The sequence below is a fragment of the Schistosoma haematobium genome, chromosome 5, assembly GCF_000699445.3.
Source record: "Schistosoma haematobium chromosome 5, whole genome shotgun sequence".
In the NCBI taxonomy this organism is placed as follows: Eukaryota; Metazoa; Platyhelminthes; class Trematoda; order Strigeidida; family Schistosomatidae; genus Schistosoma; species Schistosoma haematobium.
Window position 1 is genome coordinate 1,157,214 of NC_067200.1, and position 64,137 is coordinate 1,221,350.

The following is a 64,137-nucleotide window of genomic DNA, read 5'->3' on the forward strand; positions in this document are numbered from 1 at the left end:
AAAAATCAGGTGTTCAAATTTCAATTCGTCATAGTCAGTAAATATTTGTAAAGTATCAAAAACACTGAGGTTTCTCACAGTATAGAAGTGTTTCCTTCCTTGTGGATACGTACAGTGAATAGCTACCAACACTTTTCAGTTCATCATGTGTTAAACTATCGAAATAACATTCCGACAACTGGGAGAATCATTCCATAATCTGATGTCCACATCGACTTCAATATTCGTTGAGAAAAATATTGTTGTTTGTGGATGATTTTTCATCATCCAACTAGTGCGACGTGCTTATTGATGACACACAAAGTAGAATGTAGACAAATAGTTTGAAACTTTCCATCACCGCAGGTCGACTGAAATCACTTCAGGTAAAACGTCAACAATGAATTGAGAAGCGATGTCACTCTTCCTTTGTTGTTCGATTGAGCTGACATAATGTAAAATGAATTTTCTATCTGAGATTAATCGACGTTGTTGTGGTGATTTTCAAATACTCATTGTGAGTAAGTTTGCAATGGTTTTCACAACGTTTCGTATGTGGAAGCGGTAAACGAGAGATATTTCAATCTTAGAACTGATATCACCTAATGAAATTCGACCACCATCCAAAATTCAGTTCAGTCGGATGTAATGAACGCAATGATAGGACTGTGTGTATATTTCAAAATGTACACAGTCCTTGAAAACCAACCAAATTCATCTTTTACCATTCAACGTAGTTTCACTCACTTTCAAAATGTTGTCCTCAAATGTAAATGACTTTGAAAGTGTAGTGAATTTCGTATTGCGAAATGTGATGACAAATTCCCAGTGAATGAAACAGTTAGTGAACTCTGAAATCACCATTGTATCATTGAGTTATTGTTACATCTTTTGCTTGATAACTTGAAATGCAATCAACATCTTCATTTCACTGAATATTGCCCAAAACACAATTCGATTAAAGAACGTCAAGGCGCAACAACATCGAATGTAAAATGCATTTGGTGTGAAAACGCCATTGCGTTGCTAGCAATGATGATGTGTAATATGAAACCACATATTTACGTGAATTGTTGTAGAATACAGATGAAATGAGTTTGAATGATGAAGTGTGATCTGTTGAAGGCTGTGTTTTATGTTTGGATAATAAGTGAAAGGTCGTAGATATCCATTGTTCATGTTCAGAACAAGTGTTTCTGATTCCTTGTTGAGAAATATTTATCCTGTATGGATTGCTTCAATAAAGCCGTCAGTCATAAGTTCGTTGAATAATGTGTAGAATTTGATCAGATGTGACATCCAGGAGACAATTTTCTTCACCCAAACAAGAGTCGTCAGTTAGTTGTTGGATAATGTGTACTTATCACATTGACTGTTCAATCGGTATCAGATATTCTAAATCATTATTCACTGATCATATTGTGCAAATGTAAATTATGTAACTGATTGTTGAATTCACTTGTGTCGTCAATGGTGTATGATGAATGGTGAAATATTTGGCAATAATTTATTTTTGGTCAACGTTTCCACTGAACCAACATTTATCAATCACACTCAAACAACTCCAGCAATTACTGAAGCAGTCTTATGAAGTGGATTGAAGAAGACAACACAAAAACTGAAGTCAATAATATCTAGTAATTGTTGTACTTGTTCATTTTCTTTTTCAGAATATGACTGCAGATATGACTGGAGACAATGAGGAAAGAAATCTCTCCGATACGTCTATATCCTTACACTAATAGTTGTCACATTCTATATTGTATGCATTGGCTGTATCATGGGTGTATGAATGTGAGGAAGGAAGAAAATTATTCCATGATTGTCAGAAACGTCTTATCACTTGTTTTCATCGTCCTGACCATGTTGTTTTCATTTTGTATTTTATTAAACACACTTTCTATTTTGTGAATTATTTCAATACATTGGATAGTTTCTCACGAACCTACATACCAATTTCATGATTGTTTACGTAATAACTGATGTAATTTTGTTGATAGAATATATCAAATATGCATTTCTGAATTGAGATGATTGTTTTCATTCAATAAAATCTGATTCGTTTTACAAGAGTTGACAATATTGCACTTGTCAATTAACACTATTGTGTATACATGATTATATGACCATTGCAATCCGCAATGAGTTTGTTGTGAATGTCCAGTTTGTTGAATTCTCACTATTGAAAATGTTCATTTTTGAACTTGATAATGTTTGTAGTGGACCAAAAAATAGATCAACTCAAATGTGACAATATAGTTATCATGTTCAAATTTTAATGTTATGGTATATGAATTACAATTGATAAACACAAAATAAAGTAATGGGACGTTACTTAAATCAGCAAGTTTTCGAGTGTTCAAACTGCATTTGTCACCATCATCAACAACTGTGGACAATTATTAATTCCAGTAGGCTTATAGTAATTTTAACGATATAGCCAGACGTAAAATAAAATCGGAACTATGACTGTAATCTATAAATGTAGATAATACAATTTTTATAGTTTACATATCATAAAAACAAGCCATAGAGAATGAATGACGCACATATATGGCAGTAGTTTATTTATGGGTGATTAACAGAGTGTATCTCATACTTTAAGTCATTCATAACAGAAGAGAGAATGAGTTCATGGTCATACATTGAAACAACGTTTACAATCATTTTATGGTATATATACAAACTATCAAAATTAACAAAATAAATACAAATAACATCAACAAAATAAGTTTGTCATGCCTTATCTCGACATAGCTGTTCCCCTCCCCTATACTCAGAGTGTCCAGTGGTAACATTGGGTTGTAACAAAAAAATGAAACAGTATAGTATATGCATCCATGCCTGGATGCATACATGCAAAATAATAATAATAATAACGAAAAGAACGTGAAAATGGGTACGTAGTAACATGTTATTACGGAACAAAAGAATATTTCAACATGCATATAAACTATAGACTATGACATGCACACTAGTAATCATACAATGTGTTAGTGTATAGGATGACATAGACATAGTATAGCAAAACATGAAATGAATGAAACTACGGTCAGTGCCTTAGTTTGTTAATAATGATAAAGTGCAAAACTGTTGATAAATTCATCAAATAAAAATCGGATTTTTTTATTGTTTTTATGTAAAATTATTAAGTTATTTCAGAAGGGTTTTATGTCGATAAAATACTAATTTTAATAGTTGAAATCATGTGTCAATCAAGGCTAGACTGTCATGAAAAAGTTGGATGCACTGAACTCCTCAGCACTGTGCATCCATGATCCCGCCTCACGAGATTCAAACCGAGAAACTACTAGTCTTAAGAGCGTTCGCTTAACCATTAGACTACTGAGTTGGTATTCAATATTGTGAAATTACCCTGACCCACAAGGATATATCATATAATAAATAATTATCTGAAATTCACTCATTTGTTATGGTTACGAAACGAGTAAATGTAAGGAAATTTAATAAATTATATACACCTTGTGTAGAAAGGAGAAACTGGTAGTTTTTAATTGGAAATTGAATGAATTTATTAGTGTACTATATATCAACGATTATTTTGATTTATTATTCAGTAAAATGGACGTAACTCTGTTATTATTTTTTGAGTTCATATATTGTTTGTTTCGCCACAGGTTTCATTAAAGCTCAACCTGAACGTGTCGAACATGTAGGCCTCATGTTCGGTTCTTCATCCTCCTCTGATCTTTTGGTGATTAATGGGAGGGGTTGTTTATCTATAGTAAAGTTTAACAATCGTTTGATTATGAATGGCTTACATAGTCATCGAAAGATAGATAGGGAAATTATCATTGAGAAAGGATAACTAAGTATGATAAGGTAAAATGTTGAAATGGAGAATAATGTAATCAGAATGATCATGGAAACAAAAATCAACAAGTTGAAGGTAGAGGATTCTAGGGAGAAGTTCAAAGATGAAGGAGATGGCGGTAAAAGAAGAAGAGTATGAGAAAGAGAAAAAGACTATAAGACATTAAGACCATGGTAGAAGAAGTGGTTGTACCAGTCTCTTTTGTACACATAATTCTGCTTTATCTAGATGTATGGCTATTGCTTCGGCAATGCAAAGAAGATGCAGTCTAATTGTTTTTGGGAGACTTTTAATTACCTTGTAGATGATCTTGAACGCATTGTAAAGACAATAATAACAATAATAAGTTTTGGACATAAAATAAACATTAATCAGATTAAGTCACCGCATTATAAGATTGATTATTAGCTAGTTGGCCAGGGTAGAAGGAGTGACTGAACACACTTCTTTTGGATACAAAGCTCTGGCTTTTTGATCCGAATAGCAATTGCTTCAGATGTTTGTAGGATTCACAGTCTGACGGAATTAGGTACACTGCTGTTGACACGATAGATTATTGCAAAAGATTACTCCATGTTTGCTGTATGTCCTGTTTGGACTAAATGGTCTAAGATGGAGTTGTTAACAGTTTTGACAACACCTTTGCTTAGCCACACGGATAGGTACTCACGAGCCCGAATGTACAAATTCTTAGAACATCTGCCAATATAACTTGCTCCACAGGAGCAGTTGAATTGATAGTTACAGAAAGAAGTGGCTAGTCTAGATAATTTATCTTTCAACCTCGGAGTTCATTATTGATTGTGTGGAGAATACTAGTTGTAGTTTAGCTGCATTAAAAGTATAGTATAGTATATTATACTCTTCAGCTCCTTTTTGGGCCTCTGGAAACTCCGTTGAAATTCTCCGAAAGTTAACTCAACACTTGATGAATCCATTTTAATGTATGAATTAAATTGATTGGAGATTTTACATTTTATTGAATATATTCAAATCCAATTTTGTATTCAAATTCAATGTTGACAATTTGAATATAATAAATATATATTTTCATCAAATAGATTGTTGAATTAAAACATATTGATGATGTGATCAATTGATTCACCATATTGATTCAATAACATATTTGTATAAATTCATCCAACTGATTCACAAGAAAAGCTCTCACATGGAATCCTACAGGCCAAAAGTAAAGAAGAATATCAAAGAACACATTACACTGGGAAATGGAGATAGACATAAGAAAAATGAACAAGAATAGGATGGAACTAGAAAAGGTGGCCCAGGTTAGAGAATGCTGGTCGGTGGCCTATGCTCCATTTGGAGTAACAGGCGTAAGTAAGTAACTTGCATAAATTCAATAGCTTCAGTAGTATCCGATTGAACTTCATTTGTTAAACAGTCTATGGATTGAATTCGTAAACCATGTCAATTAGATCAAATAAACTCTAGACTATTCAATATATATTCAAATGAATCTGTTTTGACAACAACAACACCAACAACAACAAAAAACCGCCTAAAATATTGTTCACATTGTTTAACAATATTCATTAAACTATGAAATACTATTTAAAAATTTGATTCATTAATTATTTAAACGATGAGTGAAACAAATGAAAAATCAATTCAATAATGAAAAATTAAATAGAATATTTCACATAGTAATAAACAGTTTGAGCTTTTTTTTAATAAAAAAGGGGGGACAAATTTCAGATCAATTGCATATTTACCAAATGTGTGTGTGGATACAGCAGATCACTCCATAATGAGATTGGCTATGTAAGAAAAAAAAGGTGTTAAGTTGCAATCATAGTGTGAGCATGAATACCTGAATGTCATAAATTACAGCTGACTAGTCTTAAATACAATAAAACACTCTTCTTTAATTCAACTGATAACCACAATCTATCTTTTTATAAGACTTGTGACCAAATAGTTTTATTTAAACAAAGCTTAAAGGATGTTTATCTTTATGACTTATTTACGCCATTTACTCATTGTTGAATATAGATTACCAATTAGCGATCTTCAACTAATTCTGTCGTGAGGTCCCATTAACTATTTTCTTTCTTTTCATGCCTGTTTCCATTTCCTTGTTCTGACCCTATTTCTCTACACTTTAGGATTCCAATTGTTTGCCTTGTGATCCAGTTTGATGGTTCGTGCAGTGCATGTCACACCCACCTCTAACGTCTTTTCTTGATTTCCTCTTCAGCTAAGAACCAACTTGTTCTCTGCCGTAATAGTTTGTTGCTGTTGATAATTGGCCAACGGATATGGAGTATCTTGAGTAGGCAATTGTTAATAAATGAAAATTATCGAAATTGATATTGTTTACTTGAAATTTCCCATTGATGTTTAGCACTGTAATTGGTCAATCGCTTATTGGCATATGTGGATATTTTGTTGGATATCAAATTACAGAGTACCATCAATTGTTATTACAGACCGTGGTCCCAAGTTTCAATTCGTCCTATTCCAGAAATTTACCAAAACATCAGCTTATCATCCAGTAGCTAATAGTCTGGTCGAAAGATTTCACCACCCATTGAAACGCTCTTTGATGGCACAAGCTGATACATCGAAGTGGAGCGACGCCACTACCACTCGTACTCCTGAGAATCCGTTTAACTTTCAGAGAAGATATGTGTTGCACATCCGCCGGACCAATTTACAGTACAACTCAGATACTATCAGGTTAACTAATAGACCTAGATACGACAATATGGACTGATGCAAATAGTTTTGTGAGTCGTCTACTGCAAACGACGCAACATATCAAAGCAATACTCAAGCTTGAACTTCTTGGTAGATACTGGTGCTGCTCTTAGTATCATTCCTCAAAATAAAACTGAGATGAGTCGAGAAACATCCCCAGTTACACTTCAAGCTGCCAATAAAACTAAAATCGCGACATTTGGGCAGAAAACCTTAACACTGGATTTGGGTTTCTAGAAGCAATTACCTCGAGTTCTCACTGTAGCCGATTTACATCTTGCAACACTGGGGATGAACTTCATTAGTTGAGATCATGAGTCAGTTGAAGCTAGACTACCATGGGAAACCTGGACTAACTGAAGGCCATTCCGTTCTACTGTGGGACTCCTCAGTAGTGCACATACATGACCCCGCCTCCCGGGATTCAAACCTAGGAACTATCAGTCTCGCGCACGAGCGCTTAACCACTAGACCACTGAGCCAGCCAGCATTCAACGCTGTTAATGTCTAACTTCAACTAATCCACGAAATTTAGCGACACACCAACCATTGTTACCAATGAGTTACTATCTCACAGCTCATACTGTAATCTTATATTCAAATACCAAAGGTTGTCCACATATATGTAAACTTATTCACTAAAACATAATCTCAGTTCAGAATAAACACAATCTTAATTTAGAAATACTTTAACAATAAATTCAGACAATATACAAAACAAGTATTGAATAAACCAGACAAAAGGTTATCCTTACATTCTAGACAAGTAACTGCTTATCATAACAAAGATGTTACAATGATGTAGAATCAGTAGAAATGTATTATGTGCAAAGATTGAATCAATAAATGTGCTGATTACTCCCAACTATCATAATTAGTTAAATGTCTACACATAAATAGGGGTATACAAAAAGATAAACATATGGACAATGAAATAGAGTGAGAGATAGATAGATAGATTCTAATGGATTATGTATTTATTCACTGAATAATATCCTCATTGTAATTTGTTCTCTTTACATTAACTTTAGGCTGTTGCTAATTTTTCATTTTAATAATTCGTGCTCACTAATAATAGGCTTAAGAGGTGTTTTCATGGAGTTCTAATGAGAAGCAGTGACCAGCGGATTTCAACCGAGTCTGTTGTGAGATAGTAACTCAATGAAGACAATGGTGTACGGTGATGTAATTATGTGGATTGGTTAAAGTTAGACATTAACACTGTTGAATGCCAACTGACTAAGTAGTCTAGAGGTTAAGCGCTCACGCGCGAAACTGATAGGTCCTGGGTTCGAATCTCATGAAGAAGGGTCATGGATACCCACTGATGAGGAGTCTCACAATACGAAGACAAGGCTATCTAGTACTTCCAGATTTCTAATAATGTTTTAACATTGACCAGTTCATAATTTCAATAGCAAGATTTATGAAACTATATAATCATTTCATCTGTTATAAACGTAAAATGTGATATAAACACATGACCATGATGTTTGGATGATTCTACGCCATTGAAAAGAAACTATCATTCATTAGTTTTGAATTTGTCAGCTACTGGCATTTCATTATTGGCATTCCATTGATTTCGTTATGATTTATATTCTTAAGATACAACATTGTAGGTATTAGCAAAAATGAAATGATTTTGTCATTGTACCTACCCCGACCGTTGTTGCTACCTTGACGTGGTGGTCGGGCTTGCCTATCGTGATGAAGCAACCGAGCTATACTGGCTGGAACAACCGTTCCTCAAGGTCCTACCATGTCAGACAGGTCGGTTGAAGAGCGGTAAGACTAAAAGCAACAAACCTAAGGTCCGAAGGCGAAGTCGTACTGCTGACTGTACAGAGGTGTGACAGCAGTAAGGTGTTTCCTTCAGACAACCAGCATGACAGCGATCCTGCCTTCCCACAAGGAGGGGTGGGGTTAGAAAAGGTCGACCCTAAAAATGCACACCTCACCTTACTTCACGGATTTCCGTCTCCGGCGGTAAGGCCCTTTGAAGAACGGAGCTAACATGTCAAAAACCTTCCACGAAAAGGCCGTGCGCGACCGGCCTCAAGCAGTTGTCCCTTGGGCACTGCGGTCACGCTCTCAGGTCGCTGAGACCACCTCTAATCCAATTTCCTTTTCAGGCACCTCCAGAAGAACCCTTCCACGGTGTGGGCAACCGGGAAGTGATAACCGCCCTCATACCTCTAACAGCACTCAAGACCACTGTATTCATAATCAACCTTCCTCTTCAATTCCTATTATTCCTCCTACATCGACTTTCAACCCTAAACTTCCTCCTTCGCCTTCCTCCTCAAGTGTCACCATAGCTAACGATTCTAGTGCTCAAAACTCTGTCCCAGGTCTACTGAAACTTCGCTCCAAACTACACATTGGAGCTTTCAACGTACGCACTCCATGTCAAATTGGTCAGCAGGCTTCCTTGGCTAAAACCCTAGAGTCTCTTTCCATCGATATATGCTGTGTCTCCGAAACACGCATACAGGATTCCAGTGTGATCATTCACTTGACCTCACCTCGGCAAAACGGAGAGCCAACGAGATACACCCTACGTGTATCTGGTGACCCGATGGCCAGTTCTCGTGGACTGGCAGGTGTAGGCATAGCACTAAGCATGAGGGCCGAACAAGCACTGCTAGAGTGGATCCCCGTCAACAGTCGTCTATGTGCTGTTCGGCTAAACGGCTCCGTAAGAACTCGGAAGGATAGGGACACACGTCGTTGCCTTTTTGTCGTTTCTGCCTACGCTCCCACCGACTGCAGCTCAGATGATGTGAAAGATGAATTTTACAGAAAGTTATCTGAACTTCTTCAGAAAGCTAAACGCTCAGACATAGTACTCGTAGGGGGTGACTTTAATGCTCAGATAGGTAGCTTAAACCACACAGAAAGGCATTTAGGTGGATATTTTAGCATTCCGGCACAGCGAACAGATAATGGTGACCGTCTGCTGCAACTGTGCTCAGACAATCGTTTATTTTTAGCAAACACAAATTTTAAGCATAAGGAGAGACATCGTCTAACATGGCGACCCCCTACACCAAACCAACGATGGACCCAAATAGACCATATTGCCATCAGTCATCGTTGGAGAGGGTCGGTAGAAGATTGTCGCTCATTCTGGAGTACCTGCTTGGACTCCGACCACGCCCTAATACGGGCACGCATCTGCTTGCGCCTCACTGGACGCAAAAAAGCCACATTAAAAAGACCATGTAGAACTGAATTGAGTAACGAGAAAACCAAAAATAGGTTCCAAGAACAACTGAGTTCACACTTAGGTAGTTCTGAAGACGAGGCTGACCCAGATGTTGCTTGGAAAGACATACAAGCAGCTGTGGAAGCAGCAGTGACATCTATTAGGGACTTAAACCACAGAGTTTCAAGGAACCAGTGGATTTCTTCAAAGTCTATCACACTGATGGATTCTCGCAAATTCGTCCCATCAGGTTCCGAACATGATGAAGAGCGACAACAAATCAGATCTAGGTTAAGAAAAAGTTTAAGAAACGACCGTGAGCAGTGGTGGGCAACGAAAGCAAAAGAGATGGAAAAGGCGGCGGCTATAGGGAACACAAGACAGCTCTACAGATTAATAAAAGAAACTGGAACTAATAAGTCTAGTGTAAGTGAGATTATTTCGGAAAAAAACGGTACTCTCATCTACTCCCAGTCCAGACGTTTAGAACGATGGGCGGAACACTTTAGGGAACAGTTCAGCTGGCCTTCAGCTACTCTACAACTACCCTCCATTCCCAGACAGCGTGAATGGAACATTGAAGTAGGTCCCCCTACTCTTGCTGAAGTTCAAAAGGCTATAGATAATCTGAAACGAGGAAGGGCAGCTGGTCCAGATGGACTGGCTCCAGAGGTCTTTAAGGATGGTGGTCCAATTTTAGCGATTAGGTTGACTAATATTTTAGCTAAGATCTGGGAGTTAGACGTTATTCCATATGACTGGTCACAATCACTTATCGTCCCAATATATAAGAAAGGGTCAAAATCATCCTGTGACAACCACAGAGGGATTAGTTTAACTAATATAATATCTAAAATACTAGCCTCGATAATTATCAGACGCCTAACTAAAACTCGTGAACTGCAAACACGAGAAAATCAAGCTGGCTTCAGACCTGGTCGTGGCTGCATCGACCACATATTCACCATTCGTCAGGTTCTAGAACACAGGCATACTTATCGGCGTCCGACGATGGTGGTCTTTCTTGACTTAAAAGCAGCATTTGACTCGGTAGACCGCGAGGTTCTGTGGCAGTGTCTGTCATTGAAAGGCGTACCTCAGAAGTACATAAACCTTGTGAAGGCTCTTTACTCGAACACTACTAGTCGAGTGAGAGCTTATGGCGAACTGTCATCTACTTTTGCAACCTCAAGTGGTGTCCGTCAAGGATGTCCACTCTCCCCATTTTTGTTTAACTTCATCATAGACCTACTGATGGAAATAACTTTCTCGTCGACTGAGTTCTCGGGTAATGATCTCCTTCCAGGAGGTCCACTTATCGACTTAGAATACGCAGATGATATAGTCCTGTTTGGTGAAGACGCTGACAAAATGCAGAGTCTTCTGGTAGCACTGAGCAACAATGCCAGGATGTTTGGAATGCGCTTCTCTCCCTCGAAATGCAAGTTGTTGCTTCAGGACTGGTCTGCGTCAACACCTGAACTAAGGATAGGGAGTGAAGAAGTCGAACGCGTTGACAACTTCACTTATCTTGGAAGTCTGATCAGCCCTAATGGGTTGGTATCGGACGAAATCTCAGCACGGATTCGAAAAGCTCGTTCAGCTTTTGCCAACTTACGTCACCTGTGGCGAAGGCGAGATATCCGTCTATCAATAAAAGGACGAGTATACTGCGCGGCAGTCCGTTCTGTTTTACTTTACGGTAGCGAAACATGGCCATTAAGAGTAGAAGACACTCGTAGGCTATTAGTATTTGACCACAGATGCCTTAGAAATATTGCTGGCGTCTGCTGGGATAACCGGGTAAGTAATAGTGAGGTTAGACGCAGGGTATTAGGAAAGGATGGTAAATCAGTTGATGAGGTTATGAATCTTCATCGACTGAGATGGTTGGGCCACGTGTAACGTATGCCTGAACACCGATTACCACGACGTGCAATGCTATCCGGTATTGGAAATGGTTGGAAGAAAGTTAGGGGCGGCCAAACCAAAACGTGGCATCAGTGCTTGAAGACACTAACTTCTAGTCTGAGCCATGTTGGTAGATGCAGACTACTTGGTTGGGGTCCGCGTGACTTTCGTAACCAATGGTTGGAGACTCTTGGTGACATGGCTCAGAATCGATCACAATGGCGTCGGTGTATACACTCCCTGTCTTCCCTTAAACTAAGAGATTAAAAGCGCTTCATATCTTTCTTTCTACTAACCAATTCTTCTTGTACTATATCTCTATATGCAATCTTTCTCTTATATATTACCACCTTTTACCTAACCACTGTTATGAATCCGGTGTTCATCTTGTTGTGCTGATGCGGTATGGCAACCTGGACCGATGCACACATGTGCCTGGTCCTACGTTGTAGCTGACCTGACCTGACCATTGTACCTACATATGAACCAGTTGATAGGAAGAAAACTGTGTAATATGAATTAAAGTAGTATATAGAAGCCATTTCCAGTATGTAAAGGTGAATTTTTTTCATGATCAGAAATAGAATACTTTTTTACTGACGCCTGTTTGACACAATGGAGCATGGACCAACGACCAATAGTCTACAACTCACACTCGCCTAGGATTTCCCTTCCAATTCTACCCAACTGTTGTTCACTCTTCTCATGTCTCATCTCTGTCTGTTCTTTAATCTTCCTCTTCTCATTTGGCCTTGAGAATTCTATGAAAATGATTGCCTTGTGATGCCGTTGGATGCTTTTTTCGATGTGTGTCCTATCCACTTCTGACACTTCTTCGTCCTGATTTCTTCCTTCACTGGAATCTGATTTGTTCTCACTAACAGTAGGTTATTACTGATGGTGTCTTGTCAACGGATTCGAACGTTTCGCGTAGACAGCTGTTAATAAACACCTGTATCTTCTGGATGATGGCCTTTATAGTTCTCCAGGTTTCCGCCGCACACAGTAGAACGGTTTCGACATTTGTATTGAAAATCCTGACCTTGATGTTGGTTGACAGAGAGTTGTTTTGAGTTCTTGATACTATTCAATTATAGATATCTTGCTCTTGCTTTGTCGATATGCAACATAGAATAGTTCTATTCTTTTATTGAATTGAGATTTACAAATAAACTATGGTGTAGGAAAATGTTAAAAAGCGTAATGACCAATTTCTATACACCCTTGAATGGATTATCGATTTTTTGACAATTGTACATTTTTAAGTTTGATTTGTATGTTCAACGATTAATTGAGATATCAATTTTAAATCTTATACCCTACATATTCCTTTTAAATTTGGCCTGTCGCTGGATTAAATCTGATATTTTTTCTCTAATAAAACACACATATTAGTCGTTATGATATATCTGTTGTGTTGCTAACTATATTTTATGTAACACTCTATTGAGCTTAAGAAGATTGTTGACGTTTGACGTCACAATAAGATAATCAAAACAAAAGCAAAATAAAATTGAAGAGTAATTATGATGTAGCTAATTAGTTTATATAGTTAAACAGATAGACTGAAAGGCTCTAGGTTGGAATCTCGCGGGGGGCGGAATTGTGGATGTGCACTGTTAAAATGTCCCATACTAGGACAAAACGATCATCCAGTGCTTTCAGGTTTTCCATGGTTGTCTAGCTTTAATTGACTCATGAATTGAACTATTGAAATAGATATCCATTGGATTGTTTCAATAAAATTACAATATTGATATAGAAGTATGCTATGACATCTAGATAATTCGAGACTTCAAAAGTCAAGAATATTCAAGAAGTAATTCGATCGATATTCTCGTATTACATTGATATGAACTATGCTCAGTATGATATACAATATGTGATTTTGTTATCTCTGGGTATTCTTCAAGTATATAAAATTACATCTTACTTAATAATCATAATAGGTGTACAATCAATAGATAAATAAGTGTAGTTTCGAGGTATAATAAATCTTCACTTGTACAAATCTTGATGTTCTTACTTCATATCGTGAGGATTGCAATGATTCTTCTTTTTTTTCCGATATAAGTAATAAGAGATGCAAATAGAACACTACGCTCTTATTATCTTAACTGAAAAACTACTGACGAATTATAAACTGTTTCTCTAATGTTTACAGGAATACAAAGTCTCATAAGTACTTGCATTCCGCAGCAAAACTAATTTTGAGGTAGCTCGTTCTCCAAACTTTTTGAAGATTTTACATTATGTTCAAGGTTTAAGAGTGAAAATATTTGGAGACTAGGAAACATTAAAGCAGTCGGTATCTAAAAGCATTCAAATACAAAACGTATGAGTGTGAAAATCAGATCAGTTTGGTGACTTAATACAATCGAAGCTCTAATGAACTTCAGAGGAGAACCTCCAAGTGCCCTGGTACGGCAGAGGATGAAGTGATTTCACTCTGTCTTCAGAAATTATCCTACATGGCCACACATATATAGACACTGTCACGGAAGTCCTACTCATTGCCGTCGCGTGGCACGGTTATTCTTTGCCAAATTGAGAAAATGATGGTCCGACGCTTTAATTCGGTTGGTGGATATGGTGGATTCACATACGGCAAACTAATGGTACACATGAGCTCCAAGATCCTGAGAGAACGAATAGCGTGTGAACACATTGTTGGTCATCGGCTACCATGGAACACTTGACGTTGCCCTACTGTCTTGTGGATTAGACCTCTAGGTCAAATGCTCGGGATGTGGCTCTCAAAGAAAAACACTTGATTAGGTTTGGACATTCGGACAATATCCCAACCCTCACACAAATCGAGTGATGAGGTGTGGTGCATGTATATTTGGTACCCCTTTGTACCAAAGTCAGAACTTTTCTGCTAACATTACATCCTTTACAGTCAAAGTAGAAAAATATTCTACATGTAGTATTCTACGTGTACTTTTATTCAGTTTATAAATTTACAAGAAGATGAAATGTCTCTTGTTGTCTTTTAATTGAGTGTGTGGAAAAATCAGGATCTACATCGTCTACCATCATTATTCATGTGGTAAAAATGCAATAACAATGTCAACTAATCTATTAATGGTTATGTAGAAGATATTACAGGGAGAGAGAGAGCTCGTCGTCATATTATTGAGAGTTAGTTACAAATCGATATTAAAATATTCATTAATAAGTTTGATGATGAAAAATGAACCATTGACATAACACTTCCGATATTGGGCGATGATGACTTAGTGATTGAAGTGACCATATTTCCTTGTTTAAATGAAAACAGATAGGTATCCACACTGCGTATAGAATAATCAGTTTGGCAATTACAACGCCCTAGTAATTTATATCTTCACATTCATATAAAAGATTAAGCAAATGTATAAGAAGAGTTGATTGATCATCAGTCACTCAGTAATAACGTAGAACTTCGTACGTACATCAGTTCTAGTTGCCACACCACGTTAACACAGAGATGTATTTGTGGATTCGAATTCCGTAGTGGTAGAGGTAATCAGAGTATGAGCAGTAATCGGAAACATTAGGGTTTGAAGATGTTATTCAAAAAGTATAATAAAGTGAAATATATTTGAAAAGAGGAAAAAGAAAAGGACATGAAGAATTCAGAAGTTTAGAAGTTAAGAGAACACAAAGTGTTACTGGTCGTAAACTGTTCATCTTTGTAATCTGATTAGTTGAAATTGAAATCACATCTAGAGCTGTGATTGGATGTAAGAATTTTCATTTGTTACAATTGAAATTTAGTGATAATGAATAATTTTTTTTGTGTAATCTTAGTTTTGAAAAAAATTTAGACTTTTGAAGAAGAAGACACCAACTTAATTGCATTACCGTGCAATCCTACTGTTAGTGAATGTGTATTGGGATAAATTTTTGTTTTCCGATCAAGTATACCTTGAATTGAAGTCGTTAGTTATCTTAACACAAATAATTATATGTATCTCATTAAAAGAAAGTTTTTTTGGAAAAGAGCAACAGAAAACCCGTTTGAATATTTGATAATAGTGATTACTGAATTAGGTCGGTAGTCTAATGTTGAAAACCCAATTAATAAACAAACTATCATCAAAGTGTGTGTATAGGTTTTTTTGTAACACATGGTCTGTTAATCGGAGAAATAAATCAACATATCAATATATCATCATGATAAATTACTGATTGCAATATGTATAATTCAGGTGAACCAACCGTAGACCATCATTGAATGAACTGACTTTGACAGTATATGAATGTAGTAATAAATTTAACCGAAATAGACACTTAATATTTAGTAAACGATTATTTTGTAAATGGTCATTCATAATGAGAATTAGACAGACAACGTTAGATTTCAATGTGGTTAATTTGGAAATCCATTGAAACACGGTTTATTGTTTTCACTTGTAAATTATTTGTAGTTCTGTATTTTAAAATTAATTTTTTTGGTCGTAATAAAAACTAGTGTGTGTTTCATCAGTCATGTGTGAATACTGTTAACAGTAATATGAAACATGCAATGTCTAGACATTACGAATGTAACCATTTTTGACAAGAATTTGAAATATCCGTTTCAATGAAGTGTAAATGAACAAGCCTACGTCGTCTGACTGACTCAACAAATATCTATCGACATTAAACGTATAAATATGAATAAGGTCAACTGTATCAATGAACATTTACAATTCTATTATTATTTACTTTCCTTATTATTATTATTATTATTATTATTATTATTATTATTATTATTATTATTATTATGTCAATTGACAAGATTCAATCCCCATACTATGTAATATTTCATTGACACAAAATGTTTTGCATTTTAAATTTTCCTATAATGCTCTTCCACTTATTGTGACTAAAAACACTTTACTGCAAATCATCCCGACCTTTAATGAATGACCTTTCTAATTTGCAAATATTACAATTTGTAAGTATATAGATATATGTTGTAACAGATGTTAACGTTCACCATTGTTGACACATTACATTGTCAAATTCATTAATGCCATGGCATATTTTTGGCTTTTATAAAATATGGGAATTATGGACTTATAACTGTATCGTGTGATTGTACCAGTAATTAATAGTTATATAGCTGTGCAAATGAATACGTTGATATAATCAGTATTTATGAATCACAATGAAGGCTTAGTTGACGATCAGACGTACTTCTTACGTACGCATAGTTCTGGTTTCAGGTACTTTGAATATAAAACAAGAATATGAAATTCTTGTTCTGTTGTATTCATGAAACGGATAATATTCTTATTTATTTTAACACTTACTATATGACCTTTAATCACATGAATCATTTCAATGATGATGGTTTCAACTTGTTTTATAATGTCAGTAATTTAATCATAAATAAGGTAATTTTCTTCATTGTGGTTACTTGTCTATGAGCTTTAATCACATTTATCTTTGTAATAATATTCACTAATAAATATTCTCATCAACTTATTGACCTAACGACAAAATTACAATTTTCACTATATTGAACTATTCCTATTGAAATTGGCTAAAATGTACTATTATTAGATAGTTTACAAAAGTGTTACTAAAACATGGACATTGATCACAATATTTTAAATATAAAATTACTAGATTAGTCTTCATCAGATGACAAAATCTTGTTTAAGTTTTCTTAACCTTTATATCTCATAAACGTTAGAAACCAGTTTACGAATACATGAGCGATAATCGCTTTTTCATTATTAATCTCTAAGGGATATCTAAATTCATGAGACATTAACAAGTGCTTAATCACTTGACTTTTGCCGCGGAAAAGTAGTGGATAAAAAATAATGGAAATCAAATTGTGGGTGGCCCTGAAAACGGCCTTTACTCGTTCTCGCGGTCAGACGTCGTCACTATTAGTTTGTAATGGCGCCACAGATAGGACAGTGCACTGCTCGTGCGTTCGGCGATGGGTCGTAGGCACAGAAGGTATGAAACATTGCTTCACATCTACAGAAAACTCAACCAACCGCACCACCGGTTTCACACGGAGGCTGCGCAAGATTACAGACGTCGCAGAGTCGATTCTCGTCATCCTCTTCTTCATTTTCGATGTCCCGTTCAGTTAACTCTTCGGCTAGTATCGACGTGTACGTAGTACGTCCCTGTGACGTCCATAGCGGTGAATAAATCTTCCGACAATGCAGACTGCGTTATAGGAATGCGAAGGTGTCGCTTCAGTAGTTGACAGGCAACTGGTGTCAGCCGTTCCTGAAGTCGAAGTACTTCCGGCTCCTCACCAATATCGGCTTTCCCCCGACAATCCATTGCATCCGGATACACCTGCGTAATAGCAACAGCAATTGCAGGTGAATCATCGGTCACAATGCCTACCAGCTGTCGACTGTTGGTACACCGTTGGAAAAAACGCAGGAATGCAGAAATAAATGTTGACGTTTCGCAACTTGAAAAGGCAATGCACATTGGGTATTGCCTTAAAATTCATATCCAGGGCAACGACTTGATACAAATGGACGTTCTCGTTATTCATTTTGTACGTCCCGTCAAAACCAATTACGTCACAAAAGTGACCGGCCAAATTCACTTGCTCAGCAGTCATGAAGAAGAAATACGATAGACAGTTCTCATCGTCCAATTCGTATTCGCAAAGCCCACCCAAGGATGTTATGTGAGCTTTCAATTTCCCGTAATCACCTATAGTGTACATTATAAATTGGCGAATTGCGTACCAGGAAAGTTCGCGTGTGAGAACACTTTGTACCGCATATTACAGACATCTTGATCAGTCAGACGTTTCCCATAAGATTGGTAAGCAAAATTCTTTACGTGGAATGCAGCGGTACCGGAAATCAGCAGCGGTCTCACAGTTTCAAACTCTTCGTCCGTTAACCTGCGCACCCATAAATTACCTTGGTACCTCAGGGAATTGCACTCGTGATTGTGATGCACATTCCCACGTACAACAGTCCAATAGCCGTCTATAATCTTACAAAACATGAAGGCCGGACATTGGGTGTTCATAGGAGCCCTTCGTTAAAAAAAAATAAAAAACCTTTTACCAGAATACTTCCTCTGTCTAATACGTTGTGACGAACCGCTAGATATTATGCGCACCAGCGCTTGTATTCGGCACGTTACTCTGCTCCATAATGACGATTGAGATTGTGCTTCGTCGACAAGTACTGATAATTTATAACAATTTTCAAGACATAACTAACCAATTAAATCTAATCTTTTGAAACTAGCCATTTCATTGGACGAAACTCGGGATGAAAAATATTGTAATTTTGGGGTGGAAAACTTTTTCATTTGGGGTGGGCGTTTTTTTAAAAAAAAATGGCCGGTCAGACAATATTATTCAAGATAAATCATATTCGCGTATATAAAGAAATACAATAGGCCGAAAACAATAATGAACTAGACATTCGAACATAATCACATTTAGGTATATTTACAATGGATACATGTTTTGTAGTTGAGGGAAAATTCTTCAAAGAGATAATCTTATTATTATTACTACTACTTAAATGATTTCTATCATTCATATCATCATGTTGTAATCCATTCGATGATAAATTTTGATCAGTTTGATTGGGTAATGATAATGAGATAAGAATATATGGATCCGGATACAACTGATGATCACGATCATGATTATGTTTTGGTATTTTTGGTAATGGTGTTGATGATAATGAAAATTGTGGTCGATATTAAGACGGAGATGTATAACTAGAATATGACTGTTGATATAGATGATGATCAAAATTTTGTTGTTGAATCATTTCCATTTTATTGTCTAAATGAATATCTAATTCATCATTAGAATTTCAAGAATTACCTCTTGAAGTTTGTCTCTCTAGTTAACACATTTAATGTGTCTTACGTTTGAATGTTGTCATCAGTTTGTTGAATTTCATAGTTTATATCATCATAAGATTTGGAATAAAATCAAAGAAATTTGAAGTTGAAGAAAAATAGGAAATTCTGTCTTGTATATATTACATGAACAAACATGAAGTTATTATATTAAACATTGAATTACATAAGATACATAAGATAATGATAAACTAATCAAAGTGTTAACAAACAAGCAAACAAAATCATGATTTCATTAAGAAAAGAAAAGAGACGAATTCATGTATCTGGGGTGGGAAAGAAAAGAAAAGAAAACTAGTTTAAAGACTATCTCTTCTCGACAAACAATGAACCCGTGTCAAATCTTATAACTTGTGGCATGTGCACCTTGTTGATGGATTACATAATGATACCACCAATTAGAGAACAATGATTTATCAATGATGCGTAAAATCGTACGAGCAGTTTAGAGTCTTAATTGGTCCCAGTCCGCACATTGAGTCCAGAACACCAGTCTCAGCCTCCACGATATCAATCATGTATTTCAAACATACTGGGATTATATACAAACCAAACTGACCACATCGTACCATAAAATAGAAAATATACATCTGTACAAGATAGTAGCCAAAAGTGGTTGTGAATGTAGGAGATAGTAATGGATAGATCGGACATAACTCAAGAATGGTGAATGGTATCATAATAGTCTATAAGTCAAAATAAAGCATATGATAGGAGGAACATGGATATGCATAGTTTATCCACTTAGTAACCATACAATAAATATATTATGCATAGTATTAGTCCATAAATATATCCCAATAGTTACTATTCAAGATCTAACAAAAGAATGATTAAATCTTCAAGAATGGTATATCATTATAATTAATTGTTTAGTTATCTATATGTCATATGATAAGTAAATCATCATTATCATGAATAGTATTGTTTCTTTCTTTCTTTTTTTAATATAAATATAGAAAAGGGAGAACACTTTTTATTTATTCCGAGTTCTATTATTGGCACCATTCCATCAATCAATCAATCAACCATCTTGATAATCAACATGGCAACAAGAAAATTATATCAGTCTATATTACAGTTACATAGAATAATGATAATAATAATAATTGATAAGTCTTGCAGATTGAATGCTATATTCGTCTCCTAAGCTATTCTGTAACCCCGAAGCTAGAACTATATAGCGACCTGAACACGAGAGAGAAGACTCAAGGTATGCGAGAAGTAGTTAACTCCAAGTTTCATTCCAATTCAGAAAATACAAGGTTTTAATAATATTTTAAATGTGCTTTGGTTGCCAGAAGATTCTGGAAGTGCTACTTAACATAGAAGAAGTGCAGCAGCCAACCAATCAGAGCCTCTACCTGTGACGTTTCGCCTCCTTGATATTTTTGGCCAAGACTCCATGTGAACGCTGGTTGGATGAAACGCTTCTTAGTGTTTCCTGATGCTTGCTTGTCTTTTGGAAGCAATTTTATGGATCACCCCAACAATAATGGTAATAGTAATGGTAATAACAATAGTAATAATAATCTATGACATAATCTCAGATTGCAATAATGATTAAAACTAAGTACAATTACTAGGTAGGTAGGTGGGTAAGTTAGAAAACAAACACCTACCTACATTTAATACCATTTAAAACGTATCATTCACCTTAAATCTACATTGAAGATGATGATGATGTAATAGATTAGATGAATGAAAAATAAATAGTAAAGACAAAAAGAAAAGATCAATAAGTCCTTGGTTCGAATCCTTGTAAAGATGGGATCATGAATGTGTACTGTTAAAGAGTATCATATTAGAATGAAATAACAGTTTAATGCTTCTAGGGTTGTTTTTTTATAGTGATCTAGTTTTAATTGATTCTACATATTAAATCTTTCTTCCTGTAATCTTTTATATATATAGTACCACCATTGAATTAACTACTTCTATGAATCCGGTGTTCATCTTGTTGTGCTAATGAATAACGTATGGCAAGTTGAACCGACGCATAGATGTGCTCGGTTTTTTGTTGTGGCTGATTGACTGATTCATAAATTCACTTATCAAATTATTAACATCGATTTTGTTCATTTATGTTTAATACATTGTAAATGTGAACATCATTTCTATTACTAGAAAATGAACGCATAGAATATATTCCACAAATTATACATTCTCTCTATAATGGATAGAATGAACAATATTCCGGTAGGACAGAGCAGATTGAACAATAATGATCTATAGACTATGCTTCATTGGAGGGTAACAAATGCTAGGAATTCAGTAACCAATCAAAACTGAATGAAATAATTAACAAACATTTTCTAATTATCTGTGTGAATTGCTTCGATATAATCTAAAGTCACAAACTGTTTAAGCAAACATCGATAATGACTAACAGTGGAATCCAGTCTTAAGCCCACCACTTCGTCCTATTCGGGACTCGTCAGCTAGATGTACCTGCATCACAGACTTGTTGATGTTCACTCCGAGACTCCAAACCAGTACCGTTTGCTTCAAACGCCATCGCGTTATCCACTTAGTTATTGAGTCCTGATAACCACCTGATTGTGCAATAGAGTGACGTTTAAATTCACTTGGTGTTGTTTTGCTTGTACCTTCCCACTGTTACGTGGGACTGCAATTGATCAATCTCATGTTGCTATATGTGCATCCTGTGTGGATGTCCTTGATGTATCCTTAAATCCTAAGCTTTTTAACATGTCTACAATTTATACCACACTTCAAACGACAATAATTGAATAGGTTTAACAAAAAAGTGGATATCTATAAATATTTCTTAGTAGCTATGACAACTATTCTTTTAAGGTGAAAGTATTATACACCATGGGGATTTGATGATTCGCGAGAGTTTTGAAAAATCCATAAACAAAGTTAATGTAATCGACTAATTGAGATACTGAACTTTTTTTCAAAAGATTCATCACAATTAAAACAAGTCATATTGTACACGTAAATAAGAAAGGGTTTTAAGGAGATTTTAGTCATTTCAATAGTTGAAATCATGAGTCAATGGAAGCTAGATCACCATGCAAAAACTTGAAGCATCGGACGGCCGCTTCTTTCTAGTATGGGGCTCCTCAAAAGTTCACATCCATGACCCCGACTCTGCGAGATTCGAACCCAGGACCTAACAGTCACACGCGAGCGCTTAACCATTAGACCGCTGAGCCGGATGGCATCCAACGCTGTCAATGTCTAACTTCAATCAATCCACAAAATTGCGCCATCGTACACCATTTTCTTCAATGACATGATATCTCACAACAGACTCTATCAATTTATACAACGGTAAAATTATCATAGAAAAAAGGAAAAGAATCCTCAATAAAATATCCATTAAAGAAAAGCTCAGAATAGTTTAAACCTGAACCTAGGTAATTTGCACCTGTTTACTTATTACCAACAAAAGACAGATGTTAATGATAGTGGTAGGAAAGGAGAAACAAAGTAACAGCAATTAAAATCAGTTGAACAAGAACACAGAAACTCAAGGCAAAAGCTGAATAAATATACTGAAGCAAACAAGATTGTGATAAGGAACATTAGAGCTGAAAAACACAAATTCATAGAAGATCTAGTAACAACAGCGGAATGAGCTGTAAGAGAAGGAAATACGAATTAATTATACCATGAACAGAGAAACTAACAGCGAAACACAGTAAACCACAGCAGACTGTCAAGAACAAAAAAGGCAAGCCAATCACTGAGATTTAGCTACAGAGAAACTGTTGAATTAAACACTTTGAATAACTCTTCAATAGACTATCCTAGGACATCGAACTAGCACACATAGATATTCTCACAGCTGACATCTCAATATAATCAAGCAGATCAGCGGAACCAGATAGTATATCAGCTGAAGCACTGAAGCCATTCATGAAGGTAACTGAGAAAGTGTGACATATGTATATTTGGTGTCCCGTGTACCAATGTTTGCATTTAAACAAATAAAATACCGATTACTTCTTCTATTCTACAATCCATATGGTATAGAACATTAAATAAACACAGACATTTTCTATACGTGACTACTATTGTAGTGAACAAGAACACGGGTGGGGACAAACGGATGTATTTAACACAACAATTACAGTCTATCACAACAAAATCTGAATACCATATAGTCAATCGTCAATTTGCAAAATATTCATGCATCAAACCAAACTGGACTGTTTCTGTTGCAAACACCAATCCATTGTCTCCCATTCCATTGTTCATGCATTTTCTTACAAATTCCAATGTGTTCTCGCTCTACCTTTCTTGATCTTCGCCATCTTCCGCTGCCAGACATTACGTTCCTTTAACGCACGTTATATACTACTTATATCAATATGAGTAGTTCACACCACACTATCTCTTCATAAACTATACATTATATCCATTACAACTATAAACATGGCAACTGAATAGGATTGAATAATAAACTAACTATACACAGTTGGTTCAAATGTGGGCAATGAATTTGCTTGTTTGTTTGTTTTTTGAAGGACAAATCTAACTAGGAAGGTAATTTAATCGTTGAATTTATGAGTTAATTAAAGCCATGAACAGTAGAGTTCAGTAAGGTCTGTCGTGAGATAGTAAATCACTGAAGAATCTGATGGACGGTGGTGCAATTTTGTGGATTGATTGAAGTAAACATTAACATCATTGAATATCAACTCAATGGTCTACAAATTAAGCGTTTATGCACGAGACTAATAGGTCCTGGGTTCTAATCCTGCGAGGGGCGGGGTCATGGATACGCACTGCTGAAGAGTCCCATACCAGGATGATACGGTTGTTCATTGTTTTCAGGTTTTCCATGGTGGTCTAGCCATAATTGACTCATGAACTCGACCATTAAAAGAAGAAAAGTTGAATAACAGTCGTAATATGACTAAATATATTAGATTGCATAGAATCCACTAACAATTTTCAACTTTATGATGAAAAGAAAACAGAATCTTTGCCAATAACTAATTAATTCTTTATACGCGACGACAAAAACTGTTTAATGCTTATGATTATTGAATGGAGCTGCTTCTTCAATATTAACCAGATTACATCTAAGAGTAGAAATGATTAGAAAATGAACTGAACTAATTTATAAATGATGTAATATTTTCATAGTTTATATCAGATACTGATCTTAGCTAGACAACCGTAGAAAAGTAAGAAAAATTGAACAGCTGTTTTATCCTACTGTGGAACTAAACAGAAACATCCATTAACAAACTATCCAGAGACACAATCCAAGACATTCTTCAAGCCACGTTGCAGCGAGCACTCAAAATTCAGACTGTAATTGATGGACAACCTTTGAGTGACGCTAGAGTGGGTTTGAGAATGTCCGCCTACTGACTAGGACTAAATGAGGATTTTGAACCTATGTAGAAAGATAAGGATTGTGATTTGTAGTTGATGGTCAGGGATAGAGATTAGATTTAAGATTTTTATCACGAACTGACAACAGCTAAAATGCCAAGACGCTATTTAGTTGAATGAATAAAGAATTTCGCACCAAAATACAAAACCTGTCATCGTGAATCTCATTAGTTCGTCCATAAATTATAGTCTCACCACCACTAAGTTTACAGTTTTAACTTTAATCAATTGATGTTATTGTGTGACAGTCTTCTAATGTTATAGATGGTGAATCACTTTACGCTTGATGCATCAATAAACGTTAGCCAAATTTTTATTTTATTTTTCACCGTAGTATCATGGGGAGATATGCCGATGATCTCAACGGGAAAATGTTTGCTTCTTAAGAACCCGTTTCATTGCGAGAACTCGTAACACTGAGTCCATTTAGACGTTTCGCTTGAATATTGCGTTGTATATATGAGTTTATTCACTATGACAGTATATTCGAATGGATACTTGTAGTGTCATTCATTTAATCAGATGACACGGCTCAGCCTAGCAGACGTGCGCCTTATGTGTAACTTATTACTACTCACACTAAATATACTATTCTATCCCCAGCACAAATGTGTTCTTCAGAAGAACTAAGTATCATTGTTAATTTTCATGAAAAGATGAGTTAGTGTAGACATGGATGTAACTTCCACGTAAGACCTTACAGATTAGGCAATCACATGACAAAGTAGTATTAGTACCGAACTAGACAATCATTTTACTGGTAAGCACTATTTAGACATTACTTGTCAATATACATTAGACCTTTGTTCATAATTTGATCAGTGGTTTCGGATTCTGTCTACAAAAATTCAATCGTTAATCCTGTAACAGACACATCATAAATTAGTATGAACTACGACATGGTTTAGTTGACATACTCAAAACAAGCACGCATCGTTTCGCTTTCGAAGAATATGTGACTGATTAATATGACACTTACAGCAATGTTATACACAGTTCCTGTGTATATTCAGAAAGCGGGAAGAAAAGGCTATCAACGTTAATTGTCATTCATATAATTTTTTCTCAGATACGTCATATGATACTATGTCAGTCCAGTCAAAAACGATAATACTTATAATGGATAGAACTGTTATGACTATATATTACTTACTTACTTATTACGCCTGTTACTCCTAATGGAGCATAGGCCATCGACCAGCATTCCCCAACCGACCCTGTCATCGGCCTTCTTTTCTAATTCCATCCAATTCTTGTTCATTTTTCTTATATCTATCTCCATTTCCCGGCGTAATATGTTCTTTGGTCTTCCCCTCTTCCTTTGGCCTTGAAGATTCCATGTCGGAGCTTGTCTTGTGACGCAGTTGGGTGCTTTCCTCAATGTGTGTCCTATCCACTTCCAGCGCTGCTGCCTGATTTCTTCTTCCGCTGGGATCTGATTTGTTCTCTCCCACAGTAAATCGTTGATAATAGTGTCCAGCCAAAGGATCTGAAGTATTTTGCGTAGACAACTGTTAATAAACACCTGTATCTTCTGGATGCTGGCGCTCGTAGTTCTCCAGGTTTCTGCCCTGTAAAGTAGAACTGTCTTGACATTTGTATTAAAAATCCTGACCTTGTTGTTGGTTGCCAGTTGCTTTGAGTTCCAGATGTTCCTCAGTTGTAAATATGCTGCTCTTGCTTTGCCGATCCGCGCCTTCACATCTGCATCAGATCCACCCTATTCATCAATGATGCTGCCCAAATATGTAAAGGTGTTTACATCTTCCAAATCTTCTCCGTCAATTGTGAATGGATTGGTGCATGCTGTGTTGTATCGGAGAACCTTGCTCTTCCCTTTGTGTATATTGAGATCTACTGCTGCTGAGGCTGCTGAGGCTGCTGCTACACTGTTCGTCTTCTCCTGCATTTGTTGTTGCGTTTAGGATAGAAGGGCCAGATCATCTGTGAAGTCTAGATCGTCCAGCTGCATCCTAGATGTGCACTGTATCCCGCGTTTCCGTTCAGATGTTGACGTCTTCATGATATAGTCGATCACCAGGAGAAAGAAGAAGGGTGAGAGTAAGCAACCTTGTTTAACACCGGTCTTTACTTCGAACGACTTTGTCAACTGTCCTCCATGCACGATTTTACAGTTTAATCCATCATAGGAATTCCATATGACACTGACTATCTCCTGAGGTACGCCGTAGTATCGCAGAATCTTCCATAGTGTTGTTCTGTCCACGATATCAAATGTTCTTCCATAGTCAATGAAGTTGATGTAGAGTGATGAATTCCATTCAATTGATTGTTCCACAATGATCCATAGAGTTGCGATTCGGTTTGTACATGATCTATCCTTACGGAATCCTGCCTGTTAGTGTCGAAGTTGAGCGTCTACGGAGTCCTTCATCCTGTTTAACAATACCCTGTTGAAGACTTTTCACGGCATTGAGAGAAGAGTGATGCCCCTGTAGTTATCACAGTTGCTGAGAACGCCTCTCTTCGGTATTTTGATCAGGAGTCCTTCCTCACAGCCTTTTGGTACCTGTTCCTCATTTCAAATCTTACTGAAGAGAATGTGGAGTATCCTTGCAGTTACCGCTACGTCTGCTTTTAGTGCCTCTGCTGGAATGTTGTCTGATCCTGCTGCTTTGCCACTCGTGATTTGTTTGATGGTCATGGTGATTTCATCAATTGTTGGTGGGTCAACATCGATTGGGAGGTCCGTGGGTGCTGCTTTGATGTTGGTTGGGTTCAATGGAGCTGGTCGATTCAAGAGTTCTTTGAAGGGTTCTACCCACCTGTTTCGTTGTTTATCAATGTTGGTGATTACCTCGCCTTCCTTGCTTTTCACTGGTCGTTCAGGTTTACGGTGATTTCCAGAGAGTTTCTTTGTATTGTCGTACAGTTCTTTCATGTTTCCCTCTCTTGCAGCCTTTTCCACCAACATTGCCAAATCTTCCAGATATTGACGTTTGTCAGTTCTGATGCTCCTCTTCACTTGTTTGTTAACTTCTGTGTACTCAGCTTGTGCCTTGGATTTTTCTGCTCTTGTTCGACTGGTATTGATTGCTGCTTTCTTGTTCCTCTTTTCTTGAATCTTATCCAGTGTATCAACAGTGATCCATTCCATGTGATGGTGCTTTTTGTGGCCCAAGATCTCATGGCATGTTGAAGTGATTGCCTCTTTGATCCCCTTCGAGTTGCTCTCCATAGTAGGTCCTTCTCCATTGAGTAGATCATGAAAGGCCTGGAACCTATTGCTCAAGACTATCTTGAATTCGTTGAGTTTGTCAGTATCCTGAAGAATGGCCGTATTGAACTTTTGTAATATTGTCCGCCCCATTGTCCAGTACTTCAGTTTCAATTTCATCTTGGCGATCAGCAATTGATGGTCTGATGCTATATCAGTTCCTCTTTTGTTTCTCACGTATTCCATCGTCCTCCTGAACTTTTTGTTGATGCAGAGATGATCGATTTGGTTTTGTGTAGTGTGATCCGGTGAAGTCCATGTGATTTTGTGGATGCATTTATGTGAGAATATAGTGCCACATATGACCAGTTTATTGAAGGCACATAGGTTTGCAAATCTCTCATCATTCTCGTTTCTTTCTCATAATCCGTGTCGTCTCATGATGTCTTGATATCCAGTGTTGTCCGTTTCAACCTTGGCATTGTAATCTCTCGTCAGAATGGTTAGGTCCTTTGTTGGACACTTCTTGATGATTGGCTGCAACCTATTGTAGAATTGATCTTTAGCGTCTTCATTGTAGTCGTTGGTAGACACGTAGCATTGGATGATGTTCATTGAAATGTCTTCTTCTTTTGTTTTGAGGGAGGCTTTGATGATCCTTGGTCCATGAGATTCCCATCCTATAAGTGCATTTTGTGTTTGTTTGGACATCATCAATGCAACTCCTTGTGTATGTGTTGCATTTTCTTCTTCATGGCCGGAATATAGCAGAAACTCCCCTGAAGCTAGTCGTTGTTATCCAACTTTCGTCCATGGGGTTTCAATGATCCAAAGCACATACAGGTTGTATCTCCCCATTTCTGCAGCAATTGGGAAGGCTCTCCCGGTGTCCCACATTGTACGAACATTCCATGTACCTCAATAAATGGTTGCTCTGGTTGTTAGGAGGGGCATCGGCCTCGTAACTTTCGAAGGAACTCGGCTTTCATCATGAGGTGTCATAGTTCTTCTAAATGAAAACCTTTCGTGCCTATAGGTAACCCTCGTGCTATTGATTGTAGAAACCAGACAAGTAGTGAATAGGTCTTTATTTCGACCTTAGCGCAGTCATAGTGGAGCGTGGGATTATCTGTTCAGACAAACAAAGGCTTTCAACTTTCAATATAAGATAATAGGGAATATAACGCTTATACAAAATAAGGAAGTGAATGAATACTTGAACAATACTGTTTTGGCATATGCTTGGTTGTTTAGGGTCAACTCTTAACCAACCAATCTATGCTGTTACATTAACTTCCTCTTAGAATCGACTTCCGTAGGAACGTCGGTCCGATTAACCTATCTATCAAAAACACCTTTGTTCTATTTCTCATCCCAAGGGAAAATTATCAACTCTCTCAATGTTTGACTTACAATCAGTGGCGACTAACGCTGTCAGTTGTCAACGATAGTCCATGGATGTCTCTTCATTTACTAGCTTGTAAACTTATTTTGTATCATGTGATTTCTTCTACAACTATCGCTGACGGTTTGCTGCGTGCTTTCAAGAGAAATAGTGTGAGAATGTAGAATAAGAATATCTGAGGAAGTGCCGCGAGCGGGCTACCCATCACCATGCTGGTGAGGTACGATTTTTCCATGCTCAGACCGGCTATCAAGTGTTTAATCACCTGCCTCTTGAGTCGCCCTCAAGTAAAAAGTAAAGAAGAATCTACTTCAAAGGTAATGGTGAAAACCAATCAAACCTGAAGAACCGCTTCACTGCCTGCATCCAAATAATAAGATACAAAATGGAAATACATAAGTATAATTGATAATTTTTCGGTTCCACGTAAGTGATGGAACTCCAGAACGGATTGGTATTCTGGAAGGAAATAGACATAGTGTAGCCATCTTGTGTACGAAAAGGTATGAAAACAAAAAAATACTTTTTTATAATGCATATATGTAAAAGTGTAAACTTGCTAGGAGTTGGACTCATTGTCAAACCCGATCAAATGTATGACCTTGGGTCTATGACGACCGCCTTTTATAACCAGGTACGTAACCAAGGGTGCATAATTGTACTACGCAAAACGGAGAAAAAAATATACGGTTAAGGAGGAAAAAAATTGTGTAGAGTATGAGGATCAGGTACAGTTGTGTCAAATACTCTTTTCTGGTTTGATTTAAGTATGTATGATATATTGAAGCAATATTTCGTCAATGCATCCAAGTAACGAATTTTTCTGCACCTAAGAAGTGTGTAAGTCCTATTACTCAGTGTTATGAATGAATAATCGGTAAAACGAAAGATTGCAGTCGTTCCCCTCGTGGTCTGATGACTAGGCACACGGTCCGACGATACCCTAGGAGCGTTGCCTTTTTGTACTAGTTGTGATTATACTTGCTTTGGGTACTTATTGCACTAAAAAGCATTCTTGGTCTACTTTAACTAAGAGTACTTTGGTTAAAGTTTGGAATTTTTTGCTAAATTTTGTCCTGAGTACCTGTTTTTAGTCTTTGACTAACACTTGTGCTCACATTGTTATCGTTTTTTGTTTTTAAACCTCTTAAATCGAACTACAATGGTTGGTAAGACTCACAAATGTGGGCAACCAAATTGTTTGTTCTCCGTTGAGGAGGGGATGCAGTGTGACGATTTTAAAAAGTGGTACCACAAAATGTGTACACGACTAAGTCCGACGGCTTACAAAAGATGCTCGAAGCCTAACTCGCATTGGCTTTGTATGTTCTGCTGTACGGATAAAAAGGTACTAATACAGGAGGCTATGGGCCTATTGGCTTTGGCCTGCAAGAAAAACGACGGTGGAAGCACTGATAACAGGAGCACTGACGATGAAGAGTGTGGCAGTGTAGTAAGTGCTGCTACTGGACCCGTTAAACACTTGACCGCGGTTGACGGGAACGTGAAATCTCTGTTGACATTAACGAGGAATGAAGTGTCGCTTGATATTGACATCGGCAGTTATACACCTCTAGTCGAAATAGAAGATCCGGATAAAACTGTCACCGTTCCACATAGTCCAGGTGTGGCTGTTCTGAGTGGCGACAGATGGACTTCGGTAAGAAGGAAATAAAAAGAAAAAGGCTGTAGGCAAAACGCAGCTGGTCAGCAAGACATCGGAAGGGGTGTTATCAGAAGAAAAATCCTCACCGCGTGACAAGACAGATCTCTCTGATAGATCAGTCATTTTTCATAAGATAAGAGAATCTTCAGATACTGAACCAAAGGCAAGATTTGAACATGATCTCAATCATATTAAGACATCATTAAGTAAACTACTCCCAGATACAGTTTCAGGAGTTAGTATTTGTAAGCTTTATAGAATAGGAAAAAAGGTGCATTCCAAAAGTCCTCAGAAAAACCGCCTCCTAAAGGTTACATTCAATACGGTGGAAGAAAGGAACCTGATTCTAAGTAACTCACGTAAACTGATTGGATCCGGAATATATGTCCGTGAGGATCTCAGCTTAGCTGATCGTATTAAAAGAAGAGATGCAGAAGCGGAAATAAACGAGCGTCGCCGAAACGGTGAAAGAAACCTCGTTCTTAAGGTTTTTCAGATTGTAAAAGTTCGGAGCAAAACGATCCCCAAGCCACTCTGGGTGGCAAGGGAAAGTTCTCCACAGACTTAAAAGTGTACTACACAAATGCTCGCAGCCTACTAAATAAAATGGCGGAGCTGAAGTCAGTGGTGGATAAGGAAAAACCGGACGTTATCGCTGTCTCGGAAACTTGGTTAACGTCAGAAGTATTAGATAGTGAAATCCAGTTGACTGGTTTCATAACCAGTAGGGCTGATAGATTAAACCGAAGGGGAGGCGGGGGTATTGTGTACACGAAAAGTACCCTAACCATAAGATTAGCTGAGACAGTAGCACATGTTTCAGGGACATGTGAACTAGTGAGATGTAAGTTGAAATGCCGAAGGCAAGATATTGAAGTAGTTGTAGTTTATCGCAGTCCAGAAAGTGTAGCAGATGATTTTCTCCTAAGTAAACTTAAGTCCTGGTGTAACAACGGTAAAAGCCTTGTAGTAGGCGACTTTAATGCACCATATATAAACTGGGTAAACTTAGAAGTAGGGTCAGCCATATCGTCTTTCGACTCCAAACTGTTAGAAACCTCGATTGGACTAGCATTATTACAACACATTAGAGATCCCACAAGATACGACTTAAGAAACTCGTCTTCTGTTTTAGATTTAGTCTTCACGCACGGCGATGTCGTTGGTCAAACGGCTTTTCTTCCACCACTTGGGAGAAGTGACCATGCAGTCATCTTATTCAAATTCATGGTTGAGATTGCTTGTCAAACAATTGCGCCGGCCTGTCCTAACATATGGAAGGCAGATATGCAGGCAATTAACTCCGCAGCATCGGCTGAGAACTGGGAAATTGATTCAAGGCATCAGTACAAGAGGCATGGACTCTATTCAGGCAGTTATACAATCGGGTAACTCAACCATACATACCCTGGACTGTCCCAAAGAAAAAGAAGCACGGACATCCTTGGATAGGGCGGGATATTCGACGCTTACTAAGACAAAAGAAGAAATGCTGGGATGTTGCCATCCGCCTTGGCACAGCAGGTACGCTGGAACGTTACAGATCGATAAGAAACGAGTGTATAACTAAAATTCGGGAAGCGCAAAGAAAATATGAAATGCAGCTGGCACAATCTGCACTCAAGCAGCCCAAGAGGATATTCTCGTACATAAACTACAGAACAAGGATTCATCATTGGATTCCCAACCTAATTAAATTAGGAAGTGAATCTGAACTGATAGAGGAAGATCAGGAAAAAGCTGAGGTTATGGCTGACTATTTTGGGGCAGTTTTCACTCAGGAACCTCCTCTAGAGAAAGAACCAGACCGAATTACAGAGTCAACAAACCAGCTGCTCACCGTGGACTTCGACCAAAACGATGTGCTTAAGGCTCTTAGCACCCTAAATATGGAAAAGTCAACAGGACCAGATGAACTACACCCTAAAATCTTGAGACATATAGCCCAATATATCGCAGCCCCACTGACTGTGATATTCAAAATGTCACTTGACCAAGGTGTGTTACCTATGGACTGGAAGGACGCAATCGTCACTCCCATACATAAAACAGGTCCACGACAAGTTCCATCGAATTACAGACCCGTAAGCCTCACCAGTGCTGTAATTAAAATACTGGAAAGAATAATCAAACGGACCATAGCGGCATTTATGGAAACAAATAACTTGCTGAACATGGCACAACATGGTTTTAGAAAGGGTCTATCCTGTACAACGAACCTCCTTTTAGCTAGGGAGCTCTGGATTAATGCGCTAGACAACGGAAACTCAGTGGATGTTGTCTACATAGACTTCAGTAAGGCTTTTGACAAGGTGCCAACTAATAGACTGCTATTGAAGTTGGCAAACCTTGGTATTGCCGGACCTCTTTTAAAATGGATTAAGGATTTCCTAGTAGGTCGTAGGCAAAAAATAAGAATAAATTCCAAGTGCTCCATCTGGAGACCAGTACTTAGTGGGGTACCTCAAGGTTCAGTCCTAGGTCCTTTACTTTTTATATTGTACGTTAATGATCTTACAAGTATAGTACAGTCTCCAATGTTATTATACGCTGACGATGTAAAAATTTGGCGAGTAATAACTGGAGACAAAGACGCATTTACTCTTCAGGCGGACTTAAATAATATGATAAACTGGTCTAAAGAGTGGCTGATGCCTGTCAACTCGGAAAAGTGTGTCTACATGCACTTAGGGGATTCAAAGGTTAATACATACAACATAGGGGATGTGTCATTGCCCGTAGTCCGGTCTCATAAGGATCTAGGGGTGACAGTGAGCAATGATCTTAAGACGACGGCCCATTGCCGGGAGGTCGCAGTTAAGGGGTTTCGAACCCTCTGGGCTTTAAAAAGGACATTCACTAAGTTTGATACTACCATGTTCACCAAATTATACACATCCTTAGTGAGAACTAAGTTAGAGAACTGTGTTCAGGCTGCAAGCCCCTGTTTAAAAGGTGACTCAGACATACTAGAAAAAGTGCAGAGGGCAGCTACGCGTGCAATTCCGGAACTCCGGGGTTTATCATACAAAGAGCGGCTTGAAAAACTGAACCTCTTTACTCTGTCCTATCGCAGACTAAGGGGAGATCTAATATTGATGTACAGAATATTGAGACATGATTTCGGACCTAACTTATTCTCTCTTTTCTTCCCACTAGATCGGGACACCTCAGAGGACATAGCAGGCGAGTAGAAAAGCCAAGAACGAACAAAATACCCGTGGCATACAGGTTTTCACACCGAGTCATCAATACTTGGAACCTGTTGCCTGAAGCAGTGGTGTCCGCACCTTCAATTGACTCTTTCAAGAGAAGACTGGACACACAGAAGCATACTAGAAAAGGAATAACATAGGCTGTAGGCCTTCTGTCCTTACTACACAAATCTGAATCTGAATTTTCAGGAGGGCAGAGGTTCGAGTGCATGTGGGGCCTGCGTTTTTGTTCATCAAAACCCTCTTCAATACGATGTTTGTTGGCCATAAGTTGCTCAATTATGAGAGAAAGATAACAGGAGGATGGATTGATATGTCAAAATGCCATATTGGAACAGTACAAGTTCTTTGTTTGTATTAATAATAATACTATAGAAAAAAAAACTACAAGTTTGGTAGATTTCCGTTTTACGTTATACTTAAACCGAGAGAAAAAAGTATATATATATATATATATATATATATATATATATATATATATATATATATATATATATATACTGACATAACATGCCTTTTTTATAACGCTAGTGTTAATTTCCAGGATTTTGTATGGACCACTGATAGTAATTGGTTTAACGTTAACATAGCCATGATAGTCATATCGTCAGTTCAATGCTATGATTACTTAACATTTCGTTTATAAGTTGTGTTTAAAATTGGGTATGTGGCATCAATGCGGCTAACATAGTAACCTTACGGTAACGCACTGTACTATATCTCCACGGTTATTGATTCTTAAATGTCAGAAATTTAAAAAAGTCTGAATACTGTCAATAAAGATAGGTTATATGATCACACTAAAAAGCCTGCTGCAGGAAAACTGGTTAAGTCATTACATGAGTTTCCTAAACATGAAAAAAATGAGAACTTTAATAAGTACTTGACCATGGTTTAATCCAAAATGTTTCGTCTAAAAACCACTTATTAACAGTAATATTGATCGTGTCAAGCTACTACAAATATCTTCGACCGAAAAGTTTTAGTAGTTCATATGGTATATATGTATTTATGTGAAAAATGTATATAGATAAATAAGACGTACAGCCAACATAGTTAATTGACCAGAAAACAAAATTATAAAACTCGCCTGGGTTGCTTTTTGAATTCGCTGTATTTGCCAGTGTTAGTTGTATGAGTTTGATTAAAATCCTCAGCCATCGTTTCGGAATACCTAGCTTATGTGTCCAGTATTTAAAATAATATTTAACGTAACACTTATATATCAAAGGTAAAAGGTCTGGGGAGTTGTAGGTGAGGCGGAATGAGGAAAAAAATATTTTTATGTAGATGCAAGGTCTGATTAGCTACGTGGTTAGATTTTATCCTGCAGCCGAAACTGTCAACATCCTTGACTGACTGATCTTATGTGCCCAGCGAACCGTTTTAGTCATTTGTAAAGATTTATCATTTTTACATTTTGATTCCGTAATGGATTTGTCAGTTAAACGATCTAACAACACGTATGGTGGTTCATGATCTAGATAAGCCGGTTTTAGCCTATCAATACTTACTGTGTCGACGTTTCCATGTTTTTCTATCACGAAATATTTAGATTTTCTTGAGACGACTTTGAAAGGACCTTCAAATGGAGGACTGAGAGGTGCTTTTATTTTGTCACATCTTATCCAGACTTGCGTGCAATTGCTTAGGTCTTTAGGTACATATATGGCGCGTGATTGTTCACGAGTATTAATTGGCTTAAGCTTGGACATATGGTTCCGTAGATGATCTACGTAATTTTCTAAATTAAGTTTTTGACTGTTAGTATTAGGGTTAATAAATTCAATTGGTAGTCTCAGAGTTGTTCCGAAAACCAGTTCTGCAGCTGAACACTGTGCGTCAGTTTTGACAGATGTTCGTATTCCTAACATAACTAACGGTAGGAATTCTGTCCACTGATTGGGTTTTGAGTGAGATATAAGGGCGGTTTTTAGCTGACGGTGAAAACGTTCTACCATCCCATTTGCCTGAGGATGATATGCAGTGCAGCGTATCCTATTGGAGCCTAGAAGTTTAGCCAAGTTATTAAATAGTTCGGATTTGGATTGCGCTCCTCCATCCGTCGTTATTGTTATGGGTGCACCAAAAATGGTTACCCAGTTCTGCATGAAAACCTTGGCTACTGTTTCCGCTGTGATATGCGCTATCAGGATGGCTATAGGGAATCTGGTAAATCGATCTATGCATGTAAAAAGATAATTAAAACCGTTTGAACGTGGTAAAGGACCACTATGCTCAACCAACAATTGGTTTAAGCAGTATCGTCTATAGCTAGAATGTTTTGTGTCCTTCTTGTTGGTCCTCTGACTTTCTGCTTACAATTAGTTTCATTAGTATAACGTGACTCATCCACATCCTATTCTATGCATATAATTTCTTCGAATTTCGGTCATTATTTGGACTATGATAGATAAATGCAGTTACTAGTCTTTTTATCACCAACATGACTGTTATACAGGACCAATTCATTTGACTGGAAGGTTGTAGGAACCGTAGTTAGAAGCCCAGCGGAGTTGTTAAGTTGTTTAATCCATTAATCGGCGAAACTATAATTTATGGACGAACCAATCAGATATAATATAACGAGTCACGAGTTAAGGTGTGAAATTCATCCGTACTTTTGGCTAAATAGAGCTTTGGCATTATGGCTGATGTTGGTTCGTGATGAAAACCCTAAATCTAATTTCTAACCCCAATCATCAACTGTAAATGAAAATTCTACCTGCTTTATAACCCTCATTTAGTCCTAGTCAGTAGGTTTCCACTCAAGGTCCCTTCAGCATCTCTCAAAGGTCTTCCATAAATCATAGTCTCACCCATTAATCTTTTCCCGATCTTTTTGCTTTCTTCAGTTGCTGTGAGATATTTAAAGAACTTGTTTGGGTTTTTGTATCTATGGCTATTATTTTCAACTTGTTACCTATTAACATTTCGTAGCATGTGCTTATAATCATCTCTGAATGAACAGGTTATTTCGTTCACTATCAAGTGGCTTTTGTAAATTATTCTGTTCTGTAAGTATTGCGATTCTTTTGATGTTTGCAGAAATGTCTTTGGGAAGTTTTCTACTTATACCATCACACAATGTTTATAAATAAACTGATCATTAGAAGGAACTTTTTAATTCGCCGTTAAAACTCAATTTCTTGAACTGAGCGCTTGATACAAAGTTTTTTCCATCCATTTGAAATGAAAACAAATCCAGAACTTGTGCGGTAGCCACCAATTGTTATGAATTACTAAAACTAACAGCAATAATTAATTGTCTCAGTGGTAGCGTTTCATCTTGTTTCCAGGGTATAACTCAGAATATTTGTATCTATGAAGTGGTTTGGTCCATTAATGAAGTCTGATGAAAAGTGACATAATTATTATTTGTTTTAAACACATGAACACTGGTACAAGAAGGCAACAAATACATATGTGCTACACAGATCATTCTATTAGTGTGAGGGCTAGAATACCGATCGGGCACTCAAACTGAAACAGGTGTAACCCACAAGACAGTAGATCAACGTTATGAGATGCAGTCACATGGCAGTCGGTGGCCAACAATAGGTTCACACACCCTTTGTTCCTTCAGGTTCCTAGAGCCCATGTGCACGACCGATTTGGGATCAGGGTTTTGCAACTCCACCAACCCAGTTAAAGCGCCGGACATTTGCTTATTAGCAGTGTTTAGGCACTGAATATTTCCTCTTTAAAACGTGGTTAACTTTAATGTCGAACAGCGTAAAAACCTGTGTAAATCAAACTTTGACAAATTGGATCCGCTAGTGTCCGTTTTGTAGAAAATTTATTTTTGTGTGCTTAACGTCTGTATGGATTCGTTTAGATTGGAGCAAATAGATAAATGTTTGTGTTTTGTACACCTAAATAGCTTCTGATGATATTTGTTTATGTGCTAAAACGTTACTACACTACAATAAAGTTCACGAAACTTCGTTTTCAGAAGTTGTCCGTCGTTAAAATCTGAAACTGCCATCTTACGTTGTGCATATACCTAAACGAAAAATAGAAGTAATCCTCTGAGTCATGGGACTGACTTCATGTTTATGAGCAAGACCAGTGACTGTGGTTGTTATGATTAAAAGGGATTCGGTTATCACATTGTTAATATCCTTGTTCTGAAATTCGGTCAGTATTTGTTAATATTTTACTGCTAGCCATAATTCATTTATCCCATGGATAACAATTAAGTTGTTTACTTATAAAAACTTTTAAAATGATTCAATGAAGCTTTCAGAATTTCGGATCTCATCCAATACAGCCTGTAAATGACGATTTTAAAAACAACCGTCTTTGCATATCAGCAATTTAAAAGTGTTGTAATTTCATTTGCAAAAATGTGGGTTGTAACCAGCCTCCGAGCATCAGTGTTTATGTAATTATTACTAGCAAGTATACTAGATATCGGTTCTGTCTACGCCTTTTTAAAGCGAGATTCGTTTCATTATCTGATGTTGTACTTATACTTGGTTACACTAGCTCTCTAATCAAACAATTTCATCTCCTATAGAATAAAAATGAACTAAATGGAGGGAATAAAGGGAAAATTTGTCTTGATTATTTTAATTAACCTTGGTATGTACTGATTTACGTGGATTCAACATGCCTTAGCTACAATCACTTATTCCTAACTACTTATATTTATGTGCATCTGTCTTTATTTCTACAACTAAGCAGTGTTTATAAGTGAAAATCTGAATATTTGAGATATGTGATGTTGAACATTAATGATTTGCTTACATTTTATAGTACATATATTTATTAGGATACCTTAAATTTTCATTTGCTTAGTTGCTAAGAGAGATAAATAGTTTGTAATTTTACCTGTTGTATCCCTTCATAACTGTAAAATAACTGTATTTAAATGGTTAAATTCACAAACATCATGAATGCGCACTGCTGAGGAGTTCCACAATAGGACGAAACAGCCGTCCAATGCTTCCAGGTTTTCCATGGTGGTCTAGCTTCAATTAACTCATGATCTCAACCATTAAAATTGCTATAATATCCACAAAACCTCTTCTGATATTAACATTATAAGTTTACCATGGATTCTTCATACAAAGTATTTGAAATTAGTCATCAAAAAAGAAGTCTTCTTGAACGAGTTTGTTCTCTGGTTAGTACTTGTCATCAGAACATACTTGCAACTTTGATAGAACTGATACTTTCTGATAGATTGAAATCTGAGTTATTGATTTTAATAGTTTGAACTGTTACTACTGAGATGTTTGAGCTCGGAACTCATTTATTATTTGAACTATGAGTTTACGTTTTCTCACTATTACTATTTAATATCTTCAGACATTTTTCATCAATCGAGGCGGTCGAGACATTTGTTACGTGTATCTAACCTTCATCTCTCTTGGTGGAAAGTGTTCAGTCAGTCAGTGAGCTACAACGTAGGACCAGGCACATATATGCATCGGTCCAGGTTGCCATACCGCATTAGCACAGCAAGATGAACACCGGATTCATAGGAGCGGTTAGGTCAAAGGTGGTGATATATAGGAGAAAGATTGCATATAAGGATATAGTATAGGAAGAAAGAATTAGTTAGTAGAAAGAAAAATATGAAGTGATTTTATTCTCTTAGTTTAAAAGAAGACAGGGAGTGTATACACCGACGCCATTGTGATCGATTCTGAGCCATGTCACCAAGAGTCTCCAACCATTGGTTACGAAAGTCACGCGGACCCCAATCAAGTGGTCTGCATCTACCAACATGGCTCAGACTAGAATTTAGTGTCTTCAAGCACTGATGTCACGTTTTGGTTTGGCCGCCCCTAACTTTCTTCCAACCGGCGACCATACTACGTTGAAAGCACCGGTTCTCGTCCGATCACCTCAGTTAAGCAACGTTGGGCCCAGTCAGTACTTGCATGGGTGACCGGCTGGGAATACCGGGTGGAAAGTGTTAGCTCGTTTAAGAATAACTTACAAGAAAGTTAGGGTACCCAAGCTAAAATGTGGTATCAGTCCACCAAGTTATTGGCTGTTGGCCTGAGCCATATGGGTTAGTGCAGATTACCTGGTTGATGTACGCGCAATAACTGCGATCAGCAATTGATGACGTCGGTTGACGTGGCTAATAACCGACCACGATGGCACATATAAATTCACACTCTGTCCTCCTCTAGATCTGGAGTTTCATTATTCCGTCGCACATTGGCCATTCATTCTGCCTTTTCGTATCATGGTTTCAGTGGTCAGTCTTTTCATTAACATTACTACTACAGTTGTTTCTACTCCTTTGCTATTCGTCTCGATTTGCTAATGTGATATGGTAACTAGAGCCAACGAGCGTTTGTGCCAGGCTTTAAATTGACTGTTACTGGTTGACTGTCGGTCTATTGGTTTTATTATTATCATTATATTTCCATTTTACAAATGTTGTATCTTTTTCTAAATAGCTCTTGTAACACGAATATCTAATAGAAATCATATGGATCCTGAACAGATTGGTGGTTATTTAATCAGTTTAGATTATAATGAAATAATAAAAAGTGGTTGAGAATGAAGAAGTCACTTAGCTGAAACAATGTGTAATCCCAAATCAAATCATTTACCTCATCAGTTCTATTTACCGGCGCCCAAAATTGCAGCAACCAAATATTTTCAATTGATGATGATGATTCCTTTAGCAGCTACGGTGAAAGTGGTCATCGTGAAAATAATCATAATGGTCTACTGAACAAAGGCAATTTGGTTACATTTACATTACGGATAAAAGAAATAGGTTTGACTAAATCAACCACAAATATGAGTGAGTTATCTGGTTTTTGAATTTCATTCGTTTTATTCATTAAAATCATATTTGTTGCGAAAGATTATCACAAGCAACGTAGAACTTAGCACAATCGTGTATCGGTTCAGCTCACCAGATCATATCAACGCAACAAGATGGAATGATCAAGATAAATCTCATCACTGTCTCCACTGATTCTGAGCCATGTTGACAATGTCTCCAACCATTAGTCACGTTAGTCACTCTTATCTCAACCAGGTAGTCTACGCTCATCAACATAGCTCAAACTATAAATATGGTATGGGGAAAAGTCAATCAATACCGAGAACGTGACTTGTAGGTTTTTGTGCAAAATTCATTGATCATGTATCACTAAAATGAGACATACTTTTGTATTCGATCAAACTCATAACGAAATATCAATTTTTGCCACAGTGTTAAATGTATTATATAATTAGTTTTTCCTTTGTATATTGTAAATAACGATGAAACCAACACTGTCCTTACATTCTAATCTTAAACCTTTAGTGCTGAAACAAACATTCACTTATTGGCATTATATTTTATGGCCTCTTGGTTGAGTGGAATTGTGTCATCCATATTTCTGTCGAGAGAATGTTTTGTATTATATCTGATGCAAACTCCTGACTGCCAGTCCTAACTATAAATATCTTACCTCAAATCATAAATAATTTAGAGGTTTTTGAGTCATTTGTAGTATTTCGAAAGATAGATACTTAATATCCACAAGGATGGATGTATATGACTTTGATTTTTCAATTAACAGAGTAACTAGTAATTTGTCTACACTTTCCAGTGCTATTTTGTTTTCTTTACCATAACTTATCCATTTCCAAAAGCTGCTTTCTGATTAACTAGTAACTAGCTGAAATCTCATCACAGTTGTTATAAATTCATGCATTATCGATGGAAGTTAAGAAAGAGGATAGAGAGTGATCTGTGTTGTTTATTGAATGCATTCCACTACATTTTCAATTAGTTTCATAATCAAGATATTGCTTTGATCATGCTTAACGTATCGATATAACCTTTTTGTTCTGCTTAATTATTTGTTGTTTAGCGTAAATTTGTGATTATAACATTTTAAAGTTTGTTCTTAACATAAGTGTGGAGGTCAGTTACATGTTGAATAACTGAATTGTAATATTTCTGACTGTGATATTGACTGACATGGATTAAACTCATCGTCTGAGAGACTTGGGTTCTCCAAGAGTGTATATGTCATATCTTGCCATTTAATGCCAACTGACATGAAACACGTTGGACAAATCTTCTCATTGACTTCCTCCGACCATCTGACATGGTGGATGTAGACTGTTTGGTTGGTGTTTGCACGATTATCATAAGCAATGTTCAAGGACATTGGATAATATGATTCAGAATCCGTCACAATAGTAGAGATATATTAATTCGTTGTCTTCCTTTAGCTGTGAAGCTTTAAAGTTGTCCTTTATTTTTTACTCCTACAAGTTCATTCTTTTCTTTTTAACTACATTCTATGCACAATGTATTTTACTACTATTGATGTGCTTACTACGTCCACTACGATGGGTTTATCATCATATTTTCAGCTTGTCATGATAATTTGGTGTGCCGATTTGAATATATAAATTGGTTTGCTTCTCCTATTTCAACTAATTTCTGCTCTTGTACAATCATCATACATTATGTTTTGTCAGCATAGGATTGTGGAGATTTTTGAGTTTTCAATTAAGATCATAAGGTGACCAATCTTAGAGTTTAGGCGTTCGCGCACAAAACCAAAAGTTCCAGGCTCGAGACCCGCATGAGAGATCGTGGATGCTCACTTTTGAAGAGTCGCATTCTAGGACGAAACAACCGCCCAATGCTTCCAGGTTTTCGACTGTAGTCTGACACTGACTAGTAGATGATCTCACTTGTATAAATTTTATCTGGTTTTGTTAAACATCACTAGATATGACTTGTAATCACAGCTTTTTGAAGATCGTCCTTCATCTGGTTTTTAATAATTATTCAACTATAAAATCAGTTAGTGATGTAAACTACAAGTTTGAAATTCTCCACAAATCATTTGCTGCTAACAATAATAATACTTATACAAATAGTAATACTACTAAATGCCCTGGTATGGCCAAGAGTGAAATTGAGCCCACCATCTATCTAAAGGTTCTCGAGTCACTGACTGTTTGAAAATTGAATGCTACCACCAAATACGAATACTGAAGCAGTTTTTCTGAAACCACATGCACCATTCAAACTGCCTGCCTTCAATGTTCTCACATTATTGCAGGACTGGCTTTGTCTTTAGAAAGTCTTAATATCGATGTTCGTTGTCTATACGAGACTCGTATTTTAGACTCTGATGAAGTACTACAAATTCGCTCTCCATCTGTCGCTTCGAAAGGCTTGTTTTAAGTGCGTTTATCCAAAGACTCTGTGGCACCTTCGTCTGGTCTTTCTGGCATTGGTGTCGCAATAAGGGCTAGAGCTGAGGCAGCACATGACAGTCGGTTATGTGCTGTTAGGTTAGAGAGTTCTATCCAAGTAAGAAGAAGTCGTTGTGAGAAACGATGTCTTTTTGTCACCTCCACCTATGCCTCGACAGATTGCAGCCTGGATGAATTCTACAACCAGTTAATTTTTCTTCTCCAGAAAGTGAGTTCGACAGATATTGTAGTACTAGTTGGCGACTTGAGTGCTCCGGTCAGGCGTCTAGGCACAGAAGAGAGTCGTTGGAAAGGTCGACGGGGAATTGTTGGTCACAGGACAGATAACGGGGACCGTCTACTGCAACTGTGCGCAGACTACAACCTGTTTCTGACTAGCACTAACTTTCGGCATAGTAATCACCGATGTGCCACCTGGCATCCCCCCTCTGCATGTCAAGCCTGGATTCAGATTGATCACATCGCGATCAGCTACCGCTGGCGTAGTTGTGTATAAGACTGCCGCTCCTTTTGGAGTACCTATCTGAACTCTGATCATGCTTTGGTCTGTGCCAATCTTACCTTATTTTTCAGTGGACAATAAAATGACCGCCATCAAATGATTGATGTCAGCAGATTGGTTGCAACTTCTGTTGCAAGTAAGTATCGAACCGAGCTAGCTTCTAGGCTAGCTAACAATGCACCGAAACGTATAGATGAGCATTGGTTGGGATTGCATGACTCCATGAAAATGTCGAGTAAAGTTAGTTGTGGGTTCGCGGAACGTTCCCGCTTATAAGCACTGGGTTGCTTAAGGCTTCTAACAACTCATTGAAGCCCGTCGGTTTACTCCGGGTGACCGTGAGTTTGATCGTCATAATTATCACAGGCCAACAGTCGTAGTGTTTCTTGACATCAGGGCTTCCTTCGATTCGTTGGACAGGACTGTTCTCTGGGATTGTCTATTGAAGAAATGTGTGTCTGAGAAATTTATTAAGATCTTAAAGGGGCCCTATATACAAACACCTCAGGTAGAGTGAGGGCATACAACCACCTTTCTTCATTGATCTATTCAAGCGGTGGGGTTAGACAGGGTTGCCCAATCTTATTCAATCTTCCTCTTCAACTTTGCTATCGATGACATTCTGGAAGCAGCTCTGTTGAATGTAAGTAACGTCGGTGTGGATCTGTTGCTTGGAGGAATACTACTCGACCTTGAGTGTGCGGATGACATTGACTTACGGTGCGATAATCCTGAAGCCATGCAGTCCGCACTTAATCAGTTGGCAATCAGTGTCCGTAGTTATGGTATATGCGTTACACCTTCGAAGTGCAAAGTACTTCTACAAAACATGATCTAGTGCTGGCATTTAGTTCATACCTTAAAGATTCCGTTTCAAATGTTTTTTTTACTTAAGTTTTACATCATATATACATGTAATACCTTAAAATCTACATAAATCATATTTCATATTCATTATAAACGAACTCATGAAGAAACAACGATTATTTCAAGTGACAACAAATTGTCTGTTTCTTCTTCTTCTTCTTCTTCTTCTTCTTCTTCTTTCATTTAAAAGTAAACAGAATACATACATAGAGAAATTAATGAATTTATGATAGATGTCTGTATATTTTTTTTGCTTTTTCAATTTTCATTTTAGTCAAGTGTAAATGAAATAGATACATAATAAATTGTCATTAATTTTGGGTTGTTTAGTTGGTTGCTTGGTCGGTTGTTTGATTTCAATATTCAATAATCATTCAATTGAATGAAAAAACTAGTTAATTAAGTTCTAATTCCAAAAAACAAAACAAAAACAAACAAAGTGAGGTAGATACAAATTATTGATTTCTATTGAAAAATATATAATGAATTTCAAATGAATAAACGGATTATGTAATCAGTTAATGAATTTGTATATCGATTAGTTACATTTAGATGAATAGAATTTGATAGTGTGGATGGGGTGGAGTGAGGGAGGGAGGGAGGGGAGGAGAAAAAGTGAGTTATCAAATGTCTATTTGATTATATTATTAAACTATAAAGTTTAAAGAAGATCAACTAATCATTGTAAATTTTATGTTTGTTTGTGTTTTCTTTAGTGAAAAATTTTTATAATTAAAACCGGAAAAAATATGCTTTAATAATGAACACTTATCAATTTGATATCAGAATGGGTTTTATGGTTATTATAATGACCAAATGAAATTCAACTGGGTCTGTTGTGAGATAGTAACACTGAAGACAATGATGGACGGTGGTGCAATTTCGTGGATTGGTTGAAATTAGACATTAACACCGTTGGGTGGCGTCTTAGTGGTCTAGTGGTTAAGCGTTCGCGCGTGAAACCGATAAGTCCTGGGTTCGGATCTCGCGAGGCAGGGTTGTATTTGCTCACTGATGGGGAGTTCTATGCTAGGATGAAACAAACGCCCAGTGTTTCCAGGTTTTCATGATGGTCTAGCTTCAAGCGAATCATGATCTCAACTATTAAAACTTATCCATTTGATTAATTTAGAGTTGAAAGAATTCATGACATTGCAACAGTTGGAGATGAGCTTCAGTAAGAAAAATAAAAGATGAAATGATAGTGCGAATAGACTGTGTTTTTCATCATTTATTATTCGGTTTGAAATCACTCTGATTTTACTGAATAAAATCTCTATCACAAATTACTGAATTATTTAGTTAAACAAGGTTCACTCTACAAAAAAGACTATTATCAGAATGCGGGTTTGTGGAGATTTATTCATTTTTAATAGTTGAATTCATGAATTGATTTAAGCTGGATCACCATTGAAAACCTGCGCACTGTTGAGGAGTCCCACACTAGAATGAAATGGCCATTCGCTGTTCCCAGGTTTTTAATGGTAATGTAGCTTAAATTGAATTATAAATTCAACTATTAAAAAACAGACTACCGTAAATGCCGGAAAAATGTAAACGTGATACATTACAGTATTTGTCAAAAGAATATAACATATAGATGCTTTACTGTATTTCACCTATAGTATACATTATATACTTAAAAAGTCATAAGCATAGGGCTGACTTAAAAAATTCCAGTTAACAGTCGAATCTAGCTAGACGGGATTGTGGATCCGCACTTCTGAGGAGTCGCACAATAGAATGAAATTGCCGTCCAGTGCTTCCATGTTTTTCATGTTAGTCTAGCTTCAATTGACTCATGATCTTGACTATTGAAATAAATATTTGTTATTCAATGTTGATAGGATATTTTTAAATGTGTTTATTTTTGAACATTTCACTTTGCGTCCTCTCATTTTCGTAAACAACACCCCCGCCGCAAGAAGGCAATGAGTAGGACTTCTCTGGCAGGGGTTGTATTCATGTGGCCATGTAAGAGCATTTAGAGAGAGAGAGAGGGCTGGCTGTCTCCGCTCTCGGCCGTACCAGGGCATTTGAGGGCTTGAATTGAGATGTCTAACTGGTTTATCTGGCACCATTAGTTACTGAGACATAGGCTTAGTAACTAAGTAAATTTGATAAGTCGTAGTCTCTACCCAGTAAGTCATTGATTGACAGTAACTAACTTACTTGTTTGCTAGGCACAATACTTATTATTAATTGTAAGCATTTATTTTCTCCTATTACAGGTATTCGAAGCTAAAACCGATCAATTACTGTGTTTTGTCTATGCTGCTTTACGAGAATGTCCAAATTCTGTCCTAATTGTCACCATTAATCAAACAAAAACTATTAGAACTTTTCTTAGTGAGATTTGTAACTTGATTTTTATGTAAAATTGAAAGCATGTAACAATGGAATATATTTTATGATTCACAGTATTCTGATGCGATACAAATTTAGTATCATACAAATATATATTCTTACAGATTTTAAGTGACAAACCGATTTTAGTTAGACGTCTGAAAACATAGAATACCTGGGAGGTTGTTTAACTAAGTATGGAGCTTTTCAACAGTCCTCATCCACGGCTTTACACTTGGAGGTCGAACTCAGGACTTGTCTCGTACTCGTACGCTTAACCTTCAAAAGTATGATTGATCCAAATAACAAGAACTTTAAAAATCATAAGTCTCAATTATTACATTGTTATCTTCCTTTATTAAGTGGACAGTTGTTTCCAGCTTTTATTTAGTAGACTATTACATCTTTTTACTTTTAAAACTATTACACAACGTAAGCTCTTGATGATCTTTGACTATTATTATTAAATGTTGCGACACCGCTTTCTTATTCAATGGCTAAAAGCTTTAATTACATTAAAATAAAACCCTTCCATGTATAAACTATTATACGCGATACTTAAAATCTGTTGATAATCATGACTATATTATGCAACATCACTTCATTTTCAGCTTTCAGTATCTATCCATCATCTTCGATAAAGTTTTTCTACCAAATCAACTTCTACAAATTTCATTTCATTCACTGTATACTAGATGGGTAGATTTTTATTGAAATTATGAATTAATCTAAGTTAAACCACCATTGAAAACCTGGAAGTACTGAACATTATTTTTGTCCTAGTGCGAAATTACTTGGTAGTGCTCGTCTACAACCAAGCACGTGGGAATCGAGCTCACTGTCTGAAGACTCTTACGCGAATGCTCAATTTCTGTAGACCGCTGAATTGGTCTCCGAAGGTGTTGATGCTTAACTTCGATCAATCCACTTCACATTGTCTTTGATGGGTAACTGCCTCAAATCTGACATGGATTTGCTCCACTGGCCATGACGTCTCCTCTCGAAGCTAGGCTGTGGCGAGCGCATGACAATTGTCAATAAGGGGTTGTTGAAATTTCTGAATTTGATTGGAATCATGAATGGATTTAAGATGTATGTATTCCAAATACAATCGTCCCTTATTTCTTCATAGGATAGACAATTAGGAAATCATTTCGATAACTACATTGTCTCCGTTGGAGTTTTCAAGTGTTTATCGTATCACTATGGTTTGGAAACGTTTTTTTGTAAGTACACATATACAATGTGTGCTCATAATTATTTACTTCAAACAAATCTTAAACATGATGATTTCCTTCAAATACAAACACATTGCTCAAATGTTCAAGGAAAATAATCTCAATAACCGAATAGATATTACATCTACTAACTTGATTTTAATTTAATATATGGATATGAATTAGAGTACTATAATACTTAGATTTCCTGGTTCCTATTATATCTGTATGTTGTTGAAATCACTTTAATTATGATATAAAATTGGTTTCGTATAACTTGATAACATTTAATGGTTGAACTCATAGGTTAATTGAAGCTAGACCATCATGGAAAACGTGGAGGCACTGGACGGCAGTTGTGTTCTATTATGGGACTCATCAGTAATGTACATCCACGATCCCACCTCGCGAGACTCGAATTCAGTAGCTAATCTGTCGACCACTAAGCCGCCACTCAACGGTTTTAATGTCTAACTTCAATAAATCCACGAAATTGCGCCACTGTCTACCATTGTCATCAGTGAGTTACTATCTCACAACAGAACCAGTTGAACACTATTGGTCACTGCTTCTCATTAAAACTCCAGGGAATACCTCTTCAAGTCAGTCACTAGTGAGCATATGATGATTATGATCACAAAAGAGTTTTATCAAATTTATCAAATTGACAATATTTACACATATTGAAAATATGATTATGTAATAAATATATAATTATCAGAATGGGTTTTATGGAGATTTTTAGAAATTTCACCGACGGAAATCATGAATCAATTGAAGCTAGACCACCATGGAAAACCTTGAAGTAATGGACGGTCGTTTCGTCCTATTGTGGGACTCCTCAGCAGTGTGCATCCCCGATCCCGTCCCACACGAGATTCAAACCCAGGACTTATCAGTCTCCCGCCAGGCGCTTAACCAAGAAGATCACTAAGCCGGACGACATTCAATGATATAAATGATGAATTCATAATTGTATGTTTAGTATTCAAAGAACAATCAGTGATTGATGATGGAGGTGGTGGTGGTGGTGTTGCTGCCACTGATAATGATGTTGATGGGGATGATGATGATGATGTTTGTTTCCAAATGGAACAATTCTGATATAATTCATGATGATAATTCTCTGTACAACATATATCTGACCATAAAGGGTTACATTTAGAATGATATATTGAATGAAGTCCTATATGAATCTAAATGATATTTATTATCAACATGAAAATCTCTATTATTATTATTATCATCATTATTTTCATCATTGAATTGAACTGTTGCTTCTTCAAGAAGTAGATTATCATCTAATTTCAATAAATGATTACTTTCATGGTTTATATTCTTGATCAAAGTGTTATCATCATATAAATTATTACAATTGATTAATTGATTGATTTAACCATTGATATAAAAAATTTCTTGATTCATAATTATTCTATCCAATAAACTGACGATATGGTTCAATGATATTTGTTGGTGATAACAACGGTGGTGATGATGATGATGATGATGACGACGATGATGATGATGACGATGCTCAATCTTTGTTAGATGATAAATATTCAAATAATAAGCTATTTAATTTATTCAAATATTTTTTGAATAAAGCGTTTCTATGAGTTAGATCAATTAGATATGGATTTGTATGATTACCGTTACTATTATCATCATTACTATTATTACCATTACCATTACTATTGTCACTATTATTATTATTAACCGGACTATTAGTGGATTGTAAACTAGTCATTACGTAATTATCATAATTTAATAAAATGACATTCTGTAATGTTTGTCGAAACAATTCAGTTCTCATTAATTTTGTTCAGGTAAATAAGAATAAAGATGATGGTATAAATTGTTGTATATAATAATAATAATATTGTTTTGTATAATTTTGAAAAATATTCACATCATAATTATCATTTATGATCTTCTTATATGGATCATCATTATTCTGATCATTGTTAAACTTATCCTAATCACTATGGTGATTGAAATGATTGTTGAACATTTGAATAATATGGTGTATCATTGTGTTATATTGTATAAATCATAAATTGTTTATTAAAGATATAGACAATTGGAATAAGGATGAATTAGTCTGATTCATTTACAAACTGTATAATAAAAAAAGTGGAGAAGATTTATAGCTCAGATCAATGATCTTGATGAAGTTTTGTACTGTGAGCTGAATGATTTGATTATGGAGCTTTTATTGTTCCTTTTGAATGGCATCATATTAGCATAAACGTTTATTTGAATAACGATGAAAACTCCACCAACCAAACCATCCAACTCAAAGAACAAAACTTCATCAAGAATAAAAAGTAAATGAATGCAATGAAGAGATGTTTATGATTGTTTGTTTTTTAAAGAAAAGACATAATCTTGAATTACCAAATCAATATCTTATGTAACATACTTGATTTTTAGTGAAGAATGTAATGATACAATTTAGAATAAAATATACAGAAATTTTGATGAAAATCAGCATCATGAACTGGTTGATTCCAGATAGAGAACTTTTGGAAAGTATAGAGCAATTGATCATTATTTTGTTCTGGTATGGGACTTCATAGGAAATCTTCCAACGACCTTCTCTGGAGTTAAATTCGTGACCTTCAGATTATTGAGTTAATGACATCTAATACATCTCCGACTTCAATTAATTCAGTGACATTATTGTTGTCTATAAATAAGAGGGGTAAGTTTGTAACTAAATGGAATGTGAGTGACCGATAAAATTGATCCCTTTCAATTGCCTATAATATTTAATCATGTTTATTATTCTGTTCATATTTTGTGTATAATCGTCCTGTTTTATTAGAAATAAAGACCTATTCATATGTGTACCTGAATTTACAGTCTACCATAGACTACTGGTATTTTATTTGATCTCAGATTATACGACGGGTTAGACCAATATTCTTGTAAGCAGCTATCAATCGATCACATTGTATCCCTACATGTCATTCATTGACAAGTAGTGTTTTACCTTATTTTAACAATCGCAAATTTGGTCATGAAATCAAGAAACCTTAATCCATAACTTCATCTTAAAATTGAACGATATCTCTGAAAAGATCAGGAAGAAGCCAATGCAAATTCTACATACTGATTTCATTCAAATATCGCATATTTATATCTTTTGGAATATAAATATAATGTACACAAGTACCTATAAGGTAATTTAATAATGGTGTGAATAACAGTCTAATGGTTTTTAGTATGCAATTTGTACAATTTAATGTTTGAACTGTAAAAGAAAAAAGGATTAAGTAATACTTAGAACTGATAACTTAGTAACAAACTATTATATTTGCAGTGATTAGTCACTGAGTAGTGACCATTGTCATCTTGTACAGTTGTTGATGGTAATTTTATCTTACAAGAACTGTTCAACATAAAAATACCTAAATAATTTATCGAATACAAATAACATAATTACCGGCCTGTTCGAACATATGAGTTATCTGTTCCTCCCTAAAATCTAGATATTTCAACAAGTTATCTGTTTTCTTGTTTACTTTAATACATCATTATGTCTACTGGGTGTATATTACTATGCAGTTTCAAATAAAAGGCCAAATATGTATCCAATATTCCTTGATTTGTTATAGTTTTCCAGCTGAATAATAAAAAAAACATACGCAATCACTACAAACCAATGAACAATGAACAACTGTTTTGTTCTGATATGGGACGCCTTAGAGCGAGATCGAATGTTTTAGGCTCTTAGGGCTTCCAGGTTTTCAGTAGTGGTCATATTAAGATAAATTATATTTTTATTTTAACTTTTTTAACGTTATGTATGTCGATTATTTAATGAACTGAAGAGTCCTTACAAAAGGGTTGAAACCAGTTATGTAGGTAGTTGACACTAAATTCGAGCAGATCTGTAATATGTCGTTTGTAATTTTTTTTTCCGAGTCGTATATTATATAAAGAGATAGGAAGCCATCGTAATAGAATTAATGCTTTAAACATATTGCATGAGGTGACAGACGATATCGTGGAAGAAAATTGTTGAAGAATCATTTGTATGTGAAGATGTGAGACTTTTAATCACTGTGTAAAAGTCTTCTTCGTATAGGATAGTGTAATAATATATTTCTTATCATAAACTACTCAACCAGTAATCAGTTGGTTTAAAACGTTAGAGTAATCATACTTATGAATTTCTCATATACACTTTAAATGCTAATGGGTTAAATGAATATTAAATGTGAAATTTGTTACGATATTTTAGCTTAAAGTCACTTTACTGTAATGAATAAAGCCACCTTTTGTATAGCTATTATTATCAGGAATATTATTAGAATGGGGGTTTGTGGAGATTGTGGTAATTTTAATAGTTGAATTCATAAGTTTATCTAAGCTAAATCACCATTGAAAATCTAGAAGCACTGGATGGCCGTTTCGTTCTAGTATCGAACTCCTCATTAGTGGGCATCCACGATCCCATACCAAAGCAACTCAAATCCAACACCATCGCTCTTTCAACTGAACAATCAACCTCTATCTAGACCATCGTGTTGGCATCCAAATGTGTTTATGTCTAACTTTAATCAATCCATGATTTTTCTCAACCCTTCATCCATTTTCTTCAATGAGTAGCTATCTCACACCCAACACAGTTTAAACTCCACTGGTCACAGTTTCCCACCAGAACTCCAGGAAATTTATCTGTTGGATGCCGCCCCAGTGGTCTACAGGTTAAGAGTTCACGTGAGAGACAGAAGGTGTTGGATTCGAGTTCCTTAGCGCGAGATCGTGGATGTACATTTCCGAAGAATCCCATACTGAAACGAAATGGTCATCCAGTGATTTCAGGTTTTTAGTGGTGGTCTGGCTTTAATCGACTCATGAATTCAACTATTAAAATTATCAGGTTTATCAAATTTCCCAGTTTATTAAAAAGGAGACAATCTGAATAAAGATTGTCATTACGTTCTACAGTTTTGCATTCGAATTAATGATTAAAAGTGGATGATTAAGTTTACGGCCAGTACATTGTTGAACATTATGGCATATGAATTTAGAATTGCAATGGTTGAGATCATGAGCCGATTGAAGCTCGACCACCATGGAAAACCTGAAAGCACTGGACGGCCGTTTTGTCCTACTGTGGGACTCCTCAGCAGTGTGTATCCACGATCTCGACCGTTGCGAGATTCAAATCCAGAACCTATCAGTCTCGCGCGCGAGCGCTTAACTACTAGACCACGATTCCGGTGTAGCTTCAACCAACTCATGATTTCAACCATTGAAATTACTATAATATTCACAAAACCCCTTCTGATATAAAATTAGGGATTGGTTGTAAAATAAAGTAAAATTATCAATATTCCCACTAGTAATTTGCATAATGTTCGGTAATTCAAAAACGTTTTCCCTAGTTACTATCAGACGGTATTGAAATAATATAACTTTCTAATTCCGGATTCATCAACAGTCAGTATCCACGTTTCAGTATAGAATCGAACCTAAATACAATTTTCATAATTCAAAATAAGATCACTAATAATGAAATGGATGTAATTACAAAATCACGTCATTATTTCAGGTAAACATCTACTTTTTTGAATTAAATGATTGAAATTACTTAGCACAGTTATTATAAGTGCTAACTTATAAGTCACATATCCTGCATTGTTGACTGAACTATATTGATAAGAAATTATCACAATTGCCATAATTCATCAGATAGCCAATTAAGTCAAAGTGTCAAGGCAAATGTGAACTTAACCACTGCCACATAATCAATCTCAAAATCATTCAACAATACATCAAATCCCTATTCTTGATAACTATCATGAGCACACTAGTGACTGTCTTCGATAGAGAACCCCTTTATTTCTAGTGGGAAACCAGGTCTAATGGAATTGTATTGTGTCGTGTATAAGAAAGGTATTCACCAAAAGCAATTAAAGGTGTTCACATAATATCGCGGACTGACTAAAATCAGATATGTGCACCGATAGATCTTCCCTCAATGATCTAGAAGCGCTCTCGTCCAAGATAGAAGATCCTGGGTTCAATGCTTTTTAGTGGGGTTGTGAATACAAAGTACTGAGGAGTTTCATACTAGAAACAAGAAATGAGTAGTATGTAGTAAGGTTGAAAAAAGAGGAAGAGTGAAAAATATTGGAAGAAGATCGGATATTTTGTAGGAAACTGAAATATAATCGCCTACTGTATTAAACCTGTCTTTTTTCCGTAAGTGACTTCTTCATATCACTAAGATATTGAATTCTTAATATTGACTGAATAACTTAATTTTCTTTTAGTTTCTAAAAAGAAATTAGGACAGTCATTTTATTACATTTGAGATTATATCAGTTGTATGTATATGGATCTCATTAATCATGTTCATATTTAAATGTAGCACCGAACGTTATGATGAATATCATCGCATTATGTATTTAGTCATTGAGTTTTATGACTTGTATAAAGGGGATGACATTTATTATATTTAAGGACTTATAATTTACAATTATTCATATTTGGTAGTAAAATCCGACTTAAGGCCTCGTTATGGAGCTGCTGGATAGTAGAGGAAACCTTGTTAGTCAACTTAATAGGTCGCAGAGATCGAACCGATCACACAGTCTATTATATCTGATCAATTCATGTAGGGTTACCATATGTATATGTTTATGTATGAGAATTTCAGAGGTTCTCGGACCTATGTGGTTCAAGTATATAGGTATATGCAAGTAGACTATGCACAACCATGGCCAGTAAAATCTCAATATCATTATACATGCAAAGACCAATGGGGCTGTTATCCCCACTAAATCACATTCGTGTGATGGGTTTATGAACCTCGAAAAAATAAAATTCGTTCCGGAAGGACCACACGGTATTCCAAGTTCAGAGAATTTTATCTTGGAACGTGAACTAATTGCTAGAAAGTTTAATATATTACATAGGTTTCACTTTAATTAATAAGGCTATCATGATTAAAGTACAGTCTTATCTATTATGAATCAATCTGGGTTATAAATAGAGAACATGTAAATAAAGACTCATTTGATGAGTAATAGAATCTGTACTACATTAATTGACAAGTCTAGGTAAAATCTTACATAATATCAAATAGGCAAATACATGGGGTTTTGGAAATGTTTAACTGTTGTGTAACCGTCATTAAGTGCTCTTTGCATTTTATTGTTTTCCTATCCTATACCATTTATAGTATAATGAAGATTATCGTTGAATTAGTTTATTTCATATTATAGTACAGTGTTCCATACATACAGAAATTCGAACACTTCACTTCTATCTGAAGTTTGTGCTGATGATGTCGTTCAGAAGAACGATGAAAGCTCCACGACCAAACGATTTAGCTCAGAGAACAAAAATCCATCAAAGTTTATACGTATATTGAACTAATCTATAAGATCAGTGACACAATATATAATCACTTAAAAATGATAATAAAATAGACTTTACTATTATCACATAATTATTATAACACAATCTAAACGATCTAGCTTTACAGCTAAAAAAGTGATTAAATGATTAAATGTCTGAATTGAAACACCAAGGATTAGTAGATACTGACAAACTATTCATTACGTTTATTTAGAACCTTTTAAACCATTAGATTACTTCAACTTTAATCAATTTGTGGTGTTATGTAAACACCAATCATTATCTTTAAAGATTCAGACTACTTGGTTGGGGTTCGTGTGACTATCGTAATCAATGTTTGGAGGCTCTGTGTGACATGGTTTATAATCGATCACAATGGCGTAGGTGTTTACACTCTCTATCCTCCCTTAAACTATGAGATTAAAACCACTTCATATATTTCTTTCTATCAACTAATTCTTTCTTTCTGTATTATATCTTTACATTAAATCTTTCTTTTATATATTACCACCATTGAATTAACTACTTCGAAGAAGCCGGTGTTGATCTTGTTGTGCTGATGAGGTATAGCAAGATAGGCAGTACTGAACTGATATTCTGTTCTAGTTTGAAACACTTTTATCCACATGGATCCATTGTGTGATCCACTATAGAATATAAAATAACCCCATGAGTTGGGGTCGTGAATGTGCACTACTAAGTGGTCCCACAATATGATGAAATGGACGAAACAGATGTTCGTAACTATAATTTGTTATAGACATAGAAGTTTACTAAATTTTAAATCGACTAAACAGATTATCAGAGGGAATGTAGATCTTAGAAACATGATCAGCTTATAGCTATTGAAATATAAGAATTCATATTTTTAATGAAGTATATGAAGATTTAGGGGACAGACTAACTATCTCTAGGACAATTAGTAAGTCACAGGTTATTGTCAACTACTATGACAAGCCGACTTTGCAATTATCTTGATAAGTTACTCGTTAAATTATTGAATGTAACTTTGAGAATGATTCAATTTTAACATACAAAATCCTAATTCATTATTCTTATGTAGAGATAAGAATCAGGATTTTCGATTTTACATAACTCATTATCAGTAGTTCATTTTTTAATAGATTTCCATTCATCTGATCACTGAATTGTCCCAGAATTTTCCTATTGTTATTTCTACGCCTTATTTAGTATTCCCGCCCTTTCATTTCTGTATTTGTAAGACCTACATCTAAACAACGAGTTGGTTTTCTACGGGATGGGGTTGCTAACCTCATGCCCAACCCTCTCCCTTTGCTCGGGCTTAGGACTAGCAGTAGCTTTAGAGGGGTTCCAGACGGAGTTATACATATAAACTGATCCACCAAAAATGTTTTCCTTTTATGTTGCTGTCTTTCATACTAAGTGACATTTATCATTTACTTGTAAACTAATCACATCTGTATATTTAATCGACATTTATGAAACTTTCAAATAATTCAGTTCAGCTTTATCAATAATTCTTCGATTATACTTTTCTGTCTTCTGCTGTTATAAAGTAACCAATGTCAATTATATATCATCATACTATTATTATTAAGAATCATAGATTTGTATTATCCTAATGGGTAGAGAAACTGACCTTGTTGGCGTTTCGTGACTCAGTGTAAATTGCTTCTTCAGAGAGTAAATAACCACATTAAGAGAACTCAAGTTTACTTAATATAAAGGAACAAAGTAAGAATATTGAGTGCAATTAATCAGAAAAGAAAATCTGACCAAGTTATTGTTATATGATTTCGATCGAAGGGATTTATATGAGACATGTTTGTGTAGTTGTATGTGTTTATGTTGATGAATGGAATATGTGTAAGCAGTATGGAGTTGGATTTGTATGAGGATAATAGTGTGAAGTGTAAATAGAATCAGACATGGTAGCTTGGATAAGTTGGATGGATGGTAAAGTCTTCTATTCTATTGAGGGAAGTATGAATATATCAAGTAAAATGTTGGTAATGACATGATTAGTTAAATGAACTAGATAAAATGTCGTTATCCAACTCAATTGTTCAAAAAGATGTGGGAACAAATTCACACTGGGAAATCTAAAGTTCTTTATGTTTATTAAATGTTGAAAGTTTCAACTTGAAATGAACCATCTGTGAACTGTGGTTTCTTATCTCCCTAACTGATATGGATCAGTAGGCACAAGGTATTATAGATTCCTAGACTGAAAGAAAACGTTTAATGATCTTTCATTTTCATCCATTACGTAACAGAAGTGTCAACATACGTCTACATAAAGTACCTGGCTATACAATGACAATTTGTCGACTAATAACTGACAGTGTTATTTAGAAAGACAATGAAAACTCCCCGATTAAACTATGAGCTCTATGAAAGTAACTCCATCATAAATATAAGTGATGGATATTTCATATAAAACGTTCAAGCAGAATAATAACTGAGAATGATGCTTTTATGGTTAATACTTCGTTCTCTGAACTGTCGTTGTAGTTTTAGACGACATGAAAAGAACTTACTTATCATGAAGAACGATAATGGAAGCTGAACGGTTTAATTATCCAGTTCAATGAAACCTAAAAACGAAAATGACACTATTTTCTGTTGTTTATCAAAGAAACGCATCGTATGAATCAATGATCATGTTCATGAAATTTTTAACAAAAGATCAAATTGATTTCAATCCATTTGAACTTTATTGTTCTACTTCTTATTCAACCATTTTTCAAACGAATCATCATATAAATAATAATAAATAAAGATTCTATTTCATCACTTAACAAAATCCCATCCGATATAAACATGATAATGGTCATAAGTTATTATCAAATATAAATCCATCTTATTTATTCTTTAACTGTGATTGGTTTCGTTGAAAATGTAACCTCATCAAAGAATAAGGTTTTTAATATTTTCAACATGATAGTGATATCAACAACTTTTATAGTTAGATAAAGAGATTGGGTTATTCTTGTTGTTGTTGGTGGTGGTGGTGGTGGAGGTGGAGGTGGTGGTGTAAACCATTCATACTTATTCCATGTAAAGGAAATGAAATAAGTGAATGTTGGGTGAATCTTCGGGTTATGGACCCAATAACAAAAGTATTACGATGACCCTACCAAATAAAAATAAGACTATACTTCCTGACATCATGTTTTATCTTACGCATCGTAGGGGAGGTTATAAGTACAGACTTGATTCAAATGTCTCATAAGATGGCTACTGCAGGCCTAATACTGAACACACCACAATGAACCAGCGCGCTCTATGGTTATCTTAAGACATTTTAAATAATAAACCTGTAAGACATCACAACACTTTCCCATTGGGCAAAATGAATTAATAGGCTGGTCAACAACAATCCAACCCCAATCGGCAGGTGCTTGTCTTAACAAATTAATGCAATTCATCAAAATCGTTATTTTAAGTCAAACGACGTCACTGCAGTTGCACAAATAACAATAATTTTTTTTCAAATTAAAGGAAAGCAGGTTAAGAGGCATTAATGAGGAGCTGTTAACACTGAATACTAACTCAAAGTTACGAAACTTAACTCTCCTTCTCAATAAACGCGTTAAAGCAACTCAAAATGTTGATATACCGTGCATCCAGCATAATAGCACTTTTGTATACGACTCTAAAACTATAGCAGACCTCTTGAGTAGTACTTTTGCGAATGGTGTAGAAGTCATAAGTGGCTCTGCTTCAAGAGTTATGTGCGCGAATAGCAACTCATGCAGTCGTAGACTTAGGACTTAGATATTCCTAAGACTTGTCGCTTACAGAACAGATATTAAAACAGACATCTAAGTCTCAACGTCCAATAGGTTACATAACTCGAAACCTTCACAACAATGAGTCACGTATTCTAATGTACAAATTTTGTGCTCGACGTCTTCTTGAATATTGCATGTTTATTCTTAGCAGTGTGCGCATAAAGGATAAATTAAGGCTGTAATCAGTACAGAGACGATTTACACTTCGTATTCTTGGAGCTGATTGCACCTCAACTTATAATTCTAGATGTGATAAACTATGGAAAGACCATTTATGGAGGAGGAGACTCAAACTAAATCTTATCTTTTTCTTCAAACTACTTGACAAACTATCGTTTACATCCAATCACGCAATTCAATATGCAAAAACTTCTCATTATGACATCCGTAATTCCTTGGCACTAGTGGAACAAACTCATTCTAAACCATCATTATCAAACTTTTGCTGTGTTCTTACGCAACAAAAGAACCATTTCAGTTCTAAAGAATCTATCCTGAGCTATACGTTCGGTAGATTACTTTTTTTTTTTTGAGTTTCACCATATTTAATAGTTACCTGTGGTTTTGCCTCAGCTGACTATTCAGTTTTTTGTTTTTCATGCATAGACTATTTTCAGTTTATCACACTCGTTTTATCCATTTTTGTCCGTTTTCAGTGTGCTTTTTTGCGTTTTTTAAAGGTCTTAGGCTTTTACAAGCATCTATCACATAGTTTGCTTCAACATAGTCATGAAAAATTCATGCAAACGTCCGGGATGACGTTTTGCTGTTGCAACTGGCATGCAGTGCGACAACTGCAAAAGTTGGTTCCACGAAGCATGCACAGATCTGACATCAACTGCTTACAACAGACTCAGCAAGTCAGATCAAAAATGGGTATGTGTCACGTTCAGCACGGATGCTGTTGTCTTGCTGAGTAACATCATTGTCCTACTGACAGGTCTTCGGAACAAGTTGTCAGTTAACTTGGACAACGATAGTAAAAAAACCGGTAGACAAACAAGAGCGTGCGACGGATACAAAAACAGGGATGTCGATAGGTATACCATCGATGGAGCATCCATCAACACTAATGATGACGTGTCGGGGCTCAGCACCATCATTACTTCGAAGGTATTAGACTCCTTAAGCAAACTCGGGTCTCCTAGCTCAGGGTCCCTGAACACAACAGTGGTTCCCAAAAGTCAGTAACAAGTGGAGTGAGTCATTTAAGTAGCTTGAGATTAACGCGTTGGAGTCGGCGTGATTATCCTAAATGATGATTCGCAACTTTTGATGACAAATCAGGACCACTCACAATGGTCCATATACATTCACTCCTTGTTTTGCTTTAGAACCTAACCTTTGTCACAAAATCTCTTTATACCTTATTTCTTTGCATGCACCTAATCTTTCTTACTACCACAAATGTTATTACTACTGTTAGTAATCTGGAATTTGTCTCGATAATTTTATCTCTCTTTGCTAATAAGACATGACAACTTGTGCTGACGTACTTATGTATCAGATTCTACGTTGCACATGACTATAACTATGTAAGTGGAAGCTATAAGGCAGAATTTGATAGTAGAGATAGAGGAAAAATATTAAAAAGAGATGAAGTTAATTTAATACAGACAAGGTGCTTTTGAATGCTGCTAGAGTTATGTGAACAGTTGATATTTCCCAGTTACCTTCATTGACGAAAGATAGTTTTTTCTTGAGGTATCTGAAAAGAGTATTGAATAAGTAGTGATTTTGCCGACCTGGAAGGGTGACCGCTGATCTCAAGAGTCAAATGTTTAAAGCCGATCAAACTGCTTTTTTCTGAGTAGTTGTTAGTGTGTTGGTTCGGCACTTCATATTTTTATTTACCCACAATTATTTTGTTTGAGTTCAGTGGTATTTATAAGCGGAATTCAGGATGCTCGTTTTAACAATGGTTAGATACAAAGCCTTTTAAATAAAATTTCTAAACATTGTACATGTAAGCGGCTATGTGACCTTTGTAGCTCATCAGAGTTAATGCGTTGGGCGTGAAGTAGTCGAACGCGTTGACAACTTCACTTATTTGGAAGTCTGATCAGACCTAATGGATTGGTATCGGACGAAATCTCAGCACGTATTCGAAAAGCTCGATTGGTCTTTGCCAACTTACGTCACGTATGGCGAAGGCGAGATATCCGTCTATCAATAAAAGGTTGAGTATACTGCGCGGCAGACCGTTCTGTTTTACTTTACGGCAGCGAGACATGGCCATTAAGAGTAGAAGACACTCGTAAGCTACTAGTATTTGACCACAGATGCCTTAGAAATATTGCTGGCGTCTGCGGGGATCGCCGGGTAAGTAATAGTGAGGTTAGACGCAGGGTATTAGGAAATGATGGTTAATCAGTCGACGAGGTTGTGAATGTTCATCGACTGAGATGGTTGGGCCACGTGTTACGTATGCCTGAACACCGATTACCACGACGTGCAATGCTAACCGGTGTTAGAAATGGTTGGAAGAGAATTATTGGCGGCAAAACCAAAACGTGGCATCAGTGCTTGAAGACACTAACTTCTAGTCTGAGTCATGTTGGTAGATGCAGACTACTTGATTGGGGTCCGCATGACTTTCGTAAACAATGGTTGGAGACTCTTGGTGACATGGCTCAGAATCGATCACAATGGCGTCGGTGTATACACTCCTAGTGTTCTTTTAAACTAAGAGAATAAAATCACTTCATATCTTTCTTTCTGCTAACTAATTCTTTCTTCCTATACTATATCCTTATATGCAATCTTTCTCCTATATATTACCACCTTTAACCTAACCACTCTTATGAATACGGTGTTCATCTTGTTGTGCTAATGCGGTATGGCAACCTGGACCGATGCATATATGTGCCTGGTCCTACGTTGTAGCTCACTGACTGACTGACTGACTTATTACTATCAGATTTGCACACTAAAATTGATGAGCATTTTATTCAGTCAATAACAATATTGTTTACGTTACAGACTGACTATTATTTAGAAAACCATAGAAAACCAAGCGGTATGACTTGATAGCTATTTAGTTCTACTATGGCTAGCAGTGAGATCCAATACACGCGTTTCATCCTGTCTGGGTTTTGTCAGCTGGATATGTCTGCATTCCAGAGTTTATGTTCACTCTGATACTCGAGCTTACTACTGTCTGCTTGGAGCACCATCGGGTCATCCATTTAGTTACTGAGTTAGGATAGCCGCTCATTTGTGAAATGTGCTGACGTTTAATTCATAAAATACAAGTATACCCATGTGATGAGTCCTAAATAAAACGTAACACACGTTCTGGATTCCACTGTTAACTACTATCCATTTTTGCTTATAATGCTTGTAGCTTAAGGTAATATTGGAGATGGTCATATACTAATAAGAGACTGATCAATTCAAATCCTATACATGAATGAGAAGATTAAAACAACCTGTACAAAGATGAATTAACGTATATATATATATATATATATATATATATATATATATATATATATATATATATATATATATATATATATATATATATTTGACTACAATTCGATCAGGTTGATTGTTTGTCTATTCAATGTACTTTTTATTAATCATATTTGAATAGTTTTGATAGTTTTTAAGCCTTCACTTAGTTGATTTGTTTAATCACAAATCGTTCTTTGTTGTTCTGAACAACTTGATCAGAGTCATACAGAAGTTTGTGATAATCAAATGATCCAACTTATCGAAAATAACATCACCTAAACACATTCATTACAGCCTAAATCCCTTTGGATTATTTTATAGAGTGAAAATGAAAATAGTGATGATCTGTTGTTTTGTTGTACTTCAAAGACTCTTCAGTGACACTATACGTATTCAAGCCATCAGGTGTTTAAATCATGAAATGATAGAACTAGTATTGAACTACTTGTTAGGGGATTCCAGTTACACATATTTCCGATTTTCAGTTAATATATGACATAATATGTGACCATTTAACACAGTGCATCAGTGCTAAAAATGTTTACAGCAATAACCCTTAGCAAAGCACATAATGGTGGTATCTGATAGCTGTGTCTAAATTTGATAACAGTTTACGAACAACCGAAACCCGAACCAAGAGCAAACAATATGGAAACTGTTGCGTTTAATTAAATGCACAAAACTGTGGATAACGGCTACAGTGATTGAGGTACAGTAATTATAATGATAAATAAAATGATAAGTACAATAAACGTTATAAGTTATGTGAACATTTCAGAATATTACAGTACAACTTGCGCTACAACATAAGTGTGAAAATTGGTAGGAATACGACTGCTTACTGAATGTGAATAAGTAGTATAAAACAACATACAAAAGAGTGGAAAGGGAATGAGCGGGATCAATGTAAAACAAACTTAACACCAATATATATCTTGTAAATAAATATCATAATTACCAAGTAAGTTAAAATGATTGTTACATTGAAAGAGAAACGATGATTTTGTTTATTGTTGATAT

At 36.1% G+C, this 64,137-nt stretch overlaps 2 protein-coding genes across 2 annotated transcripts; one reads left to right on the top strand and one right to left on the bottom strand.

The window, feature by feature from the left end:
* The first annotated feature begins 30,499 nt into the window (after positions 1–30,499).
* MS3_00000658 (uncharacterized protein) lies at positions 30,500–34,788 on the top strand. The gene is made up of 2 exons (XM_051208344.1): positions 30,500–34,500; positions 34,547–34,788. Exon 1 carries the CDS (start codon positions 32,741–32,743, stop codon positions 34,334–34,336), a length of 1,596 nt encoding a protein of 531 aa, XP_051064634.1. The 5' UTR covers positions 30,500–32,740; the 3' UTR covers positions 34,337–34,500; positions 34,547–34,788.
* A 548-nt stretch (positions 34,789–35,336) lies between these two features.
* On the bottom strand, positions 35,337–40,367 carry MS3_00000657 (uncharacterized protein). The gene has a single exon (XM_051208343.1). It carries the CDS (start codon positions 36,466–36,468, stop codon positions 35,680–35,682), a length of 789 nt encoding a protein of 262 aa, XP_051064635.1. The 5' UTR covers positions 36,469–40,367; the 3' UTR covers positions 35,337–35,679.
* Between the last annotated feature and the right edge of the window lie 23,770 nt (positions 40,368–64,137).

What these genes read in the sequence shown, in the direction of transcription:
- MS3_00000657 (XM_051208343.1), bottom strand. Translation starts at nt 36,468, where the DNA reads ATGCAGAACTGGGTAACCATTTTTGGTGCACCCATAACAATAACGACG.
- MS3_00000658 (XM_051208344.1), top strand. Translation starts at nt 32,741, where the DNA reads ATGCAGCTGGCACAATCTGCACTCAAGCAGCCCAAGAGGATATTCTCG.